The following is a 70949-nucleotide window of genomic DNA, read 5'->3' on the forward strand; positions in this document are numbered from 1 at the left end:
GTTCTGTTTTTGACAGATTCTGCCTTTTATTTCGCATTGCCAGTTTTGTTATGTTCGATGGATTTTTCGATTCCATTGACTTTCAGTAGCTTTGTGCAATGTCCAGAAGTGTTAAGAATGATTATGTCACCTCTGAACATGTATATTTTGATTGTGCACTAACCCTCTAATGAGTTGTTCTAAGTTTGGTGTGGAGGAAGTTTTCAAGGATCAAGAGAGGGAGATGCTACAACATGATCAAGGAGAGTGAAAGCTCTAAGCTTGGGGATGCCCCGGTGGTTCACCCCTGCATATATCAAGAAGACTCAAGCATCTAAGCTTGGGGATGCCCAAGGCATCCCCTTCTTCATCGACAACATTATCAGGTTCCTCCCCTGAAACTATATTTTTATTCCATCACAGCTTATGTGCTTTGCTTGGAGCGTCGGTTTGTTTTTGTTTTTGTTTTTTTTGAATAAAATGGATCCTAGCATTCACTTTGTGGGAGAGAGACACGCTCCGCTGTAGCATATGGACAAGTATGTCCTTAGGCTCTACTCATAATATTCATGGCGAAGTTTCTTCTTCGTTAAATTGTTATATGGTTGGAATTGGAAAATGATACATGTAGTAACTTGCTAAAATGTCTTGGATAATGTGATACTTGGCAATTGTTGTGCTCATGTTTAAGCTCTTGCATCATATACTTTGCACCTATTAATGAAGAAATACATAGAGCATGCTAAAATTTGGTTTGCATATTTGGTCTCTCTAAGGTCTAGATAATTTCTAGTATTGAGTTTGAACAACAAGGAAGACGGTGTAGAGTCTTATAATGTTTTCAATATGTCTTTTATGTGAGTTTTGCTGCACCGCTTCATCCTTGTGTTTGTTTCAAATAGCCTTGCTAGCCTAAACCTTGTATCAAGAGGGAATACTTCTCATGCATCCAAAATACTTGAGCCAACCACTATGCCATTTGTGTCCACCATACCTACCTACTACATGGTATTTCTCCGCCATTCCAAAGTAAATTGCTTGAGTGCTACCTTTAAATTTCCATTCTCCACCTTTACAATATATAGCTCATGGGACAAATAGCTTAAAAACTATTGTGGTATTGAATATGTACTTATGCACTTTATCTCTTATTAAGTTGCTTGTTGTGCGATAACCATGTTCCTGGGGATGCCATCAACTACTCTTTGTTGAATATCATGTGAGTTGGTATGCATGTTCGTCTTGTCTGAAGTAAGGGAGATCTACCACCTTATGGTTAGAGCATGCATATTGTTAGAGAAGAACATTGGGCCGCTAACTAAAGCCATGATCCATGGTGGAAGTTTCAGTTTTGGACAATATCCTCAATCTCAAATGAGAAAATTAATTGTTGCTACATGCTTATGCATAAAAGAGGAGTCCATTATCTGTTGTCTATGTTGTCCCGGTATGGATGTCTAAGTTGAGAGTAATCAATAGCGAGAAATCCGATGCGAGCTTTCTCCTTAGACCTTTGTACAGGCGGCATAGAGGTACCCCTTTGTGACACTTGGTTAAAACATGTGCATTGCGATGATCCAGGTAGTCCAAGCTAATTAGGACAAGGTGCGGGCACTATTAGTATACTATGCATGAGGCTTGCAACTTGTAAGATATAATTTACATGATACATATGCTTTATTACTACCGTTGACAAAATTGTTTCTTGTTTTCAAAATCAAAGCTCTAGCACAAATATAGCAATCGATGCTTTTCCTCTTTGAAGGACCATTCTTTTACTTTTATGTTGAGTCAGTTCACCTATTTCTCTCCATCTCAAGAAGCAAACACTTGTGTGAACTGTGCATTGATTCCTACATACTTGCTTATTGCACTTATTATATTACTCTATGTTGACAATATCCATGAGATATACATGTTACAAGTTGAAAGCAACCGCTGAAACTTAATCTTCCTTTGTGTTGCTTCAATGCTTCTACTATGAATTATTGCTTTATGAGTTAACTCTTATGCAAGACTTATTGATGCTTGTCTTGAAAGTACTATTCATGAAAAGTCTTTGCTATATGATTCACTTGTTTACTCATGTCATTTACATTGTTTTGATCGCTGCATTCACTACATATGTTTACAAATAGTATGATCAAGGTTATGATGGCATGCCACTCCAGAAATTATCTTTGTTTATCGTTTACCTGCTCGGGACGAGCAGGAACTAAGCTTGGGGATGCTGATACGTCTCCGACGTATCGATAATTTCTTATGTTCCATGCCACATTATTGATGATATCTACATGTTTTATGCACACTTTATGTCATATTCGTGCATTTTCTGGAACTAACCTATTAACAAGATGCCGAAGTGCCGATTGCTTTGTTTCTGCTGTTTTTGGTTTCAGAAATCCTATTAAGGAAATATTCTCGGAATTGGACGAAATCAACGCCCAGGGTCCTATTTTGCCACGAAGCTTCCAGAAGACCGAAGAGGAGACGAAGTGGGGCCACGAGGTGGCCAGACTACAGGGCGGCGCGGCCCAAGCCCTGGCCGCGCCGACCTGTAGTGTGGGCCCCTCGTGACGCCCCTTGACCTGCCCTTCCGCCTACAAATAGCCTTCGTCGCGAAACCCCCAGTACCGAGAGCCACGATACGGAAAACCTTCCAAAGACGCCGCCGCCGCCAATCCCATCTCGGGGGATTCAGGAGATCGCCTCCGGCACCCTGCCGGAGAGAGGAATCATCTCCCGGAGGACTCTACGCCGCCATGGTCGCCTCCGGAGTGATGTGTGAGTAGTCTACCCCTGGACTATGGGTCCATAGCAGTAGCTAGATGGTTGTCTTCTCCCCATTGTGCTTAATTGTCGGGTCTTGTGAGCTGCCGAACATGATCAAGATCATCTATCTGTAATTCTATATGTTGTGTTTGTTGGGATCCGATGAATAGAGAATACTTGTTATGTTGATTATCAAAGTTATGTCTATGTGTTGTTTATGATCTTGCATGCTCTCCGTTACTAGTAGATGCTCTGGCCAAGTAGATGCTTGTAACTCCAAGAGGGAGTATTTATGCTCAATAGTGGGTTCATGTCTCCGTGAATCTGGGGGAGTGACAGAAACCTCTAAGATTATGGATGTGATGTTGCCACTAGGGATAAAACATTGGTGCTATGTTCGAGGATGTAGTTACTGATTACATTACGCGCAATACTTAATGCAATTGTCTGTTGTTAGCAACTTAATACTGGAGGGGGTTCGGATGATAACCTGAAGGTGGACTTTTTAGGCATAGATGCATGCTGGATAGCGGTCTATGTACTTTGTCGTAATGCCCAATTAAATCTCACTATACTCATCATAATATGTATGTGCATGGTCATGCCCTCTTTATTTGTCAGTTGCCCAACTGTAATTTGTTCACCCAACATGTTGTTTATCTTATGGGAGAGACACCTCTAGTGAACTGTGGACCCCGGTCCAATTCTCTATACTGAAATACAATCTACTGCAATACTCGTTCTACTGTTTTCTGCAAACAATCATCATCCACACTATACATATAATCCTTTGTTACAGCAAGCCGGTGAGATTGACAACCTCACTGTTTCGTTGGGGCAAAGTACTTGGTTTGTGTTGTGCAGGTTCCACGTTGGGGCCGGAATCCCTGGTGTTGCGCCGCACTACATCTCGCCGCCATCAACCTTCAACGTGCTTCTTGACTCCTACTGGTTCGATAAACCTTGGTTTCTAACTGAGGCAAACTTACTGCTGTACGCATCACACCTTCCACTTGGGGTTCCCAACGGTCGCGTGCTGTACGCGTGTCATTGGGCAATTGATAGGATTGATAAAGCATTAAGATAGAACATCAATTCATTAATCATGTAGGCATGTTTTCCATATATAGTCGTACGTGCTCGCAATGAGAAACTTGCACAACATCTTTTGTCCTACCAGCCGGTGGCAGCCGGGCCTCAAGGGAAACTATTGGATATTAAGGTACTCCTTTTAATAGAGTACCGGAGCAAAGCATTAACACTCCGTGAAAACATGTGTCCCTCACATCACCGCCATCCCCTCCGGTTGTCCCGATTTCTGTCACTTCGGGGCCTTTGGTTCCGGACAGCGATATGTGCATACAACTTGTAGATACAATCTAAGCAATACATATAGAGCTCAAATCTAAGATCATGCCACTCGGGCCCTAGTGACAAGCATTAAGCATAACAAGATTGCAGCAACAATAACTTCACAAACTTTATAGATAGACTAATCATAATGCATCATCCATCGGATCCCAACAAACACAACACCGATTACATCAGATGGATCTCAATCATGTAAGGCAGCTCATGAGATCATTGTACTGAAGTACATGGAGGAGAGTATACCAACTAGCTACTGCTAGAACCCGTAGTCCATGGGGGAACTACTCACGGAGCATGATGGAGGCGGTGGCGTCGATGGAGATGGCTTCCGGGGGCACTTCCCCGTCCCGGCAGGGTGCCGGAATAGAGACTTCTGTCCCCCGAATTGGAGTTTCGCGATGGCGGCGGCGCCCCTGGAGTCTTTCTGGAGTTTCGTCAATTGGTACTGTGTTTTCAGGTCGAAAGGGGTTTTATAGGCGAAGAGGCGGCGCAGGAGGGTGCCTGGGGGCTCCTCACCATAGGCTGGCGCGGGCCCAGGCCAGGCCGCGCCGCCTTATGGTGTGGTGGCCCTCTGGCCCCTCTCCGACTCTTCTTCGGTGTTCTGGAGCCTTCCGAGAAAAATAGGAGGTTTGGCGTTGATTTCGTCCAATTCCGAGAATATTGCCCGAACAGCCTTTCTGGAACCAAAAACAGCAGAAAACAGGAACTGGCACTGTGGCATCTTGTTAATAGGTTAGTTCCGGAAAACGCATAAAAACATTATAAAGTGCAAGCAAACCATGTAAGTATTGTCATAAAACAAGCATGGAACGTCAGAAATTATGGATACGTTGGAGACGTATCACCGGCCACCCCACCTAAAGGAAAGGTGGGAGTCCCACCTTGGGTAGGACTCCTTGAGTAGGTTTCCCACTTTTGGGAGGTTTTGTTGTTGGGGTCTTATTCGAAGACTTGAACTACAACTCTTGGGGACTTCCACCTATATAATGAGGAGCCAAGGGGAGGGGCCGGCCACACCAAAGCCATCTAGGCCGCAGCCCCAAGTGGCCGGCGCCCTACACCCCCTCTCTCCCGAAACCCTAGCGCCCCTCCTCCACATACAACTCCCGCAGCGCATAGGCGAAGCCCTGTCAGAGTTCTCCACCACCACCGCCACCACGCCGTCGTGCTGCCGGGATTCCGAGGAGGATCTACTACTTCCGCTGCCCGCTGGAACGAGGAGAAGGACGTCGTCTTCATCAACACCGAACGTGTGACCGAGTACGGAGGTGCTGCCCGATTATGGCACCGTCAAGATCTTCTACGCGCTTTTGAAAGCGGCAAGTGATCATCTTCTGCAACAACGAGATCTAATCTCGTAGGCTTTGGAAATCTTCAGGGGTTAGTCTCGTTCATCCCCTCCTTGCTACCGTCTTCTAGATTGCATCTTGGCTTGGATTGCGTTCTCGCGGTAGGAATTTTTTTGTTTTCTATGCTACGAATCCCTACAGTAGAAACATGGATGCACATCGATTCAGTGCCTGTATATCTGATTCAGTGTGAACTACCATTAATCGACAGGTCCACCAAAGGAGCCGTTTCAACATGATTCTGAAGTTTCAACATTATAATATGAAAGGAAGAGAAACATATCCAATCAAAATATAATGAAGAGGAGAGAAAATACCTAAACAATCAAATGATGAGCAAAGAAAACCCTATCACACCGAGGGAATATGAAAAGAAGGTCCAATTCATCCTCCAATTTTCACAGGTCTCTACCATCGTACAATACAAATTAAGCCAAAATTATATAAATTTGCTCACAATAGGAACACACTCACATGAAGAACACATCACAATATCTGATGATCATATTCAAGAAAAAATATATAACTTGGTATGGAAAAGTTTCAGTAAGAAGACGCGCACATAGATTTCAGCTAACCTTGTAAAGTACGGTAATCTAGAGGAGACAACACATCCTTCTGCAGACCGTAGTTGACGGCAGCCTGCCGTTGTATCCCAACTGCCGATCTTGATGCGCAACAGCAGAGCTCATAGACCAATCTGCAGGCATCACACAGGATGAAGGCGTCATCACGGCGGGGCGGCCGGAGAGCGCACGACGACAGCAGGACGGTGCGGACCTATCCGCACGCAGCAGCACCTCGGCCCGCGCAGCAGGCCCGCGCGGCGGACAGGGGCGTAGTGGGTCGGCGGTCTTGCGGCTCGGTCGTCCCACACGCAACACCATGAGGGGCGGCGGTGGTCGCGTCAAGAGATGTCGCGCAGCGGCGCGTCTCCCCATCCTAGCACCAGGCGCCCGTGACGCCGGTGACCTCCCCTAGGGAGAGAGGCGGCGCCCCGTGTGGGTCCAGCGGTCTGCCCGCCGCAGCGGTCGGGCTGTCAGCGTTCAGCGGGACGGCCTCCCGTTTCGCTGCGCACCTGGTGCTTATGTTGCCCGCCCCCCTCGGCGTCGCCGTCCTCTTGACCTCCTTCATACCATCCTCTCCCCCTCCTCCTCCATCTCCATCTCCTGCACGAGGCTCTCCTCTTCTCTTCCTCCTCCTCCATCTCCATCTCCTGCTGACGTTCTCCTCGCACGCGTTCATCGCTGCTGTATTGGCCACCAACAAAACGAGGTAATTGATGGCGGGGGATTGGCATGGGAGGGCCAATGGAGACGGGGCGGCATCCCCGGGACGACAAAAATAAAACGATCAAATCAAATTGTTGTGCGATTGTGGAGAGGGCTCCGGGAGGCCTCGGGAGAAGCGGTGGAGAGCGCTTCTGGATTTTTCCGTGAAGACGGTGCGCGGTGAAGAAAAGAGGTGAGGTGAAAAGCGGTGAGGTGAAAAACGGTGGTAGCTATTTCTAGAGGATGCTCTTACCGGAAAGAAGCCTAACAAACCGGTAGCCGGTAAACCAGCTATCCAGAAAAATAGGCCACAAAAGATGACCGAACCAGTGAAAATCAAAATAGAAGACCACGTGTCAAGCAATGACTTGACAAAGTAGTGGATAAATAGCCCAACTACAGTAACTGAATTGCTAAGGAGGGGGTAAATTGATTGTCTTTTATATAGTGTATAATATCAGTGTTCCTCTACGTACGTTTGTACTTGACTAGTTCGTCATTTCAGTATGTGAACACATGGATATACTTATTGAGACATGAGGCCTTACCGACACACATACAGACATACGAGGCACATTGGCCCCCACAGCCCCCCAAACCCCCCAACCCTAACCTCTCGTCCCCGCGCGGCGGCGCCGCGCCGCGCCAGGGCGACCGCCGGCGCCTCTTCCTCTCGCCCCTGTGTGCCTTCCTCCCCCGCCGCCGTGTAATAACCCAGAACATAGGAACAACGAAGGGTAGATTTAGAAATGGGATGTGCATTTCATCGCAAAACGGGGGAAATTTTCGCGCCTTATTGCAACTAAACCTAAGAGGGATCGAGGTTCTCTCTCATTTTGCACTTAGGGTTAGGCAATGTGAGTTAGGGAAATTTCGACATGATCTCTTTTGTATCTTGCTTGATTTGGGGAATTGATTTCATTTGACAAGTGTCAATACATTAAACAATAAACAATGAACAATATAAATGGAATTCAGAATTCAAACAACTTTGAATTTCAAAGTGAATCACAAATACAATATTTATTCTAGAATATAAATATCACATCATCAAAAGCTCATAAACAAAAACTTGGGCTTTATTGATAACAACACAGATTACAAAGTCTTTACAATATTCTTGATACAAGAATTGATAAATAAGAAACAGAAATGAAAATGAAGATTACAAGTTTATTCCTAATCTAAAACCTAGACTATATGACTTGGAGAATATCTTCTGGCCATGTCCAACTTCATAAACCTGCAAAACAAAGAATCAAACTAGCCAAAATGTTAGAGTTAGCAAATGACACAATATTCAGTTTGGACAGAACCAAGTCACAACACACTTGTGCTTGTCCAAAGCCAAGGACTGACACAAGATAGGATCAGCGGACCAAAACTGAGCAGCTGCAGTAGGCTCAAGTTTCAGCATATGAGAGCACACAGCTCAAGTGTGCTGGGCAGCAACAGCAAGGCAATGCAAGGGATGAGTCACAAAGTGACCAGGCCTTGTGTGTCATGGTCAGAGTAAAAGAAGAGATGGTATAAAAGGATCACAAACCCTAGAACCAAAGCACGATCGACGAGATAAGAATCACCAGGTAAGGGTGAAGTTTGAGCAACACATAGTTCATCCTGTTCTTGCTTAAGAACAGCACAAACACACAAAACCTCAGCCATCAGAAATCATGGTGACCTGAGAAGATCATCCAAGATCTGGAGGTGAAGGGCTTTGCACAAACCACAAGACTGCATCAACAAAGCATTACTTTCTAGGAGCTGGAACAAGGTATACCTAGTTCCTGGAAGAGATCCAATGGATCTAATCCATCATATGCATAAGCATGGGATGAGCAGATACTCATATGGGTAGATCATCACTTGGTTTTCACCAAGGATTACTGCCAGTCAAAGGCTACTAAGATAGACACTATCCAGATACAGATCATGTGCCTGAGAGGCTAGAAAGCATGAACAGATGCACACTAGCAAGATCACATGCACAGATAGCACCAGTAGATAGCATAGATTAGCAGCTAAGACTACACAGAGAAGATCCTAAGCAAGCAACCATCGAAACCCTAGATTTCTTCACAGGCAAGCATATTGGCATTCATACTTAATATGATCCCCATATATGCAAGCAAAGTGAGTAGCCAACAAGATCAAATCAATCATGTGAGCAACCAATCAGTAGCAAGCTACTGAGGTCACATCACACTTAGCACCAATTAAAGAAAGCCAAATAGATCACATCACTATCCAGAAATGGATTCAGATTTTAACTGCTTGTAAAAGAATCATGAACAGCAAACTCATATACAAGCAAGACATTTAAATCATCACTGCATAAGCAGTTCATCCTAATTAAATAATCCAAGCATGAATTTATTACAGATCCATGCTAAACATGACATGAAAGACATCTTTGTTAAGCAAGACAACTTAATTCATAGCCACTAGAGCAACTCTAGATAGCTAGAAATAAGCAACAGCACAAGTAAGCAACCACACAAAGGTGATGCTTGAGCATCGGCATCACTAGATAATTGATTCATATAGCCACAGAATTAGCTTGATAAGCAATCATCGACAAGCTACTGATCAAATTGATCAATCATAGCAAGCCAAGCTACACGAGAGGATTAGCCAACAAGCAAGAAATGATCCAATGGATCATTGGCTTGCAGAATTAATCTTGAATTATATCACGGGCACCTCGGCACACACACAAGTGTCACGGATGCATCACAAGTGCACCTAGACAAGCAAGTATGAATAAACCAGTAAGCATAGCAAGCCTATAAGCATGAACAAATAGGGTATATCAAGCCATAAGCAAGCACGGCATAGCATGGCAAGTATAGAGCAAGCTAGGAGTAGCAGAGAAGCAAGCATAACATGAACGACAAGCAAATCGACATGTGCCGGTACCAATAACTGGTAATCTGACCATAAGCTTGCGATGAAACCGAAGCACAGCAAGATTGCGCAGCAGTAGCATGACTCTAGATGATCACAAGATCACCAGAGAGTGACATAGCATGAGGAGGAAGAAGCACAGTAACACGGGGAGGCGCACAGAGGAGTAGGAGGAGGAACAGAGAACCTTACCCGCGCCTGGAGGCAGAAGCTATGGCATGGCGAGGCAGTGCCCGCGCGGCCATAGCAGCTGCAAAGCCAGGGTAGTCGCCGGCGTTACGCCGACGAACACCACCATAGCAGCACAGCACGGAGACGACGGCACAGGCGCTGCGAGCAGCACCCGCGCCAGGTCGGTCTCGGAGGCGCTCACGTCGATGGCGAGGGCGAGAGCTCGTCGGAACTTCACAATCGCCCGAGGCGATTCTCCAGTGGATCCAGATCGAGGCGATCCGCCAGGAGAAGACGAAGAGAGGAAAACTGCTCGGACAGATCGATAGATCTGCTCGAGGCGGTTCTAGATCGGTAGGTGGCTACGGCGGAGGAGGCCGGTGATGGCCGGAGCAGAGCGGCGGCCATGGCGGCGACGCCATCGCCACGGGATCGCCAGAGGCTAGGGTTAGACGAGTGAGGAGAGGGCCGAGTGAGAGTGAGTGAGGTGGGCCGCTTCGGCGCCACCGAACCCAAAAAGGGGGCCAGCCTATTTGGGCCGTCCCTGGGTTAGTTTAATTGGGCTGGGCCCAATAAGGGTCCAGGGGGTATTTTGGTCATTTTACAATTAATAAAAGACCAAAACTTTACCAAATTTTTATAAATCATAAACAACTCTAAAAATCCAATAAAAATTGGATTTATAAATGAAAAATAAATCTTAACCAGAATAAAATATGAAATGAAATTATGGAACAAATTCAAAATTATGAATTTTTAGAATTTAAATAATAACTTGGAATTTTAAATTATTATTTCCTTGTATTTAAAATTCAAGGAAAAATCTCAAATAAGTTCAAATACTTATTTTCCAACATTTCAAAATGAGATTCTATTATTCCAAGTCATTTCATTTGAACAAGGGAATTTTTCCCAGAAGACTACTATATTTCTTTTTATTCCAAAAACTATAGAGGTAACTCTATAATTTCAAATTATTTTGGAATGACTAAGGTAATTATCAAGTAAAATCATTTTACTTTGAAAATTGTTGTACTTTGTGTGAATTACCATGATTAACACTTTTAAATCAATTGTAAATTACCGTCAAAGACATAAATCTTAGATACAACCCTAACTTGTAATAACTCAATGGGGTAAAGGGATTCAACATAAAATAATACATCCATGATTGCATTATTTGGAGTTTTATAACATTGTCCTTACCGGACAATGATGCTTCTTACAGAACCCGAGGTCCAGGTTCCATCAACTGCATTGAACTGCACTATCTCGCAGTCCACAGGCAAGTTCACCCTTGCTCATGTCAACTTGATTATTTTCTATTACTTTAATGCAAAACTATATACTTATCATTCCTGCATCGCAAATGAAATGTTATTTTCCAACTATGAATATGACTATGTGGCTGGCAATGGAACCATGGTGTGTGTTGATATGGTGGAGGTTCCATTGCAATGGGTTATATCACCCTAGGATTAATTACCAATGTCGTCCAGTGATTCTAGCGCCGTACAAACCGCGTTGACCATGAGATCTATAATGGCTCTGGAAAAGCCAGCTGTATCTTTTCCCTTCTGCACGCCAACGGATCGGAGAGACGGTGGGGTGCTGGAGGCACTGCCACAATAGGTTGGGAAATCCTTTTAAATCCCCATCCATTGGTGATGTTAATCTCTTCCGATCTATGAAGGATTGTCCAAAGTACACCATGAGTAAAGCCGTATTATCGGGGGAAAGTCTACTGGAGGTGTGCGGGTGGACAAAAGGGTGGGTTTGCAGTCGCGGAGAAGGCGGTGTGGGCTTGGATCTTTATACCTGGCCTCACACCAAAGGAAGTGTGAACGGGGGCAAGTCCCTGCGGATGGCAAAAAGGGTGAGATCTCTTGTGGGAAAAGTAACGCACCTCTGCAGAGTGTATCAAATTGTGGCTGTCACTCCTTGTTCCGGAAGGGAGCTATGACGCGGCAGAAAGGAACTCCACGAAGTTCTAGTCAACTTGTGAAGACCGACGGGCATAGTTTTCATAATAAAAGCAACCTTTTGAAGAAATGTTTTCAAAACATGCATTGACCTGCGATTTCCTGATCAATGGTCGTAGCTAGTGCATCAAACACCTTTTATTCTTTTAGAACTTGCTGAGTACCTCTGTACTCACTTTCTTTCGACACCCTTGCTAGACTGTGATCCTGAAGTGGAGGCTATCAACGATGGAGCACCAGAAGGAGGCTACGAGTTGGTCTACGATGAACCTGATCTTACCGGCGGAGTGGAAGGCGTAGACTATGGGATAGTCTACGGACCAGATGACACGGAGGTGGAGGAGTAGTGACATACCCTAGTATCATAGAGCCGAGCAATGTAGAACTTACCTAAATAAGTTGTTGAGCTCTTTATATTTGTTATGAGTTGTAATCGTACTTAAGTAGTATCTTAGGGTGTTCTCATAGGACCTGTGAGAATACCAACTTGTTAAGACAATGTTTGTAATAAAGTATGGAGTGTTATGACCTGCAATGTTTCTGTTGTACCACTCTGAGGGATATGGCAATTTGTGAGGAAGCCCCTTCACAAAGATCATATCAACGACTTGTATACTACAACATGCAGTGGTATGCTGGGTCACCGCAGCTGGTATCAGAGCAAATGTTGCGACCTTAGGTTGGAAAAACCTAGTATAGGGAAGGAACCTGTAGGAATCTAGTAGAAATAGTAAAGGATTCTCTAGAAGTATGGTGATTATTCACTTGAGAATAGCAAAACCATATATTTTAGTGCGATAATTCTTTATTATAGCTATTATGATGCATTATCATCACTAATATTCTGCTTTTGTATACAGCCATAATGGCGAACACTTTTCCTAAGAGGACTTTGAGGAAAGTTGAGGGTTGGCTCGGTGATTATGATGGACCAATAACAGCTCTCTGTGTGGGATCTTGAAGGAACTTCATTGCGATCCACGGATACATTATCAAGTATACTGACTATGATGGGGAAATCCTAGCCAAGTGCAGAGTATCGGTCCAACTACCAGAAAAACTGCTGATGAGTCGTATAATGCCATACGGAGAAGCCAAAACTATCACCACAGCCTACCATATGGGTCTATTCAAGGCAATCCTTGAGATAAGGCAGCACAAGTCAGTAGAACTGCTATGTTCAGAGTTTTCTCATATACCTCATGCTGAGGAAGATGAGGATCCCACTCTGAATCATTTGGTGTTAGCACACAGAAGTCCTGAAGCTGCAGCACCGCACATGGATAGTTGTAAGTCTTTATTGACCACGATGTACCTTTTACACATGAAGATGAGAGGTGAGATTGACCACATGCTAGCTGAGTTCACGGACCCTGATAAAGTCCAAACTCGGATGCGTGATTTGAGGGCACAACCACAACATACTACACCCTTCTTTAACCCGAGATAGTGATGTAGATTTGAGTGACCAAAGTGGTTCAAGAGAAATCTACCTACAATAGATCCACTTACACCTAACTTTGTCCCGCACTATCCACACGTGTCAGCATCATATGATACTGGATATGGGGAAGACCACTCATGGAACATAAATTGATCGGAGTCACCGATTGAAAACTCGACGGGTTGGCGTTTCGGAACCTTTCGGTGATGAGGAGGAGCCAATTCCATGTGATACCGGAGATGAGAGTGATGCGGTTAACCCGAATGTTAACCAAAGCTTTGAGCAGAAAGAGAAAGACACCAACTCCATTTCTTTGGATTTGGAGATGGGATTACCCAAAACATCCCAAAGACGTTGTAGGTGAGAGTTGGAACCAAGAAAAAGAAGAAGAAGAAGATGAGGGGTAAAGTTAATAGGAATCCTCCATGGATGAAGGGAAGAGGAGATGTATTCCACTGGGGATATGTACGAGTCTTTATCTAGTTACTTTGGCATGACGGATCTCTGTCTCGGCACTTCGTCCGATTCAGACTACATACCTACGGGAAGAACTTTCATTCCGGACGGTCTTCGGAGGACAGACCGTTGTACCGGATGGACCCCAGGGATGTACGCGGAGGCGAATGAAGACGATGAGGAGTAGAGTTCCAATGAAGAATAAAGTAATCTAGGTGGTATTGTAATAGAACGTATTTTAAATTTCCGTTGGCTTGGGCTTTGAGCCAAATAAGTGGTTTATATGTACCACATGTAATATAAGTTTGTGAGTGTGTTATGTATTATACGGTGTATATACATAATAAATGTTTGTTTTGGATTTGCTTCTTGATTTCATTGTGTGACTAGTTACGGGCATTGAGTTGAGCTCGAGAAAGCATTTGCATGGTGTAATTATGAGTAATCGCTCTTTGTTACAGGACTAGGGGAAATGGCGTTAGTAGAAGCTGAAGAGGCTCGCAGAGCGGGAAGCCAGAGAGAAAGAGGAAGCAGATGCAGCAGCTAGAGCAGAAAATGCACCACCACCACCACACCCAATGTTGCACCCAGACTTCCAACAATATATGAGGTCAATGGAGGAAGATAGGAGGCGTTACCGGGAAAGCGAGCAAGAATATGCAGGATTTCTTTACCCATGTCATTAATGATAGGGGTAATGAAGGCAAGGGAGTAACACTATCGGACTTCCAAAATGCAAGACCATTACCATTTACATCAGCTCCAGAACCAATGGACGCTGAAGATTGGCTCATGGATACGGAACGGAAGTTGAAGACTGTTGGATGCAACGATGAGGAGAAGATTAGATACACCACGTATCTGTTGTCAGGACCAGCAGCATCATGGTGGGAGAACCTTGTAGCAGTACACCCTCCGGATAAGGTATTCACCTGGGAGGAGTTCAAGAAGAAGTTTCGGGATGCTCATGTTCCGGACAGCGTGGTGGAGTTGAAGAAGAGGGAGTTTGAAGAACTAAGACAGAATACTGCACCAATTATCCAGTATGTTCGGGATTTCAATAGGTTATCCAGGTATGCACCTGAGGATGTAGATACCGAGGAGAAGCGGAAGAAGCGGTTCATGAAAGGCATGAATCCATACATGAAGATGCAACTGAGGTTGGCACGGACTGCCGAATTCCAGGAACTGATTGACTCGGCAATCACTTTCGAGGATGACTACAGGCAAGTCCAGGAGGACAGGAGGAAGAGAGCTCGTATAGAGCCAAGGAAGTACCCAATCAGTAAACCAATACCTGATCGGAGTTTCAAACCCAGATATCGACCTACTACTGGTAATCAATATAACCGGGGAGGTCAGAGTCAGAACCCAATTAACCAGATCATCTGCAACAGTTGTGGCCTGAGAGGGCATTTGCAGAAGGACTGTCAGAAACCCAGAATCATCTGCTATGGTTGTGGGAAGGAAGGACACATCAAGCCGGAGTGTCCGAACAAGTCATCTTGGAGCGGACAGAGCTCTGGAGGACGAGGTGGAAACAACAACAACAACAACAACAACAACCGCAACAACAACAACAACAACCGCAACTACAACTACAACAACAAGAAGGGAAAGCCTTATGGAAAGCTGAATTGCACATCTTTGGAACAAGCGGAAGAGTCGGATCAAACAGTCTTAGGTACGCTAAGCATTCTTACTCATCCTGGCAAAGTATTATTTGATACTGGAGCAACCACATCATTTCTTGCATTGGAGTTTGTGGAAAAATTCGGGCTTAGATGTTCTAAGTTAGAAACCCTATAACTGTCCTATCCGCGGGGGGAACGATCTTAGTAACCCACGTGAAAGAAGCACAAGTCCTAACCATATGTGACTGTGTGTATTTCGCGGACCTATTCATCATACCCATGAAGGACATATCAGTCATCTTAGGGATGGATTGGTTGTGAGAAAATGGAGCGGTGATTAACTCGTGGAGACAAAACAGTGTCACTTCGCAACTCCATCGGAGGTAGAATAGTGTTCCAAGGCGATAGGTACAGTGAGTTGGAGATTGGATTGGAACTCAACAGCCTGAAGGAAGTGAGAATTGAAGATATTCCTGTAGTAAATGAGTTTAAGGATGTATTTCCTAAAGAACTACCGGGGATGCCACCCGATAGAGAGATAGAATTCACAATCGATCTAATTCCAGGCACAGCACCAATAGCACAACCACCATATAAGATGGGGCCAAAGGAGTTAGTGGAACTAAAAGCTCAGATAGATGAACTGGAACAGAAGGGATTTATTCAAGAAAGTGTGTCACCATGGGGTACACCAGTTATTTTTGTGGATAAAAGAGATGGAGGAAAGAGAATGTGTGGAGATTACAGAAATTTGAACAATGTAACTATCAAGAACAAGTATCCTTTACCTAGAATTCAAGATCTTTTTGATCAAGTTCAAGGAGCAGGAGTCTTCTCAAAGATAGATTTAAGGTCAGGATACCATCAAATCAAGATCAAGAAGGAAGATGTACCAAAAACAGCATTCGTATCAAGGTATGGACACCATGAATACTTGGTTGTACCATTTGGACTAACAAATGCACCAGCAATTTTCATGAATTTGATGAACAAGATATTCATGAAGTACTTGGACAAGTTTGTGATAGTGTTCATAGATGATATTCTAATCTATTCCAAAGATAAAGAAGAACATGCCAAACATTTGAAGATAGTTCTGCAAACTTTGAGGGAACATCAGCTATATGCGAAGTTCAGCAAGTGCAAGTTTTGGTTAGATAGTGTTGAATTTCTTGGACATGTGATAACCAAAGAAGGCATAGCGGTGAATCCAAATAAGGTTCAGTCCGTATTGGAATGGAAATCACCTAAAAATGCTAAGGAGATACGAGGATTTCTTGGTATGGCAGGCTACTATAGAAGATTCATAGAGGGATTTTCGAAGATTGCAGGACCAATGACCAAGTTACTCAAGAAAAATGCTCCATTTGTGTGGACTGATGAGTGTGAAGCCAGCTTCCAAACACTCAAAGATAAGTTAACCACAGCACCAGTATTGGCAGTTCCTGAACCTGGAAAGGATTATACGGTGTATTGTGATGCTTCCAAGAATGGACTTGGATGTGTTCTTATGCAAGATCGGAAGGTAATAGCCTATGGATCAAGACAGTTGAAACCACATGAACACAACTACCCAGTACATGATCTCGAGTTAGCGGCAGTTGTGTATGCTTTGAAAAGTTGGAGACAATTTCTATATGGATCCAAGTGTGAGTTATACACCGATCACAAAAGCTTGAAATATTTCTTCACTCAGAAAGAATTAAACATGAGACAGAAGAGATGGTTGGAGTTGATTAAGGATTACGACCTTAAGATCAACTATACCCCAGGCAAAGCTAATGTAGTAGCAGATGCTTTAAGTAGGAAGAGTACGGAGAATCAACCTACGGAATGGGAAATTCCAAAGGAACTTCGGAAAGAGTTAGAAGATGCTCAGATCTTGTTTATTCAAGGTGATGTCAAAGGAAGTTTAGCAACCATGAGGATAATGGATGAGATGTACTCAGACTTGAAATATGAGATTATCCGAAAGCAAGCGGATGATTTGTTCATCCAAGAGGAGATAAAAAGGATTGGCGAAGGAAGACCATCGAATTCCATCTAGGGGATTTTGATTCATTATACTTCGAGAAAAGGATCTGTGCACGATGATCAAGAAGTGAAGTCAATCATATTAAAAGAAGCACATGAAACCCCTTATTCCATACACCCGGGAAGTACGAAGATGTATATGGATTTGAAGGAAATGTTCTGGTGGAACAACATGAAGAGAGAAATAGCACAATATGTCTCGGAATGTCATACATGTCAACGAGTGAAGGCGAGCATCGTAGTCCTCGGGATTACTCAAACCACTAGAGATACCGGAATGGAAATGGGATGAAATAGGAATGGATTTTGTTCTTGGTTTACCAATGACTAATAAGAAGAAGGATATGATATGGGTAATAGTGGATAGACTCACCAAGAGTGCTCATTTCATAGCCGTAAACACAAAAGATAATGCAGAAAAGCTTGTGGATATATATGTGAAGGAAATTGTGAGTAAGCATGGAGTACCAAAGAAGATAATCTCGAGATAGAGGTTCGATTTTCACATCAGCATTCTGGAAACAACTACAAGAATCTTTGGGATCCAAGTTGGATTTCGACAAAGCATATCATCCACAAACCGGAGGACAAACCGAAAGAACCAATTAGATACTTGAGGACATGCTTAGAGCTTGTGCTCTGAACTTTGGAGGCTCATGGGAAGATCATTTACCTTTAGCGGAGTTCTCATATAACAATAGTTATCAGAGTAGCATTCAGATGGCACCGTACGAAGCACTGTACGGAAGGAAGTGTAGATCACCAATTTGTTGGTTTGAAACCGGAGAAAACAAGGAGTTTACACCAGACTACATCAAGGAGAGACAAGACGTCATCGAGGTGATCCGGGATAGACTCAAGATAGCTCAGAGTCGTCAGAAGAGTTACGCCGACTTAAAGAGAAGAGATTGGGAACCAAAAGTGGGAGACATGGTTTATCTGAAGGTTAGCCCAATGAAAGGACTTAAGAGGTTCGGAGTGAAAGGAAAGTTAAGCCCTCGATATATCGGACCATTTAAGATACTCAGTCAGAATCGAGGAACAGCTTTTGAGTTGGAATTACCGGCACAACTAAGTCAAATTCATAATGTATTTCATGTATCACAACTCAGAAAGTGTTTGAAGGCACCGGATGATCCTATCACATATGAAGAAATTGAATTGCAATCTGATCTAACCTATGTGGAAAGGCCTGAGAAGATCTTAGAAGTACAATGGAAGAAGTTAAGAAACAGGGCAATCAAATATTGTAAAGTGCAATGGCAACATCACCCTGAGCGAGAAGCCACTTGGGAGACGGAAGAAGAACTCAGGAAGTCTTACCCCGAGATGTTCAGGTACCAATCTTAACTTCGGGACGAAGTTTCTGTTAAGGGGGAGAGGCTGTAATAACCCGTAACATAGGAACAACGAAGGGTAGATTTAGAAATGGGATGTGCATTTCATCGCAAAACGGGGGAAATTTTCGCGCCTTATTGCAACTAAACCTAAGAGGGATCGAGGTTCTCTCTCATTTTGCACTTAGGGTTAGGCAATGTGAGTTAGGGAAATTTCGACATGATCTCTTTTGTATCTTGCTTGATTTGGGGAATTGATTTCATTTGACAAGTGTCAATACATTAAACAATAAACAATGAACAATATAAATGGAATTCAGAATTCAAACAACTTTGAATTTCAAAGTGAATCACAAATACAATATTTATTCTAGAATATAAATATCACATCATCAAAAGCTCATAAACAAAAACTTGGGCTTTATTGATAACAACACAGATTACAAAGTCTTTACAATATTCTTGATACAAGAATTGATAAATAAGAAACAGAAATGAAAATGAAGATTACAAGTTTATTCCTAATCTAAAACCTAGACTATATGACTTGGAGAATATCTTCTGGCCATGTCCAACTTCATAAACCTGCAAAACAAAGAATCAAACTAGCCAAAATGTTAGAGTTAGCAAATGACACAATATTCATTTGAATGAGAACCAAGTCATAAAGACACTTGTGCTTGTCCAAAGCCAAGGACAAGACAAGATAGGATCGAGCGGACCAAAAGCGAGCAGCTGCAGTAGGCTCAAGTTTCAAAGCATATGAGAGCACACAGCTCAAGTGTCTTTGGGCAGCAACGACAAGGCAATGCAAGGGATGAGTCACAAAGTGACCAGGCCTTGTGTGTCATGGTCGAGTAAAAGAAGAGATGGTATAAAAGGATCACAAACCCTAGAACCGATTGCACAGTCGACCAGATAAGAATCACCAGGTAAGGGTGAAGTTTGAGCAACACATAGTTCATCCTGTTCTTGCTTAAGAACAGCACAAACACACAAAACCTCAGCCATCAGAAATCATGGTGACCTGAGAAGATCATCCAAGATCTGGAGGTGAAGGGCTTTGCACAAACCACAAGACTGCATCAACAAAGCATTACTTTCTAGGAGCTGGAACAAGGTATACCTAGTTCCTGGAAGAGATCCAATGGATCTAATCCATCATATGCATAAGCATGGGATGAGCAGATGCTCATATGGGTAGATCATCACTTGGTTTTCACCAAGGATTACTGCGATCAAAGGCTACTAAGATAGACACTATCCAGGATACGAGATCATGTGCACGAGAGGCTAGAAAGCATGAACAGATGCACACTAGCAAGATCACATGCACAGATAGCACCAGTAGATAGCATAGATTAGCAGCTAAGACTACGAGAAGATCCTAAGCAAGCAACCATCAGAAACCCTAGATTTCTTCACAGGCAAGCATATTGGCATTCATACTTAATATGATCCCCATATATGCAAGCAAAGTGAGTAGCCAACAAGATCAAATCAATCATGTGAGCAACCAATCAGTAGCAAGCTACTGAGGTCACATCACACTTAGCACCAATTAAAGAAAGCCAAATAGATCACATCACTATCCAGAAATGGATTCAGATTTTAACTGCTTGTAAAAGAATCATGAACAGCAAACTCATATACAAGCAAGACATTTAAATCATCACTGCATAAGCAGTTCATCCTAATTAAATAATCCAAGCATGAATTTATTACAGATCCATGCTAAACATGACAAGCAAGACATCTTGTTAAGCAAGACAACTTAATTCATAGCCACTAGAGCAACTCTAGATAGCTAGAAATAAGCAACAACACAAGTAAGCAACCACACAGTGATGCTTGAGCATCAGCATCACTAGATAATTGATTCATATAGCCACAGAATTAGCCAGTAAGCAATCACTGACAAGCTATTGATCGAATTGATCAATCATAGCAAGCCAAGCTACACAGAGGGATTGGCCAACAAGCAAGAAATGATCCAATGGATCATTGGCTTGCAGAATTAATCTTGAATTATATCACGGGCACCTCGGCACACACACAAGTGTCACGGATGCATCACAAGTGCACCTAGACAAGCAAGTATGAATAAACCAAGAAGCATAGCAAGCCTATAAGCATGAGCAATGAGGGTATATCAAGCCATAAGCAAGCACGGCATAGCATGGCAAGTATAGAGCAAGCTAGGAGTAGCGAGAGAAGCAAGCATAACATGAACAGCAAGCAAATCGACATGTGCCGGTACCAATAACTGGTAATCTGACCATAAGCTTGCAGTAAACCGAAGCACAGCAAGATTGCGCAGCAGTAGCATGACTCTAGATGATCACAAGATCACCAGAGAGTGACATAGCATGAGGAGGAAGAAGCACAGTAACACGGGGAGGCGCACAGAGGAGTAGGAGGAGGAACAGAGAACCTTACCCGCGCCTGGAGGCAGAAGCTATGGCATGGCGAGGCAGTGCCCGCGCGGCCATAGCAGCTGCAAAGCCAGGGTAGTCGCCGGCGTTACGCCGACGAACACCACCATAGCAGCACAGCACGGAGACGACGGCACAGGCGCTGCGAGCAGCACCCGCGCCAGGTCGATCTCGGAGGCGCTCACGTCGATGGCGAGGGCGAGAGCTCGTCGGAACTTCACAATCGCCCGAGGCGATTCTCCAGTGGATCCAGATCGAGGCGATCCGCCAGGAGAAGACGAAGAGAGGAAAAGCGCTCGGCCAGATCGATAGATCTGCTCGAGGCGGTTCTAGATCGGTAGGTGGCTACGGCGGAGGAGGCCGGTGATGGCCGGAGCAGAGCGGCGGCCATGGCGGCGACGCCATCGCCACGGGATCGCCAGAGGCTAGGGTTAGACGAGTGAGGAGAGGGCCGAGTGAGAGTGAGTGAGGTGGGCGCTCGGCGCCACCGAACCCAAAAAGGGGGCCAGCCTATTTGGGCCGTCCACAGGTTAGTTTAATTGGGTGGGCCCAATAAGGGTCCAGGGGGTATTTTGGTCATTTTACAATTAATAAAAGACCAAAACTTTACCAAATTTTTATAAATCATAAACAACTCTAAAAATCCAATAAAAATTGGATTTATAAATGAAAAATAAATCTTAACCAGAATAAAATATGAAATGAAATTATGGAACAAATTCAAAATTATGAATTTTTAGAATTTAAATAATAACTTGGAATTTTAAATTATTATTTCCTTGTATTTAAAATTCAAGGAAAAATCTCAAATAAGTTCAAATACTTATTTTCCAACATTTCAAAATGAGATTCTATTATTCCAAGTCATTTCATTTGAACAAGGGAATTTTTCCCAGAAGACTACTATATTTCTTTTTATTCCAAAAACTATAGAGGTAACTCTATAATTTCAAATTATTTTGGAATGACTAAGGTAATTATCAAGTAAAATCATTTTACTTTGAAAATTGTTGTACTTTGTGTGAATTACCATGATTAACACTTTTAAATCAATTGTAAATTACCGTCAAAGACATAAATCTTAGATACAACCCTAACTTGTAATAACTCAATGGGGTAAAGGGATTCAACATAAAATAATACATCCATGATTGCATTATTTGGAGTTTTATAACATTGTCCTTACCGGACAATGATGCTTCTTCTGAGAACCCGAGGTCCAGGTTCCATCAAGCGCATTGAAGCGCACTATCTCGCAGTCCACAGGCAAGTTCACCCTTGCTCATGTCAACTTGATTATTTTCTATTACTTTAATGCAAAACTATATACTTATCATTCCTGCATCGCAAATGAAATGTTATTTTCCAACTATGAATATGACTATGTGGCTGGCAATGGAACCATGGTGTGTGTTGATATGGTGGAGGTTCCATTGCAATGGGTTATATCACCCTAGGATTAATTACCAATGCCGTCCAGTGATTCTAGCGCCGTACAAACCGCGTTGACCATGAGATCTATAATGGCTCGGAAAAGCCAGTGTATCTTTTCCCTTCGCACGCCAACGGATCGGAGAGACGGTGGGGTCTTTGAGGCACCGCCACAATAGGTTGGGAAATCCTTTTAAATCCCCATCCATTGGTGATGTTAATCTCTTCCGATCTATGAAGGATTGTCCAAAGTACACCATGAGTAAAGCCGTATTATCGGGGGAAAGTCTACTGGAGGTGTGCGGGTGGACAAAAGGGTGGGTTTGCAGTCGCGGAGAAGGTGGTGTGGGCTTGGATCTTTATACCTGGCCTCACACCAAAGGAAGTGTGAACGGGGGCAAGTCCCTGCGGATGGCAAAAAGGGTGAGATCTCTTGTGGGAAAAGTAACGCACCTCTGCAGAGTGTATCAAATTGTGGCTGTCACTCCTTGTTCCGGGAAGGGAGCTGACGCGGCAGGAAAGGAACTCCACGAAGTTCTAGTCAACTCGTGAAGACTGACGGGCATAGTTTTCATAATAAAAGCAACCTTTTGAAGAAATGTTTTCAAAACATGCATTGACCTGCGATTTCCTGATCAATGGTCGTAGCTAGTGCATCAAACACCTTTTATTCTTTTAGAACTTGCTGAGTACCTCTGTACTCACTTTCTTTCGACACCCTTGCTAGACTGTGATCCTGAAGTGGAGGCTATCAACGATGGAGCACCAGAAGGAGGCTACGAGTTGGTCTACGATGAACCTGATCTTACCGGCGGAGTGGAAGGCGTAGACTATGGGATAGTCTACGGACCAGATGACACGGAGGTGGAGGAGTAGTGACATACCCTAGTATCATAGAGCCGAGCAACGTAGAACTTACCTAAATAAGTTGTTGAGCTCTTTATATTTGTTATGAGTTGTAATCGTACTTAAGTAGTATCTTAGGGTGTTCTCATAGGACCTGTGAGAATACCAACTTGTTAAGACAATGTTTGTAATAAAGTATGGAGTGTTATGACCTGCAATGTTTCTGTTGTACCACTCTGAGGGATATGGCAATTTGTGAGGAAGCCCCTTCACAAAGATCATATCAACGACTTGTATACTACAACATGCAGTGGTATGCTGGGTCACCGCACGCCGCCATCCAAGGCACTGCCAGGCAAAGCCTTGGTGGCGTGTCGGCGGCGGCGGATTCTCCTCGACTGCGGATCGGTGGGCACGGTGGCGGCGGATCGGCCTAGCTTTCTCGGATGCGGCGGTGCGGGGTGGCGGCGGTCATGGCGCCGATCTGTAGGCGTCCTACGTCGGCGGTGAGGCGCTACTGAGCTTCTCTTGCATCATGAGGAGTCCTAGGGCAGCAGCCCTATGCATGGTGGTGGTGACCATCTTCTTCGTCGAAGGTGGTCGGCCGGATTGGGGCTGGGTGTGGCGATCTCGTGATCTCACATCTAGTCCTAGCATCGAGTTGGGGATGCGCGGCTGCCGGTGAAAACCGTGATCCGACCTTGGTCGTGGCGGGCGATGGCGACGTCACGCGTCGCAACCTTCTCGAAGGCATCGTCATCGCAGTCTGCGGCTACCCACTCGTGTTGCTCCGGGGGAAACCCTAGATCCAGGTCTCCCGGATCGGATGATAACGGCGCTTGCTGCGTCGTTCTACCTCTTGAGGCATCTTTTTTGGAGCAGCTGCTGGATGGAGGTGGATCTTGGTGGAGTGGTGTTCACCTACCACGTTGACATCGATGATTCTCGGCGGTGTGGAGCTGCAGGGTCTCGAAGACGGGCGCAGACTGCTGAACGCGTGCAAGATGGTGGAGCTGTCTGGCGTCATGGCTACATCGACGACAGGTCTGGCAAGGTCAATGCGGCGATCCCTCTTGAAGATGGGTGCGAGGAAGACGGCGGTAGCGATTTCTGTGGCATGTGTACTGCCGTGCGCTCAGGATCCGCTTGTCTAGTTGTGCTTCGCACCCGCCAATGGGCGGCTTGGGATGACATTTAATTTTAGATGATGTGCGTTGATGTATTGACAGGGTAATGGCCCTGTTCATGGTCAACCTCCTCATCGCTCTTGTAGGTATAGCGAGTTATCGCTGGAAAGGTAGCTCTTTATATCTCCCTTGTAAGACTTTACGAATAATTTAATAGAAAAAGATGTGTGCATTTAGATGCAGAGGTTGGAACGATGCTCCCATTTTTAAAAAAATATACAGACAAACTGTTTGACCCAAATATGGAATGATAGAAGAAGGAAAACGGTGACTGCGTGATGTCACCTGTTTCGGATGCATAGGCTGACAGTAGAACCTCCATTTTTTTTCAAAAAAAGCTGAAGCTTGGAAAACTGGAGGAAACAGGGACACACGCTTAGACCATGGGTAGTTGGGAGGTTTAGACCGAGGGTTGAGTGGAGAGAGTGTGAGTTCATACCGTGCCTTTGACGGGGGATATGGCACGCACGAGGGCATGCATGCAAAATTTAGGCATATAGTTGAGCTAGTAGGCCATAGTTAATTTCATATCCTTGAGTTGATAGTAGGTAGATGACTGAATAATGTGGAAGTGAGTTGTTCGTTTTTAGGCTAGTCTAAAATGTCGTTTCACGTCATTTATACTAATCACAATGAGAAGTATACACTATTATCATGCACATAATAGTACTAGTTTATGATACTATCCCACAATGCATATTATCATAAGATAGTATCATAGTATCGTCATATTTAATATTTTGTAGAAACTCAATACAAATTGGTGTACATGATGTGTTTGCCATTAAGTTTTCTACTTTTACGTGCTATGATACGGTATCATGTTATGATACCACTCTCATCTCTCAGCTCATTAATTGGTGCACCACATCAGATTTTTACCAACATGACATACATGATAGTACTTATGATACTCTCATTGTTGCTAGTCTTAATTGTGTACCATCCGAATGCATCACATATTACCCACATCACAAGGTTTAAGGCTTATTTTTGTTTGAAAAAGTCAAAGCAAGTAAAGTTTGATCAAAATTTTAGAATAATCTATCAATAAATATGATATTTTGTAGATAGCATATGCAAATATATTTCATTATCTATCTAATAATTTTAATTTTGTATTTGACATGTGTTATCACCAGATTTTAACCAAATCAGAGGTGTGCCGTGATTGAGATGGGCTTAGCGAATATACATAGAAAATATTCATGAATCGGCCTTGTATAAAGAGTTTGGGCCAAATTGCCCGTGTATTTGTAAAATATAGTAGGATACGTGTCGGTTAGGATTAAGAGACAGAGTTTAGCTCGTACACGGTTGGGATTATTCCCAAGTTAGAGAGTCTACGGACTATAAATATGTATCGAGGGTTATTGAGAAAGGAGGACGATCACGTTCACAACAAACCAATCTAGGCGCATGACCACCCCTTGTTTCGAGGGTTTCTTCCGGGTAAGCGCTATGCTGCCTAGATCGCATCTTGCGATCTAGGTAGAATCTTGTTTATTCGTTGTTCATGTGTTGCTCGTACTGAAGCCTTTTTTATGGCGAGCAACACCGTTATCATGGATATGTTAGGGTTAGCATCGGTACTTTCTTGATGTATTTGATTAGTCATGATACCCCTGGATATCTAGCCACCCTTGTACCGATCTTAGGTGCAAGGGTGGCACCTTGCTTAGTCATTATTTAGTAGATTCGATCCGTTACGATTGCTCCTTGTTCTTCAAAGATTAGTTTGATATCTACATAGTTAGGCCTTGCAAACGGGTTGAAGGATCCAGTAGCACGTAAGGTATAGTTTGCTAGTCCTAAAGGAGATGTTCCGGGAATCAACTCCACGTTGGTTTTTAGGCCTTGTCTAGGGCTGGTTTATTATCATCTTTCGTGTCTGCCAGGCTCAATTACGTGCAGGACGTTCCGGTTGTGTGGTGAAAACCCTAGATCGTCGTAGATCGTTTTAACCTAATATTGATCAAGCAGGACCACCATGTTATCGTAGATCTCATGCGAAACATGGGTGGATCGGCTCCTTGAGCCGATTCACAGGACAACCTGAGAGCCGATCGAGGCTCGTATTTAATGTTTACGTGTATGCCATGCAGGAAACTAGTCGAAGCAATCCATCACCTTCCTGACCAGGTATAGGTCAGGTGGCACGCCCTTGCACCAGCATCGAACGTGCGTGCCGGAGCATTGCGGGCCGTCGCCCGAGGGACCAGGGCCCACCAGCAGTCCTGGGAGCCTCCCGGCTCTTCGTGTTGCCCGTCGCTACTCGCCGGTGGGTTTTGGTGGTCAACAACATGTTAATAATTTTTTTATAAAAACTTAGTCAAATTTAACATAGTTTGACTTTCTAAAAAAATATAGGCCTTAAGCCTTGGGATGAAGGTAGTAGTAGCTAGACTCTACTCTTATTAACATTATGTGAGTAATTAATTGGATAATGTGTATGGAAACTAATGATCTATAACTGGATCAAGTGTAGAGACATTATTATGTGAGTTGGATCGAGATGGTTTTATCCTCTTTCCTCGTTACTGCACAGAGTAGAATCTGATGTGGACGGCAAAGAGATAGTAATAAGATGGAGCACTGGGAATCTGAAATGGGCTCTTTATCCGGCCTTTAGCGCAACTAAGAACGGAGCCAATTAATACTGAGATCAGTCGACACGAATGATTTTTAACGAAATCCTAACAGAATCGGTGCTAATCACTATTCAGTTGTACCTGTACGAGTATTAGATGATAAAACATGGCTCCAAAGTGATGCAGTAGCGAAAGTTCAGAACCCGTCGATGTGAATTTAGGAATTTAGTCTTCTCAACAAATTCTGCGAGTTTTGATCTCCAAGTGTCCCGTAGCTTCTTTTTAATATAATTCTTTGGGGTCCTTCTCCCTGTTAGACTGCTTTAATTTTTCTGAAAGATGTGATTTTTGTTTTCCCAAGAGATGTCTAGCTCGAGTTTTGCGATCATTTTAGATGATCATGTTATGCATGAGCACACAAGTTTGTATCACCACTCACAGTTGGTCATGAGACCAGGAAAGAGCAGGATACCGAACAATAGCAAATTAAGCTTGGAGCACACCAAATACCCGCTCGACATCCTTCCGGTAGCTCTTTTAGCGCTCAGCAAAGTGGCAACTGTTCAGATCCGTTGGCGTGGAGATTGTCTTGACAGATATCGCCGTGTCCCGACGCACGACAAAGGCAACATGGCAATAAACAGCGCGGCAAAGGACCTTTTCATTGTGCCTTTCTGTCCGGAACACAGCGTAGTTTTTGTTGTGTGCCTCCTTACCCGGAACAAGGCAAAAATTGGATTGACGGAATCCCCCGCTAAAGGACGGTGCCACGTCTTGGGAGGCCACCAGTGCCATGTGTCCAGACCTTTATCGTGCTCCGTGCCTTTGCCGTGTTCCCCCTTCAGGGTTCGCCGTGTTCTTTTTGTGTCCTTTGTCGTGTTCTTGTTCATCGATATTTGTCGTGTTTTTATTTTTTTGCTGTGTTATTTTTTGGGGGCACACAGCAGAGCTCACCTTTGCCGTGTTTCGGGCTACAACGCACATGGCAAAAAAAAAAAGTTGAAACACGGCAAAATCCGTTTTTGCCGTAGTGATAACCACTAATTCATCACTGCTCCGTTGCGGGATTTTTATGTACTTCTGAGAAACAACTACTTATATATTCCTCAACAATGTTTTATTTAGAAAATTCCACGACAATGTTAACATTATATTGTTGCGGTAATTTGGGTGTTCACTTGGTGTCTCGAATTGAATTTATTTTGAAGCTTAAGAAAAGATAGGAATTGGGCCGAGTGGGCTGGTTACGCTGCGCGCCTGAAGACCCCTCGTCCGTGGGTTTAATTCACACACGAACACGACTGATAGCGGTTTCTCTATTTCCATTTCCCTCTCCCAAGTCCCAACCACCTCCCGTGCGAACTCCATGGAACCTCCTCCTGATCCTGCTGCTGGTCCTCTTCCGGCGCCACCGCAGCCCCATGAGACTACGCTCACGCTCACTCTAGCGCTATCCCCTCCTGCGCTGATCCCGCCGAAGCCGCGGCCGCGGAGGCCGAGGGCCGAAGGCGGCGCCAGCCCCAGGTCGCGATTCTCGCTCACCGGTGACACGCCTCCTTGCAGTGAGTGCGGAAAGTGCTTCCCTTCAGCAAAGGCGCTCTTCGGTCACATGCGCTGCCACCCGGAGCGCCCGTGGCGCGGGATCACGCCTCCGTCGTCGCCGCACTCTCGCCACGGCGCCGCCGCCGGGCAGTTCACCGTGCAGGAGCGCGACGTCGCCAACAGCCTCCTGATGCTCTCTGGCGCGCGGACCGGCGCTGGTAAAGGAAAGAAGATCGTTAATGTTTCTGCCATTACTCCTAGCGCGACGACGGAGAGCTGCGGCACGTCGGCGTCTGCGGCGCCAACGGGGCAGGTCAACTTCGACGACCACAAGTGCAGCGTCTGCGACCGCGGGTTCGCCAGTGGGCAGGCGCTCGGCGGTCACAAGCGGTGCCACTGGGATAAGGCTTGCGCGGGGGTGGTGGTGATCGCTACCACTCCTGCCGGCAGCGGCGCGTCTCCAGTGTCGTCGTCGGAGGCGGCAGTGCTAGACCTCAACCTGCCACCGTCGCCGAGACTAGGGACACTTCCGGTGCTGAAGAGCGACCAAGGAAGCAGCCTGAACGACATGCTGGATTTGAAGCTTGGGTATTAGGATTTACGGCTAGCTGGCTGATCGAGTTTCAGAGCCTCACTATGCATGCTAACTATAGTAGCTACGTTTGATGTGTGTATGAATGTATGTATGTAGTGTATATCTGTATATTGATGTCTGCTTGGTTTAGGTGTGCTGATTCAGAAAGGACGTTTTCTAATCTTTCTGAATCGACTTTCGGTTGCTTAAGTTGAAGTATGTGATATGTACTAAGTGTAAAATACCCAGCTGTACGTGTGTATAAAATAGTGATGTATATGTGTGAGTAGCTTATCAAAACAATATGGGAAGCATAATCCTAAGTGGGCTGCGTGTGATATATATATGACAAGAGTTTACATACGGTTACAATACTGTAGTCTATACTGACATACAAGGAGACCTATACATATACAAATACACAAATACATCGTCTAACACTCCCCCTCAATCATAACTTATCTAAGTTAAAATTGTGTCTAAAAGCTTGGAGCTGTCTTAACGATAGTGACTTTGTAAATCCATCAGCCCCGGGTCTCCTAAAGGTATAAACCGTATATCCAAGAGCTTGTTAGCAACTCTCTCACGAACAAAGTGATAATCCACTTCAATATGCTTAGTCCTAGCATAAAACACTGGATTAGCAGAGAGATACGTAGCTCCAATATTATCACACCATAAACATGCTGCTCGAGACTGCGGCACTCCCAATTCTGCAAGCAATGTATCCATATAACTTTAGCACTAGCATTAGCCAGCGACTTGTATTCAGCCTCTGTACTTGAGCGAGAAACTTTTGCCTATTTTTTAGCACTCCATGAGATCAAGTTCGATCCTAAAAACACAGCAAAGCCACCTTTTGACCTTCTATCATCAGAACAACCAGCCGAGTCAGCATCAGAAAATGCACCGACCAATATAGAGGTGGATTTACTCAACCTTAGCCCAAGAGAGATAGTTCCTCGCAAATATCTCAGGATTCTCTTAACTGCTGTCCAATGAACAGTTATAGGGGCATGCAGGAACTGACAAACCTTGTTCACAGAGAAGGAGATATCCGGTCTTGTCAAAGTAACATATTGAAGTGCCCCAACAATGCTTCTATAACGAGTAAAATCTTCACTACTCAATAAGTCACCATCAACCAGTTAAGAGAATCCTGAGATATCCGGTCTTGTCAAAGTAACATATTGAAGTGCCCCAACAATGCTTCTATAACGAGTAAAATCTGCACTACTCAATAAGTCACCATCAACCACTGATAACTTCTCAGAAACCGAGAGAGGAGTTTCAATTGCTTTACACATCTTCATGTTCACTCGAGTAAGAAAATCATTTGCATATTTCTCTTGAGAAAGGATAACACCATCACGTACCTTCTTCACCTCAATACCAAGAAAATAGTGCAATTCCCCTAAATCCTTTAGGGCAAAGTCCATTCCGAGATCAAGAAGTAATGCATCAACAACCTTCTCTGACAAACTAGCAACAACAATATCATCGATATAGATGAGCATATATATAGTCACTCCTCCTTTATTGTAGAAGAACAGAGAAGTATCAGCTTTAGATGAGGAGAATCCAAGGGACTGAAGTTTAGTATGGAGACGAGAGTACCAAGCCCGAAGAGCTTGTTTCAGCCCATACAGTGCCTTGTCCAATTTGCAGACATGTCCCATACGAGAGGGCTCCTCAAATCTAGGAGGTTGCCTCATAAATACCTCTTCTTCCAGAACACCATGTAAGAACACGTTCTTCACATCTAACTGACGAAGCTGCCATCCCCGAGATACAGCAAGAGCCAGTACAAGGCGAATCGTAGCTGCCTTAACAACATGACTAAAAGTTTCCTCTTAGTCAATACCATACCTCTTCTTGAAACCTTTAGCCACCAACCGTGCTTTGTAATGATCAATAGTACTATCAGCCTTTCTCTTGACTTTATACACCCATTTACATTCAATAACATTCTTGCCAGAAGTGGATGATACAAGGTGCCATGTATTGTTGGTCTGTAACGCAGAAAATTCTTCTTCCATAGCGGCCTTCCACTTAGGATCATTGAGAGCTTCTTGAACAGTATTGGGCTCACCGGTGCTATAAAATTTCCCAAAATGAAGGCGATGATAACGAACAGTACCATCCGAGAGCGTGTAACAGGTCTGCCAGGCGCCAGTACAGCCGAAGGTACAAGCATCGAGGACACAGAAGACCCCGAGCCATCCGAAGATACCGACATGGTATCCGAAGATGATCCTGTGACCCCATCAGACGACGAAGGCGCAGCCACAGAAGATCCCGGCGTGCCTGAGAAAGTCGCGTCGTCGCGCGGCTCAGCACGTGCAGTGGCCTCGCGCGGACCCGCAGGAGGGAGAATCGTCCCATCACCGACTGCCACGCGTGAAGGAGAGGCTGCTGTCTCTGACGAAGACTGCCCCGAGGTTGATCGCGCGCCGGATCCTGAGGAAGATCTCAGATTAGTGTCGGGGGCCAATGATTGGCCTCTGGGCGGGAGAATCAGCGCCATGAGCTAAAAAAAATTACTGGAATCACCATCAGACTCCAAATTTTCACCTGTATCCCGTAGAAACGACTCAGCTGGAGCAGCATTATCAGTATGGTCAGCTGGTAAAACGTGCCCCGCGTGACTATGCAAATTAAGTGGTTGCAAATTGAGAGGAAGTAGGTTGATTTCTTCACGCAAACGTGCACCAGCATTAGAGTGAAGGGCGGCAAATGGAAACACCGCTTCATCAAACACAATATCACGTGAGATGTACACACGGCCACTATAAATATCTAGACACTTGTACCCTTTATGAAGGTTATTATAGCCAATAAAGACACACTGTTTGGAGCGGAATTGAAGTTTATGATTGTATATGGACGGATATTAGGCCAATATATGCAACCAAAAAGTCTTAGCAAAGAATAGTAGCCTTTGTTTCCAAAGAGACGTTCCATGGGTGTGAGAGACTGTATGACACTACTAGGGAGTCTGTTAATCAAATAAACAGCTGTGTTAAAGGCCTCATTCCAGAACTTTAGAGGCATAGAGGCATATGAAAGAAGGGATAGACCAACTTCAACAATGTGACAATGTTTACGCTCAGCGGGACCATTTTGTTGATGTGCATGAGGACAAGAAACAAGATGTGATATGCCCACTCGTTGGAAGAAGGGGTGGAGCTTTTGATACTCACCTCCGCAATCTGTTTGGATTGCTATGATTTTTTTATATCAAAAAGCCTCTCAACGAGACTCTGGAAATCATGAAATTTCTGAAACACATCAGATTTCTTTTTGAAAAATACACTCATGTGAATTTACTGAAATCATCAATAAAACTAATATAATATTTATATCTTCCAAACGATTTAGAGGCAGAGCCCCAAACATCAAAAAATACAAGTTCTAGAGGAAAACTAGATACACTTGACGAAGTGGGGTAGGGAAGTTCAAGAGGAATGATGAATCTCGAAGAACTTCAGGGGCTACTATTGTGGGTATACTTTATGGGTATATCAACGGCATGACCTAGATCCGGCAAGCTCGAGTGGCCCACAGGTGGTGATGTGGCGTGCGGCCTATCGGGCGGCCCAGTTGCTGTAGATCATGATGGATGAAGTCCAGCCCAGGAGCAAGGAGCCGGATCCTAACCGACCTACGAAGGAGGCCGGATCCGTGAAGGCCCATGAAGTATCCGGATCCAGTACGACATTGATGGAAGGCGGATCCTTGACGTGCACGGCAATGTAATATTCCGTAGTTAGGCAACTTGTATTCCGGCTAGGACTCTCCGTGTAAACCCTAGATCCGAGCGCCTTTATAAGCCGGATCCTAGGAGCCCTAGAGGCACAACGACAACTCATTGTAACAACACGAAAGCGTCCAGATAATTCCAGACAAGCAGCAGTAGGCCCTGTCATCGTGCAGATGTTCCGAAGCTGGGTAAATCGCGTACCACTGTCCCGAAGACACTCCGCCCTATGGCCCCTACTTCTTCTCTCCCTCGTGAGGATCCCTCCTCGGAGGTACCTTCGAATAGGCAACGACACCCAGCGGCCCGACGCATAGTGTCCGGACTGTCAGCGGAGATGTAAACCTGCAAATATGCGCATCAGATGCGTTTCTATGGACGCTGCGCGCGCCCGAGTGCCCGCTCGCGTCTAGCGGACGTTTCGTCGGGCCCGCCTGGCAGCGACTCTAGCTCGATGCGTCTTTTCAGAAGCACTAGTGACTGGCACCGCTGCGTCGCTTCGGCATGCGGCCACGTTAAGGGCGATGCCACGCCTGCCGAGCGGCCACCGTCCACCTCTACCAACGAAGTAAATGGCGATGCCACGCGTGCTACGCCCCTCGCGTGCCTCCGGCCTATATAAGAGGGCGCGCACTCGTCTTCCTCATCCACTCCTCCACACAAACCCTAGCCGCCACAACCTCCACCGTAGCGCCGCCTAGCTCTTCCTGCGATGCAACCAGCCCCGCGAGGAACTCCATGGCAGGTCCAGGACGCCGGCGAGGTGGTCGAGGCCGCGGGCGTGGCCGCCCCCGGGGCTCAGGGCCGCCGAGGTGGAGCAGCTACGGCCCCACGATCGCCGTCGGCTGCGCCGTCATAGTCTTCGCAGGAGGACCAGTGCTTTGAGCTCCTCCCCCGCATCGACGATGACCCCCTCGGCATCAAGCGGGTGTCGACAAAGTTCACCGAATTGGTTGATGGCGTCGAGCCGGCCCAATCGCAACTTATGCCGGTGGCTTGCCGAGGTCTTGTTCGGCGGGGCAAGGCAAGATGTACCTTCTCACCGGGTGGGACAAGTTCGCCCGCAACCTCGCTCTCGAGCCCGGCTGCCAGCTCACCTTCTTCTACGAGGGGGACGGCGAGATGATCGTCAAGGTGTTCGGTGACACATCCTGCCGCAGGTACTACCACACCGATGAGTCCGGCTCAGACACCGACAGTTAGAACTGTCAGAGTGTTCTTTCTTTGCAGCGAATATGATCACGGACCAATTGAAGCCGCTAGTGGTGGTTTCTGGATGTTCGTCCTCGAAAGGACCAACAGGGCTATCGTTACCAGCAGGATTTTTCAGTTTGGGCGACTGAGAGTGCCTAAGAGTGTTCTTTTTTGGCAGCGAACATACGAAATCTATGATGCCAACACTAGTTAGGTTTCCTCATTTTGCAGTGTTTTAACTATGTATTAGTTTGTGTAAAACCATGTTCCAAACTATGTATTAGTTTGTGTAAAATCATGTTCCCAATTATGTACTCCCTTCGTCCCAAAATGTAAGGCGCCTAAGGACTAGTCAAAAGTCAATGTTTTTAAAGTTTGATCAAGTTTATATACACAAAAATATGAACATTTACAAACTGAATCAATATGAATAGATTCACCATAAAGTATATTTTCACAATATGTTCATTCGATATTGTAGATGTAAATATTTTTTTCTTAAATATATGATCAAAGTTAGTAAAGTTTAACTTTTAACCAATCCTTGGTCGACTTACATTTTATGATGGAGGGAGTATTAGTTTGTGTAATGTTTGCAACTATGTTTAAATGAGAAAGAGCAAAAAAAAAGTTGGAAAAATAATATGTGTCTAGCCGCTGGAGGCATCCCCGGGCGCAAACGAACGCGCGGACAAAAACAACCATTTCCGCGTCCACGAGCAACGCACGCTAACAGTTTGGGTGTCCATTTTGCGTCGTCCCGTTGGAGGTTCATCTCCTGTTATGCTCGGAAGGCATGCTGAAAAAGTAAGACCAGTAGTGAATAGCCTCAATTCACGTGAGTTTGAATTATAAGTCAGCATAAACATTTCACACAAAAACAAGAGAGCATCTGATACGCTCACAGTTCACACATTTCATCAAACACATTTTACAAGCTCAGCCGACTTGTTCCAAACTGATTTTTCACAAGATTTAAACTCAATTTTGCATCCAGCGATTCAATCGGAAACATTTTCTAGTTCGCAAAATAAATTCAGAAACATTTTCCTGCACTGCAGAGACCTCTGAAATCTGTTTCAGTACCACAACAAATCCACTTTGAGGCGACAGCACACCAAAGTTTGTCAATAACAAGCACGAGTAAATTCAGCACAAAGGTAATATAACATGCAAGTAATTGTTGTGTCGGTCAGAAGCCTCTATCCATCAAGGACATCAAAAGCAAAATACATCGAAGTTGCACTTGTTAACAAACGAATGCGATTCACTGGAGAGCCTTCATATAATTTGCAGAGAGGACAATACAGTGATACACCAGCAGCAAACTAACATCAGTGCTTTTTTTCCACCATAAAACTCATAGTCTACTGCCTTGCTCACAAGAGCACAGAAAGAACATGATGCAGCAATGTATATGACTTTGCACATGGCAAGCTACGAACATTTGCTATTCTTTGCATATAAATTATAATGACACAAGTATGCAGAAGATCCATACAAACTTTGAACACCTTGATATGAAATACAATTTGTGCATGAGGGTGTAACACCATTGAAGCATCGCAAACTTTCATCAGCGAACAAACAACCATGAAACGCTCAGTTACTCCAGTAGCATGAACTATTGACATGGCAAAGAACAAGTATTGACTTTTGAGTAAATACTGAGATTGCAAAGAACCAAGTATTTACTTTTCAGTATGCAGTATAGTTCTCAGCAGTTGACAGATGCCCGTCTTATGTTTGATATGGATATCTGTGAAAACATGTTAGTTAAAGTCTTCAGTGTGCTTATTGTATGAAAGTTACGATCCAAATGAATTGCCCCTCAAACAGGTTTGCAATAAGAACAAGCAGAACAAAAAGGGAATTCAGTCGTAGTCAGTACTTAGTACTCCCTCATATAATAACTTGATGGATGTGCCTAGTGTTTGATGGATTAGCCCCTCAAACAGGTTTGATGGTTAAGCCCCGTACATAATGGTTTGGTTTACAATCAGTTTCAACACGTCCGTCTACTTTATCTTCATATATCGATTAAGTGAGAATTACAGCACAATACAAACTGGACAATAACCCATGTCAAAATAGGACCACTGGATGATAATAAAATAAGGTATAAGCTTGGACAGAGCCAAATGTTCAGATAGCATAACTTCTAAGCAAGAAAAATTAACTGCATTTGGGCGAGTATGAGCTAATGAAAATGGTTTCATGACAAAAGAGACTACCCACACACTTATAACTAATCAATCAAGAATCAAGTGCTAGAATTCAACATATTTCAGTATTCCAGATATAGCATGCTTAACATTTCTGACTGAATTTTGGACTCCATAAAGAGAATAGATCAGGTGGTATGCAGTAGGTTGGTACTAACTAAAACTACAGATCAGTACAGAAACACGGAGAACACTTGTAGAGAGCCAGTCTTTTCCAATAAATAGATCCCCATTGTTTTATTGCTTATGGGATATGTGTTCAGAACAACCATGATAAATTCCTATCAAACCAATTGGAGATATGGATAGCCGTCTAAGAGATCCAGGACACAGAAACTTCAATAATGAGCCAATAACTCCAATTGATATGGAGCAAGCATAAGGGGTATTGATATGGAGTAGAAGTCTCAAAAGCAAAGTAGCCTGTCAATTGAAACAGGTTTAAAATGACGAATATCAACAGAGAATTACCAATGTGCGAACCTGCAACATCACAAGTTTCAGCTCCGCAATGGAAGTTCTGCTGTGCACTAGTCATCTTGAAGCTACAACACTATCCATCTTACATCCCATGGAAAGGGAGCCAAACAACCCTTCTAGTATGCCAAATGGTATGACTATACATGATTGCACACAGAGGGCAAAAAACTGTACATACATGCATTTTCACGTTCTCTATCCCTAGTGTGAATCATATATCATCCAAGCACAAATAGGAAGACCGTGAGAACTACAAAAACCTACACTGCCAAGAGCCCAAGATGAGTCGTGTGCCATGAATGGACACTATGAGGCATGAAATATACCTTTCTTCATGCGTTGACAAGCAGGTTTTGCCTCCATGCCAAACAGTGATGCGGCTATGTCAGCTCTTCCTTGTAAGAATCAACTGAGAGCAGCTGCCACATCCTCCAGTCCAAACTGACGACCACCCAATCGGGACTCCTTGCACCTTGCCGTGAAGTAGAACATGAGCCACACCACCATGAAGTACACCTCGGCAAACGAGTGGAGGAAGCCGCCAAGAACTTTGCCACCAAATGTCACCATAATGAGCCGCCCCATACTGCCACACACCACTGTCTCCCAGCACTTGATCAATGTGGCATCGGTTGCCATGAGCGAAACAAGGTAGCAACCTTCCTTGACAGCATTGCGGCCAGGCGGGCGCGGATCACGATCCATGGCGACCACCCATGGCACCACCGTGAACAACACGGAGACAACTGCATCCAGAAGAGCCCACGCAATGAAGAAGCCATCGAGCTCTGGGCCAGAAACGGCTGCAGCAAGCCACGGGTTGGCAGATGCGGAGAAAGGCATGAGCTTGGCGACAACAAAGAGCCTAAAGAGCTGCGCCTGGTCGTGCACATCAGCAAAGAACCAGAGGCAGAGCATCTGCACGACCGCATCCCGAGTCGCCCACCGCAGGAGTGCGAAGCCAGTGAGCCGCCTGGTGCCCATGGCGACACCGGAGAGGAAGAACCCTCGCCGCCGTTCAGGCAGGTGGTGCCCTGCTACAGACGCGAAGACCGTGCCGAGAGCAATTGAGTGCACGGTGATGTACCCGAGGATGGCCAGAACATGTGCGGCCGAGAGCAGGGCGAGGAGGTTGATGATGGCCGCAGCGTCCCTCCTTGTCAGGTCGAGCAGCCTGAGCTCGCCACCCCGGGGCGAGGCAGGCTTCCTCGAGGAGGTCTCGTTGTGGACGGCGAGGAAGAAGGGGGAGCCGGATGCGGGGAGCTGCTGGGCGAGGGGTATGTGGTAGGGTTTGGGGGTGGGGGTGGAGAAGGAGGTGAAGAAGACGCTGTGGTAGGAGGAGTTGCGGGCGCTGGAGGCGGGCGAGGAGGCCGGGTCGAGGGCTCCAACGAGAAAGTCGTCGTCGGAGAGGGAGGATGAGGAGGTAAAGGGGGAGCGCCGGCGGGGGAGGTTGTGCTGGGGAGGCGGCGGTGAGGGCGGGGCGGGAGGGGAGAGGCGGAGGAGAAGGGAGCGGAGGGCGGGATCGCGGTCGGCAAAGGAGGAGAGGCGTAGCGTGCCGGCGAAGAGGGCCGACCGGAAGAGGAGTAGCAGGAGCGCGGCGAGGAGGAGCGGGGGGAGCGAGGCCGGGTGAAGGAGGTGCCCCATCGCTCGGCGCAGGACGCGGCCACCGGTGCGCGCGTCCAGGCTCGGCGCCGGCGGCGCGGGCGCGGGCGCGGCGGCTGCCGGCATGGCGGTGGCTGTGGGGATCGGCGAGGCACGGCGAATGGGGAATCGAGGATGCGGAGGTTGACGCGCGGGTGACGAAGGAACTGGAGAAACGGGCTTGGCCTTGGCCCTTGGACTCACTTGGGCAGTATGAATACTTTTGTTGGGCTTTGTTGGGTGCCAAATGCTTCTTCTTTCAATGGTGTGGGCGTGTGGCATATCTAAAAACACAAAAAATCTCAAAAAAATACTCTAAAAACACAAATAGTGTGGAACATGCTTTTGGTTTGATGATCCACAACACACAATGGAAAATCAAAATTCACCAAGGAAAGGCAGAAAATATAAAAAAATTAAGTAAAAAATCCAATAGTAGTGTTCCTTTTTAAAGAAGTTTCAAAGAGAAATTTGTAGGATATTACGGAGGCCACACACAAATAAATTTGAACGGAGGCAGTACTAAAGTTTTTTTGGTCATATATGTTGCCCAATGAAATGACCCTATCTCCTTTGAAAATTTACCAATTGAATATTGTGCTATCACATGAATACAAACAAAACATAAATAGAAAATTCAAACATTTTATTTGGTTGAGTCTACTCTAATTGAAGAACCTTTGGTCGTTTGGCTGAACTGTAAACCGAATGCCCGAAATTTCGATCATTACTTGCTGCCCTATGTATATTTACAAACAACTTTCGAACCATGGATTAAGCTGATCCGGCAGAAATATGTGAAGTACCACCTCTGTCCCAAGGTAAACGTTTTATATTTTGAGACGTAGGTAGTAATATTCATACCGTAGTTTGTACCCCAAGAACACCATATGAGAATTAACGGAAAATGGATATATAGGAACCACATGATTAACTTGCGGAGTGGTCTCCAATATATAAAGTTATAGCAACAGGAGTCATATATTATCCACGTGATCGTGGACATTGGAGTACTGCGAAACAACACATCACTCTCAATACCTACAAACTATGCCAACCATCAATCCAGTTTTCTCTATGCCAGTGCAATGACCACATCATTCTTACTAATAAATCAAGTTCATCAAAGGGGTTCTTAGTACTGCTGCCATAACATACTCAGATACCAATCAGTAGGATGCAAGGGCATCGCTTCTTCATCAGGCCATACCCGCTGAAGCCTCACTTGATAACCCAATGATGGAGATATCTGCCTTGACTATGCAGTTCGATCCTACAAGATAGCCACCGGACTTGCTCTTGAGAGTTTTGTGCGGGATAAAGTTGGACCATCCGTAGCTAGTCATACTAGCAAACACGAATCGGCCTGCGTTGGCAACAGATTAACAAAGTAAGATCAGCTTTAAGTTGAAGAAGAATATATTAGTTGGTTACAAGATCAACAATGATCAAGCTGTCGTGGAGGTACAAACCTTGAAGTTTGTAGTTGTAGCATTCCCCTACATAAATTTGGTTCAGGATGGTTAGTGTGAGTTCAATCATTGGCCCAGACTCACGAGGGAGCTCATCCTGCAGGTACAAGTACAAGGACATTGATCTGGTGCTGACCTCGTTGCCCCGCGGATACATCTTGATGTGCCTACAAAAAGATAAAGTCAATCTATTTCGATCACTGACACACATGATATTCCTCCAGACAAATATATCTTCACCATCTCAAAATTATAGAACTATAAAACCCGAGTAGTTGGGTTTCATGCTTATATAGATAAGGCTTGGATATTGTATGACACAGAAACATCACATAAAACCATACTGTGTACACCAATCGATAAGTACTGAATTGCAAGTACCAATAGTTCAGCAAAACTATCAAGATTAAGGGACGAGGCGATGTTCCGATGCACTTAAACTTCAAGAATAATATATGCTGACAAAAATTATTCCTAGTGTTTCTGGGTAGTATGGACTTGATGAATTAGGTTAATGGATAGGACAGAAGTAATAACATATACATCTCTCTCAGTTTCAAATGTATAAATTACACTTCAACTAAAACAATGCATACCATTTATACCCGCCTACTTCGAACCCAGGTGAAAGAACTGATGGCTTCAACGCCAAGTCAAGGAAGTCAGTCATGTTCCAGGTGTAGGTCCCTTCGATGAACGCCTCTTTATGGAGGAAAAGGTTCTGAGTTGTGATAGGCTTGTTTTGAAGCACAACAGGAGAAGGCTTCATTTTAAGAGAATGGACCTTTGCATCCAGTATTTTCACACCAAATACACAGCTGTCATCAACCAGAAACTCACACGAGTTGAGCAGTTCTGCAAGAGGAATCAAGCATTTCCTGTCCGACTGCAAGTTCTTGACATGGAATACATAGCTGGCTGCTCATATGCAAGAGGTGAACGGATTAAAGATACAAGAACAAGTAGGTTTCAAATAGCCCAAGTATGTGGCATAAAGCTTTCAAAGACAGATAGCTTTCATCAATATAAGTTACAACATAAATGCAACACTAGCAGTGGTGAACATATATGTAGTATATGGGATGTGGATCAAATTAGAAGTGTCTCCACGGTCAACAAAAAATAAGGATTCCACGGACAAAATTAATAGCTAGCCAATAAAAACTAAACAATGTGAAAATCACTTGGTCATATTTCAGTATATACATTGAGTTGTAATGTTGGAATATTGATATGATGGTCAACACGTCTAAAAATTTTAGAGCATTAACGGTGAGGCTTACCAAACATAAATAACTAAGGAGTAAAGGACTCCCTAATGTAATAAGATTGCCTTGCTAGAAAAAAAACAAGTGCAGAAAATTTACCTTTGCGCCCACAAGATGTTCCATTTGAGTGGTTGTAGATTGACAACTCGAACACTGCACTTATGAAGTAACCTGACATCCAACTGGTTCGGGCTAGACAAACAGCAACCTGTGGAGGTCCAGCACGTACTCCTTTATGGCTTGGAGTCACACCCAAGTACCTGTAAGTGAATTAATGAGCAGAAGACCAAATCAGAATAAAAATATATCAAACTAAGCACACATGGCCGCCTAATTTCTTTGTTTCGTATATTTCTAACTTCAGATTTTGATTTCCTTCTCTGTGGAATTACTGTTCTTACATGTTTTATGACTGATAAACTCTCGATTTACATTATCGATGTTTCAGATCTTATTTTTGTAAACATACTACTAGTTCATAGCTAATTGCTTTTGCATTTTATTTGCCGCACTCTCATGGCTCCCATAGTTCTGAAAACTAAAATAATAAATTACAATCACAAGCTCAAAATATTCCATGTATACATGTTGGAATATACTTCAAGCATGTAAAGTTTAATGGATTTTTTCTCCATTTAATAGCAAAACAGTAGCATTTTCTGAGTCATATTTTATTACAACATGTACACATGGAAATTATTATAGAGTTTATGCTACTTTTATGTACTTCAAATTTTCAACTGGATCCACTCTCCTATTTTATCTCCACACAAATTGAATACATTGTTTGATCATACCTGACTGACTAGTATATACCATACGTACATCTTAGGCATTTTCCTGTCGATCATCAGTTACCTTCAAAAACTGCTTGATGACGCCGAGCAGAAGAATAAGAAGGGGCTGCGCCGTGGAGGTTCAAAGTCCAGAAGAAAGAAATCGAAGCCTGTTGAAGGGTCCTACCATGCTCTACACCGACTACCTCGCCGATGGGGTAATACACGTCGATAATTTTCGGAGACGATATAGGATGAGAAAGGATGTGTTCATGGAAATTCTTCATGGCGTGAGAGAGTACGAAGACTACTTTAAGTTGAATCACAAGGCCATTGGCACGGCTGGTTTCTTGTCGAGCCATAAGTGCACCGCTTCTATATAAGGCTGCTTGCATATGGAGCCCCTACCGATCGATTCACAGGATGACTACCTTCGCATGGTGAGTCCACCGTGATCGAATGCATGTATAAATTCTGCAGATCTGTGGTGGGAAAGTTTGGCAAAGGCTGCTTGAGAGGGACAAATGAGGCAAAAAATACTAAGATCATGGCACAAAATGCAGCGAGAGGATTCCTGAGATGGTTGGAAGCATCGATTGCATGCACTGGCCATGGAAAAATTATTTGTTTGCTTGGCTAGGTTTGTACAAAGGGCATCACGGATACTGCAGTGCGGTACTAGAAGCTATGGCAGATTATGACATGTCGATCTGGCATTCTTTCTTTGGAATGGATGGATCGCATAATGAGATCAACGTGATGCATTGATATCCGATGTTTGCTGAGCTAGTGGAAGTCATGTTCCACCATGCAACTATGAGATCAATGGCAACTCATATACCAAAGGGTAATATATCTATCCGATGGTATCTATAAAAAATGAGCGACATTTTCCGCTCCTCTAGGTTAGAAGAGTTCCCACTTTGCTGAGTGCCAGGAGAGTTCCGGGAAAGATATCGAGCCGGCAATTGGTGTGGTTCAATCTCAATTTACTATTGTTTAATACCCTGCCCTTACATGGTCTCAAGACCAAATGTGGGAGGTGACACATGCTTGTGTGATCATGTACAACATGATCATAGAGAGTGTCAGGAAGACTCAAGCCAGACATGTGGGTCCCTATGAGTGGGGGAGGCCTCTTACGGGCGTTGATCACCAGGTGCCTGCATATTTTGCTAATTTCATCGCCATGCATGAAGATCCATGATTCAAATGCTCACGGCCAACTACAAAATGATCTTGTAGAGCATTTAGTAGGCTCAAAGGAGAGTCATCATCTGTCCCTGTGGAGAGTCATCAACCATCCAGGTGGCTTGATCGAGTTAAACTTCAATTTATTTGATTTATTGTTTGTTCCATTTCTATTCACAAAGAATATTATAAAACATATTTATTTGTGTGCTTGAATTGACTCTATGTTCAATGTTCATATAGTTGAATTGCAAAAAAAGGGGCTGCGTTTGGAGGACGCGATTGGAAACAGACGCGCCCCAAAAGCGACAACACAAAATGGCATACCCATTTGTCCAACCGGTGTTTTTGCCGGACGCCGTTTAGTGATGTGACTGGAGGTGCTCTAAGACCAGAAGCGTTTGAAGGTTTGAAGGTGTGTTGTGCCTAAAATTGCGTCATGAAAGTGCAGCGATTTTTTGTTTTTGAGCAAAATAAGACCAAAGGGAATGAACCTCTCACTTATTTAGTTATTTCCATAGAACAAGTTCGAGAAACTCCTCCTCTGAAAATCGAACCTGACTGGCGCAGCTCACAAAAAACTGATCCTACCACTGAGCGCAGCTCAGTTCTCAATTAAGGAAAATTTATATGGCACCAAGCAATTGCAAAGGACTGGTGCTTCAACCTCTCTGAAACCTACCACCTTATTCTGAATTTATCTTGGTGGAGGTGTCTTCTTGAGAAATTTACCGGGGAATACTTCATCTGTACGCAATTTTCTTCTGTTCCAAATTGCGTTGAGAGGGAAGAAAACTTAGGCATTGCAGTTTTAAGCTTTGTATGGCAATGCCACTTCAGGTTTAGGAGAACTGGCCGTAAGAGCTAGAATTAACCTGCTCGAGACGTTCATAAAGTTTGAATTTGTGTCATTACTTGGTGTCTACATAATTTCAAAACAAAATTTGGAACCGTGGATTAGGCTGAATCTGGCAGAAATATGTGTAGTAATTCATAGCGTAGTTAGTATCCGAGAACACCAGTTGAGAATTAAGGGAAATTGTACATATATAGGAACAGTACTGTGCATAGCCTAGAGAGTGATCGGCATTATCCACAACAAGCTATAGCAACACAAGTCAATATATTATCATACGAGCACATGCCAACCGTTATTCTAGTTTCCTCAATCCCAGTGAGGCAATGGTCAGATCATCCTTACTACCATAACAAGTTCATCAAAAGCTGGGTTCTTAGTACTGCTACCTTAACACACACTCAGATACCAGTCTAATTAAGATGCAAGGGCATCGCTTCTTGATCAGGACACACTGGCTAAACTCTCACTTGATGACCCAATGATGGAGATGTCTGCCTTGACGATGCAGTTCGATCCAACAAGATAGCCACCGGACTTGCTTTTGAGAGTTTTGCGCGGGATAAAGTTGGGCCATCCCCAGACATTCATACCAACGAACACGAGCCTGCCTGCGATCGCAACCAAATAATAAAATAAGATCATCTTCAAGCTGAATAAGAATGATCAACAAGCTGTCGTGGAGAGGTGAACCTTGACGTTTGTAACTGTAACGTTCCCCTATATACTTTTGGTTCAGGATGGTTAGTGTGAGTTCAATCATCCTCCCAGACTCACGAGGGAGCTCATCCGGGGAATGCAGGTGTAAGTACAAGGACATGGATCTGGTGCTGCACTCGTTGCCACGCGGATACATCTTGATGTTCCTGAAAAGAGATAGCCAATCTGTTAGGATCACTGACGCATGATATTCCTCCAGAAAGATATCTTCACCCTCTGAAATTGTAGTACGAAAACTAGAGTAGCTGGATTTTGTATGATGCAGAAACATGGCATAAAACCATACTGTGTAAACTAATCGATAACTATTGAGTTGAAAGTAGCAACACTTCAGCAAAATTTTCTCAAGATCAAAGGGACGTGGGTGATGCACTTGAACTTCAAGAAAGAATTATTCCTAGTGTTTCTGGGCAGTAAGGTTCAAGGATACGACGGACTAATAGCATATGCATATTATTCTTCAGTATATAAATGACGCGTAAACTAAAACAATCCGTACCATTTATATCCACCTACTTCGAACACAGGTGAAAGGACTGACGGCTTCAACGCCAGGTCAATGAAATCAGTCATGCTCCAGGTGTAGGTCCCTTTGATGAACCCCTCCTTCCGGAGGAAAAGGTTCTGAGTTGTGGTAGTCCTGTTTTGATGCACAAGAGGAGTATGCTTCATTTTAAGAGAATGGAAATTTGCAGCCAGTATCTTCACGCCAAATATGCAGCTGTCATCAACCAGAAACTCAGACGAGTTCAGGAGTTCTGCGAGAGGAATCAAGCATTTCCTGTCCGACCGAGCCTTCTTGACATCGAAGACATCGCTAGCTGCCCATATGAAGAGGTGAACGAATTAGAGATATGAGAACCTGTAGGTTTCAAATATCCCATGTATGTGGTATAAAGCTTTCAACAACAGGTAAATACATTTGTTTTCATACATAAAAGTTAAAACATAAATGCAACACTAGCAGTGGTGAACATATATGTACTATAGGAAATGTTGATCTAATCAGAAGTTTGTCAACAATCAACACAAAAGTAGGGACTCAACAGACAAAATTAATAGCTAGACAATAAAAACTAAATAATGTAAAAAACACTTGGTCATATTTCAGTATACACATTAATTGTAATGTTGGAATACAGATATGATGGTCCGGGCGTCTCAAAATTTAGTGCATTAACAGTGAGGCTTACAGAACAGAAGTGATTAAGGCTGTAATAATATTGCCGAGCTAGACGAAACAAGTTCAGCAACTACCTTTGCGTCCACAATATGTTCCATTTGAGTGGTTGTACATTGACAACTCGAACACTGCACTGATGAAGTGATCTGGCTTCAAACCGGTTCGCACTAGCCCAAGACAAACAGCAACCTGTGGAGTTCCAGCACCTACTATTTTATGGCTTGGATTCACTACCAAGTACCTGTAAGTGAATTAATAAGCAGAAGACCAAGTCAGACAAAAAAAAATCAAAATAAACACACATGGAGGCCTAATTTATTTGTTTCTAACTTCAGCTCTTAATTTCTATCAATTTACAGCATCGATGTATGAGATCTTATTTTGCCAAGATACAGCTCGTTCATAATTAATTGCTTTTGCATTTTAGTTGCCGAGCTCGACTCTGTTAGTTTAGAAAATTAAAATAAGAGATTGCATTCACAAGCTCAAGATATTGCACCCCTATACGTTTGTATGTACTTCAAGTATGCAAAGTTTCGTGGAAAAATGTGTTAAAAATAGTAACATATTTTCCACAACTTGTATAGATTCATGGTATATTCCAACAAGTACACGTGGAAATTATTTTAGACTTGATGCTACTTTTACATGCATCTTAGAGTTTTGAGAATAAAGACAGCCAGAAATCCACTCTCCTATTTTTTTTTTGAATGTTTCCACTTTCCTATTTCATCTCCAATCAAATCAGTGACGTTGAATCATACCTAGCTAGTATGCATCATACATTCATCTAAGACATTCTGTATTTACTGCAATATTTAGTCATTATGATACACATACCACTTGTATCCACAGCAATCAAACCACGAAGAGTAGGATGATATAGCTCCCTTCAAGAGATGAGCTGAGAAGCCATGAATCTTCCATTTGAAATCCGGTTCGTGGGTTTCTAGCAAAACAGAATCTGCAATTTGCACACAAGGTCAAACGAAATAAGTCAACGCGGGAGAGGACAAAGAATATGTCCTATAAGGTGCATGCTGCTGTTCCAAATAAACAAAGTCCAAGACCGTTAAATGGGAAGAAACATAATAGTGCTCGTTTCCAATTTCCATCTCTCTACATTATAATGTTAAAATTATTTATCTTGCTTCCGGTCTATTTTAATTGACTCGGGTTTAGTACAACTTTATACTAAATTCGAGTCAATTAAAAAGAACCGGAGGGAGTATGAGCGATTCCTAACATGCTAAGGTAGGGCTCTCACTGTATTTCGCCAAACAAGGGGATTAAACAGGCAGAATATCTGCGTTGCATGACATAATGCATTAAAATTATCTTTAAGTGCAACAGTTCCATTTTTATCAGATATTTGTTCTTTGCATGACATATTACTAGCATGTACTAGTAACTGCGCAAATATGCTCGAATATTTGCCAAAAATAGTGGCGTACAGATGTACACAATATAAGGAATTAACAGTCAGAATCATGCTCATAGAACGAAAATCTAAACTAACTGTAGTAAGAAGCTCCAAATAAGTCCTTACTGCCACCAGTAGCACACGAGTTGCCCATAGATCATGCGCTTCCTCTCCCTGCGAGTCGCCTGTAACTGAAATCGATCACACATGCCATAGCCCATAGAAGTGAGAAACTGAGAACTTGCACAGTCTCGCACATTAGAAACAAAAGAAGTTGAACATCTTCAAGGGCAATTCAGATGTGAACCAAATATTTAACTGCAAAAAAGAAAGAAAACAAATGCGCACTGGAAAGAAAAATACTTCACTCTTCATCGCGAATTAGAAAACCTCCAAACCTCCTTTCCGAAAACGGAAAACCACAAACCCACCAAAATACCCTCTTATGAAGCAAGCTAGGAACTCGCATTGGAAAACCCCAAGCGCCTCCACGATCATGGAACAACTCGGGAACACAAAAACAAGGACAACCCATAGTGGCGAGTTCTTTACTTTCCTCTCTCCTCCCCAGCTCACCGCGTCACTCACCACAATTTGGGAATCGGGGTGGAGCTAGCGAGGAGAAGGGCGAGATTTGGGGAGGGCCCGTAGCATACCTAGCTCGCAGATCGCGGTGCCTTGCTCGCGCTCGCCGGTGTGGGTGGCTGGGCTTGGGAGAAAGGAGGGTTTTATGGAGGAGGAGGCGCCTAACCGAGGAAGCAAGCTAGCGTGATGCACAGTAGGGGGCAAAACGGTCTTTTGAGATGGGAACACGCAGCTCATGCCGAGTTACACCAAAGAGGAAAGATAAGACGAGACGCGTCTGCAGCTGTGCTGTGCCTAGATTGGCCAAGGAAAGAGCAGCGAAATTTACTTGTCACCGACCAATTGCAAAAGAGATTGGCGCTTCCACCCTCCCTCTCTGGAACCTACCACCTTCTTCTGAATTTATCGGGGAACACTTCATCTGTAGGCAAAGGCTTTTTTTTCTTGTTCTAGATTACGTTGAGAAGGAGGACAAGTTGAGGCTTTGCAGGCTTTCTATGGCAATGTCACTTCAGGAGAACGGGCCGGCTCGGAATGGAAGTGCTCTATTAACCTGCTGGAGACGGTCGACGCAGCTCATCGAGTTCAAAGCCTAATATGCAATTATGCATTGCCACCCACAAGCTCAACGGCTGCAAATTAAGGAGCACGTGGCCATGAAGTCTGAGCAACATGATCGAGATCACCTTCGAAGCAGCACCAGGCCTTCACCAGCTGGTACCCGCTCGAGGCGTCCACCAACCTTTCGCTATTCACCTCGTCCGAAATATAAACACCGACCTACACCGTCCCAAAATTGATCAGACTGTTCCATGGAGATGTCTGAACCGACATTCACACATAGCCAAGCCCTGGTTTCATTGGGGTGAAGCAATTTTAGGTTCATCTCACTTACTCACACTTTATTTATATTATATTACCTGTGGTCTGAGTTTAGTCAAAGTTAAGCTTTATAAAAAAGTATCAACACGTGTAGTATACAATTAGTATTATTAGAATGATCATAAAATTTATTATGCATATTTTATATTATAGATGTTGATATCTTTATTATATGTTTGGTTAAATGTTACAATGTTTGATTTTGATCAAACCAAAAATGCGGGGTAATAATAAATGGAGGGGAGTACACCCCAAGCACAATTACCACGGAGTGTGCTAGCCTACCCGCAGATCATATACATTGACAGTCACCTGAATGATAGAGACAATTTATGGATGCATTCAGTACAAGATACATGTGCAAGACAATCAACTATAACGCAGCGGTATACAATCTTCAGCTGACACCGAGCTTAGAATACCAGGGATGACAAGCCGAGCCAACAAGACAAGGCAGCAACCTGAGAAACATACTCACTGAACAACCTGACTCTTCAGTCTTTATTGGGTATTTGCACTTTTCATACATTCAACACAACAAAACAAGTAAACAAACGAAAATACTTAGCACAACTGCAATTCACCAAAATACACGCACCCACGGGCGCACACACACACACATGCATACATACGTGAGCATACTTGGAGACGAATAACCTACTCCATCTTTGAGGAACCAGTGATTGGATCCATCTTTGAGGAACCAATGACAGCAATCTCAACTTCAATACAACACTTTGTTTTCACCAGATAACCATATGACGGGTCCTTGAAATTTTCCAGCGTTATGAACTTGCTCCATCCCCATTTGGTAGAATTCTCTCCGAACTGGCACCGTCCTACAGTTCCCGAAATAAAAAATTTGTCAAAGAGGAAATGTGATTAAACTAATTTAGCCTCTCAGCACGCCGCCGTAGTGCAAAATTTCTGCTAAACAGCGAACCTGTTTGTTTCTTGTGCTTGCCAGTTTCCTGGTCTTTGATACATATGCTAAATTCTACCAGGATTGCACGGTTCCGAGGAAGTGTATGTGGCTTCTTCATGTTCAGGGTCAAGGAGAGGAAGTTCCCATTGTCACCGGATCCGGATGGTTTGATAGTGATGTACCTAGTGAGAGCATAACATAGTTTAGTCCATCATGGATAAGAAGGTAGAACTTTAACGGTATAATTTTTTATTTCGTAGGAAAGTACAAAAGTTTGACACTCAAAACGTAAAATACCAACAGTTTTTTTTTTTTGCATTAAACTAGAGTACCAATTTTGAAATTAAAATCCATTCATGTCAAGCACTGCAAATTCAAGATGGTATCACCATTTGTGTCCACTGATTTCAAAATTTGGGGAGTAGTCCCGACTCTTGAGCGCAAAGAAGTCCTCAATGTTCCAGGTGTAGACATCAGGATCACTGAAGGTGTTGTTCGTCTTCTGGACAAACAGCGTCTCTATCGTATCATTAGCTTTAGAAGTGACAACTTTGATGAACTCCACAACGAAAACACAGCTATTGCCGACGAGGAACCCAGAGGACTGTTCCTTCAGTGTGCTGAGGGGAATCATGCATGAGGTCCCAGAGCTTGTGCTTTCAGACTGGAAAGTGTGGCTCACTGCAAACAAAATATTCAGTTGCAAAGCATAAACAAATGAAGATTTTCTCTTGTAAGACAGGGTATAAGTTACACCTAGCAGTCTAGTAACCGACTAACCAGGAAGGTTAAAGAGCTGCTTTATTTCAGGAGTAATCTACTAAGCTACCTTGATGTTCATAGTGCTTCCCGTATGACTGATCATAAATAAGGAACTTGAAAGATGCCTCCACGACTGTGTCTGATCTCACAGAGAAATCGTCCAGCCTAAGCCTAAGAGAAACGTATTCACTTTTATCGCCGCTCTTTCTGTCCCTTGGATTCAGTTTTAAATACCTTCAAGACAAGTCAAGACAAGGGAAGAGCAAGCAGACAAGTGAGAATATGTTCATGATATGGATGCATCAAGCCACTCTGACAATGTTATCTCTGTCGGAATAGCTTAAAAAATAGCATGTCAATTGTACCAGTTGAGCCCGCTGATCCCAAACACGCTGGATTGGATCCATCCTTCATCTTTATCAAGAAGAGATGAGAAACCATCGATCCTCCACTTGAAAGTTGTCTGCTGCATGGGAGAAGGTGACACAGGCCATGCTACTGGCGCCACTGCCCCCTTGCATTTCTTGCTCTGCCCTTTGTTTGGTCGGCCTGGAACAACAACTCTGATGTCAATAACAACATCAAATGATGAAAAATGGCAGCTCAAATTAGAACTACAAACCGCGAGACAAAGAGGCACCCATGATCGATCCGTTATACAGTCCTGTACGTCAATGTGCTTTGTACACAACATATGACGCTTTGCACTATATAGAGAGATTTGTACGACGGCAAAGGTATGCCAGAATTATTCCGCCAATGGGTGAGGTTTCTGCTAGTTAGCTTCTGTCATGGGAGTTTGGACAACTTGGACCGAGGCCAACTAATGAAAGAAAGGTGTGCTGTATGTCAGGGGGGATTTCCTCGTATATGTCTGAATGGTTCTGAAACTGATCAGCTACAGCACAAGAGTAAGACAGCTTCAATTGAATAAGTTTGCTGCCACCAAAAGTCTGGGTCAACTAAATAAAGCATCCCTATTCTACTACCTTAAATATTATGATCCAGATGACATAACATGCCCAAGTCTTGAGTTCTTGCCCGATCCTTTAATGACCAGGCAAACACTGATAATGTCAACAAGCAACTTATACACGCATATCTACAGATTTCTAGTTTTTGTGTCTGTCATCTCAAGTGTTGCCTTCTGATGACATCTTTCTCTCGAAGCGGTGCATCCGTTGACATGTGAGTTACATAATCATGGTATGTAGTTAAGAACTATCGTGGGTACTAAAATATTGCATGCAAGTATCATCGGCCGATGCTACAGAAATTTCATGGATGTTCCCGGGGTCTCGCCTTCCATGACTTAGACATAGATAGGTACATACTATTTTCCCTATTGAAAACTTCAGAAATTGCTAGTAGTTCAGAAGGAGCAACAGAGTGAGATTCAGTCAGAGCATCAAGTGCACTACCTGTTGAACATCATCAGCAAGTGAAGGCGTACACCCACACAAAAGATGAAAAATTAAAGGGGGTCACAATTAGGAGAGATTTCATCAAACATCCTAGAGGCACGTACATACATGAACTAAATCGAAGCGAATCACGCGTCGAACATAAATTCTCCTTTTTTTTAACCATGCAGGAACACTGCATGTGTTAGATTAGAAGAGGGAAAGCCCTTGAAATGGCTGAGGTTACAGACATAAAACAAAGTTCATAAGAAAAGAACAGGACCTAAACTCTGCAAGACAAAGCCCCTTACTCCCTGGAGAAGAAACTACTACAGAGTGCCGGAGACGCTCACCATTCACCAAGCTCCGCAGCTTCGGATGGCGACCGAGTTCATGTTAGATACATGAACTAAGTGAAAGCAGGACGCGCAATGGACAATGCACATGGCAGAAGGTGCCGACGGCACTCGGCCTGGACCGTCGGCCCTGTCTGTAATTGACTAGCCCGACTGGCCGACCCCGAGTCTACACATTGGATATGGATTGCTTCCTGGAACCATAAGAAAGGCGTGAACTCAACTCAAACCATTACTAGTATCTTTACATTCTTGCACGTGCCACTACAAGAAAAAAACATTCTTGCACCTTGGAGTGCTTCGGCCGCTGTAGAATCTATAGTAGAAAGCAGAAGAAATCTCCGAAAAAAAAACTTTGCTTCCTTTCAGTTTGTTGCATAAACAAAATGCAGTACCAATGTGGCATGCCCATTGTTCACCATGATACGGAAGGAATGTACGATATGGCTTCACATTCTGGTAGCTACCACAGGAGGAATGAACGCATATAGAGTTCTGAAGCTTCACTGCCTTAAGAGAAAAAAGAAAACTGCCACCACCATCGCTATCTAACAAGCGTATTAAGATCCACATCAGTTATACTGTCTTGCGTGATTCTCGAAGCTCACGTGTATGCAAATGCAGGTAACGATATTCTGTTGCTACCACTCTTTACTCTATGCCATGGTGGACACTCCGATGATAGACACCTCTGCCTCAATGCAGCACTTTCCCTTCACAATGTACCCTTTGGATGTGTCCTTCAGATCATCAAGCAGGATGAAACTTCCCCGGCCGCAGCCCTTGGCCTTCCTAGAAAACTCGCACCGACCTACATTCCCAACAAAATAACATATTAGTAATAGCAAAGGGACGATGATACTTGTTTTCGACCAGTGTGAAGTTTCGATTGAATGTGAACCTTTGAACTTCCTGTGGTTGCCATTTGCTTGGTCTTTGAGAGAAAAGCTGACTTCTACCAGTATTCCATGATTTTTGGGGAGCATATCGGACAGATGCAGGAACAGGGAGAGAAAATTCGTGCTGCCATCCACGTCCATGTTAGATGTCCTGATACTTAGATACCTGAAGATCACACAATGTTCCATTTAGTCCATTATAAATCGCATCGTAGACTTATATTAAAGCATTAAGAACAATTCCTAGAAAACTATTATGTTCAAAAAAGATGCATAGCACAATACCTGCAATATCAGTGCTAAGCAAAACAGGATAATGGAGACAGGGAAGCAAGATAAAACAACCAGGTAAATATTGCAAGTTCAAAATCAGGTACCATTTGTATCCGCCAATCACAAATGTTGGAGAGTTGCATGGGGTATGAGGTGTGGTGAAGTCTTCAATGATCCAAGTATACACTCCATGGTCATCAAAGGTGTTGCTCTGCTGAACATACAGGTTTTCTGAAATAGTATCTGTTGTTTTTACAGTGATAACCTTGATAAATTCTACACCAAAAATGCAACTGTCATCAAAGATAAATCCAGAAGACGAACTCTTCAGCTTCTTAAGGGGAATCATGCAGATATCTTCTGAGAGTGGGCTGAAAGTCTCGAAATGGTGGACAACTGCACATGAAATGGATAGCTTCAGTGGGTTAAAGAAACAAAAGAGTATGCATACCAGGATGAAAGTTTCAATGCATGAGCTTCAGAATTCCATGTTACTTTACTTCTTAATTAGTTGGCAATAACAGTTGAGTCTGAGAATGGTGATCTCGGAATATTGTTACTCTTCATGAATTCATCAAACCTCTTACGGGGCAAATGCAAAAGGGAAGACAGATACATTGCTTCCGCATTTTAGTGTGAAACCCGTAAGAACATAATTATTCTTTAAAGAGATATTTGCAGCTCTACCTTGTTGTTCAGCATGCTTTCTGTATATCTGGTCATATACAAAGAACTTGAAAACTGCTTGCACAACAGTATCATATCTTAGAGAAGATCGTGATAGCTGCAGCGTAAGACAAACATACTCCTCTCCATCACTCCTTTTGTATTTTGGACTCAAATTCAATATCCTGCAAATAATTCAAGACAGAGTTACAGAGTCTGGTTACAAGATAGACCTGTAAAAAAATTATGGCTTTATCTACTATTCTATAAGATTCATATGGAAATTCTGGTAGCTCCCAGTACACCGTGTTGAGAAGCCATATGTTGCTCTAGTCCTACTACTTCGGTAAGTGGTAGAAGTAAAATATTTCCTGCCCCATATGAGAAGAACTAAGACAGACAAAGAGGTTTTATGTACATATATACATCATATTACTTTTTAGGGTACAACTAAAACTAATATAGGCTGTTAATTCTATCAGATCCAACGGATAATAGTACTTTTACCTCATAGTAAGTAATAAGCTATGAATGACTGTACAAGGTAAATTTGGACTTAGCAACTTTTGGACAAAAAGAGAAAGAAATTGCAATATATCATCAAAGCATGATAAACATATAACAGATATACATGTAGAATAAGGCTACTTAATCATATTCCAAATTTTAGGTTCGTTACTAGCTTATGTGTGCATGTCACCGTGGCGTCTCAATGAAGAAAAATGATGGAGTTAGAGTTACATCCTTTCGACTTGGTACAGATTACTTGATTGGGTTCATATGATCCCTTTCAACGAAATCAGGAAGTGTGGTTGCAAATTACAAAAGAAAAGAGTAAAAACACACCTTTCTGTGCATAACAAGACAAGAATGAAGGGGTAATATTGTGTGCAAAAAACAAAATCTCTTTAGCAAAACAAGTCATTTTTTCACAAAAATTGCAAGTGCACATAATACTCAAAACATGTACATGCGCGAATTCTTCTGTAATATTTTCAAATGGAGAACACTCTTTTCTGTTTCTGAATATCACTGGACTTAGAATGCATGCATCCATCAACACTTAAGCAGCTTACATAAATAACTCCATGCATTAGTAGCACACATGCAGACCAATATATCAATCTGAAGAACATAAGTAGGATACTTAACTCTGATCACTCTAGCTAGAGCGGGTATGGAAATATAATTATTGCTTCTTCTAAACTGTTCCATGTGGTACAAAAAAGAATAATTGTCTCATATAACATGGGAGTTACTGAATGATTTTTTTGGTATATTGGACATGAATAACTGAATCCATTAAAAACCTCCTCTCTCTAACACTGTCAATAACATGCAATACGCACAACACAATGCTCATATTGCAAAATATACACTTGACCAATGGATGATTATGGATGATTATGTATTAGGAGGTAAACGAGAGCATCTTATAAGAACTCTTCAACCAATGCAAGTATGCAACAGACACATAACATTATCCCTTTTCCTTAAAACGTCCTTCCTAACCTATGGTCTACTCCCTGACCCCCTACGGCCTACGCAGCATCTGGCCTTCTTCATGGCAGTACTTATCTAGGTTATTACACCTATTGCCCTGAGAAAAGGAATACTAGTTGGATCCTGGAAGCCTCCATCAAGGTATCTTTTGAGAATGACAATCTATGATGATCCCAAGAGATTGGAGACCAGCAAAACAAGACCCAAGATAGTGTGAGGCTATATCTGTTGGAGGAATTAAACCTCTTAAGAACAGGACACAGGACCTTGTTTATCTTTTTCGAGCCCAACTACATGCAAATAATTGTATGCCGTGAAACAGAATTAAGAAACTTCACAAGCATCTTTAAATTCCGTGAAAGTAGTTGAAATAACAGTATGCTATCATACCAGTGAAGCCCTTTGATCTCAAACACACTGGATTGTACATGATCTGCGCACTTATCAAGAAGTGAGGAAAAGCCATCTATCCTCCATCTGAACTTTTTCTTCTCAACTTTCATCAAACATCCTGAAACCAAAATTCAAAAATCCGTAAGAATGTGAAACAATTTTATATCAACGTAAATTAGTACTGTGTGGAGATAAAGAGTCATCTCTCCCTTAGTGTCAGCTTTGTTACTGCAAGTGCCTTCCAGAAAAATGGTTTTCATGTGCATTTTATGTACCATCACATACACACTTCTCCAACGGAAAAATGTGTCCATACAAATTTCACAAGCACAAGACAACCTGTTGTACAGCACTGAGAACTTCCTGAACCTTTTGTGGGCCAGTAGATACTAGAAGAATGTTCTCACGCCAAATGTCCATGTCAACTAAAGTATAGCCCCTTGGTAGTTGCACAAGTGCTGGAGCCATTATCTAAGTACAGAAGTAGCAAGTAGTTTACTTAAATCAAAATCCCATGCCAATTGTCATGTCTCCATCTTTTTTTTGAACGCTTGTGTTGTTAATTCAAGTTATTGTCGTATGTAGTATTTCATTCTAATATTCTATAACGTCACAGCAATATTTTACTTAAAAGACATGATCTCAGTTGCATATTTTGTTTCAGAAGGGTTATTATAAAAAATGGTAATGATTTTGATTTCGCTCAAAACACAAGGGGACATGGTTATGTTAATTGGTGCAGAAGAATGACGCGGCACAACCTCCAAGTGCGATCACTATAATAATATAAATAACCAAAGGGAAGTGTTTATCATCTCATCGAAAGACGTGATTCTTGTCTGACCAAATTTAGAGCTCTTAAGATGATAACGAGCTTTTCTTAATCAGAGCAGACGCATTTAGCAACAAGCGAACAACACCTCCCAGGCTCCCACGAAACTGCGAGAGTGGCGGGCATTTTTCTGGATTCACCAAAAGGTCGGGCATACTAAAAAGAAATAAAATAAAAGTGGGCAAACGAGATTAAACAATTGATCTAGACAAGAAAGAACATACTACTAGAATATTCTCTTCTGACGAAGAAGAGGAAATGTAAACACGGAGTGCCGCTTCTCTTTTTTTTTTAACACCAAGAAAACCTAGGAGGAAGTACGAGGTATTTTCGTTGAAGAATAAGCCCAGATTCGAGTCCCCCTTACCATTCGAGGCAGAGTTCCCCATGGTTATGTGCGATTCTTTGAATCCTCTTCTTTGGCCTCTTGGTGATTCTTTCAGTTCCGCTGCGCAAGACGGCACAAACCAAGAAACGGGGTTAATGTCCCTCGATCTGACCAACGAATTTGGTTTAATAGACTCAGTAGGAAACCCCAAATTGCCAACAAGACAAAACCCCAACAAATCGAGAACCCAACTCTAAACGCGTGAGAAGACGGAGAAAGAGAAAGGAAACCCTCGCGCAATGCAAGATTGCAGATGAGAAGACGGGGGGGAGGAGAGCTCTAGGGCTAGCTGTACTGTAGTACCTGGTGGGTTTCGCCGAACCTGGCCAGAGCGGAGGAGAGCCTGAGAGGATTCTCGCCTTTGCTCCAGCTTTATCGGGGTCCGTGCTGGGTCTGGGGTGGTCAGCGGAGTAGTCCGTATGTTTTTTCGCAGCACTCCATGTGTTGACAGTTTAGTGTGGGCGGAGCTACAGTGTTGGGCTGGGCTCAAATGACCTTGGGCCCAAAACATCTATGAACACAAGCCTGCAAGAAAATTACAGGAGCGAATCGACCCCAGCCCACAAACCATTAATCCAGTGCAAAGTGCATAAGACCACTTAGAGCATGTGCAATCACAAGGCCGTCTTATCTTATTAAGGTCCATGTAATTTAGATATAACAACAAAACATGATGTACAATACATTATTTTTTAGTCTTATCTCCGGTAATCCAGATATCCTAAATTTATGGTGAGAGATTGTGCTAAGAGATCAACTCTTAATTAAGAGAAGGCAAGCTCTTTTTTTTACATTCTCCCTTCTCCACCTCAACATTTATCCTAGGTGGCATTGCTAAAGATATCACCATTGTACATGCCCTTGGACCATCTCTAGCACGGATTCTCGAGCAATTTATTTTCCAGCTTGCGGTTTTCTTGACGCACAGTTTGGATCACACCCTTCTCAGATTTGGCAATCGATTATGGATGCTCGGGAGATGATTATTCAGGGCCTCATTAAAGGAATTGGAACGGGTGAAAAGACACATGCTTGGAATGACAATTGGCTGCCGCGTGAATCTTCTTTGAGGCCAATTGCATGCTGTAAAGCAAACCCTCCAGTGACAGTAGAGGCCTTTATCGACTCGGCTACTGCAACTTGAAACAGACAAAGGCTAAACGAATTGTTCTTGCCCATGGATGTTGAGGCGATATAATCCATCCTTATTTGCACGACACGATTTGATGAATTCTGGGCTTGACACCATAAACAAACTGGAGTTTTTTCGGTTCGCTCTGCTTACCACATGGTTGTGAATTGGAAGAGGCGAGATGTGGCATGGCTTGAGAGCACGACGACCGGCTCATATCACAACCATGAGGAAAAAATGGTCAGCTCTTTGGAACATACAAGTACCATCAAAACTCAGGGTTTCCCTTTGGAGGCTGGCCAAGCAATCCATTCGCACTTGTGACGTCCGTCATCACCAAAACATGGCACTAGATTGTTCGTGTTCACTATGTGGAGCGGATGGCTCGTGGTGCCATTCGCTACTTGAGTACACAATGAGCAGTTGTGTATGGGCACTTGAACCGGAAGCAATTACATAACATATGATTAGCACGACTGAACTGAATGCAAATCGGTGGATTTTTTGTTGATCGACTCTCTAAAACACGAGGACCTAATTCCTTGCTTTTTGTCACACTCTAGGTGATTTGGTTTCCCCGACGTAAAGCAATTCATGAAGAGGTTTTTCAAAGCCCGCTTTCCACACATGCTTTCGTCGAAGCTTTCTTGTGAGATTTGGAACATGCATCGGCAAGCAAGAAGAAGCAAGATCACCGACCCTTGTTCAGCCGGTGAGGAGATGGATTGCACCACTAGACCCTATCAAAATAAATGTTGATACGGCTGTGCGGAAGACATGCATTGCAGGAGCAGGGGCGGCTATGTGTCGTGCGGCCAATGGTGACCTCCTGGAAGCATCGGCGATGGTGGTGGTGAAGGGCTTTGCTGACGCTGCTATGATGGAAGCAATTTCCTGCCGTGAGGCTCTAGCTTTGGTAGCAGATCTCCAGGTCACGCGGTTGAGAATCGCTATTAATAAACAATCTAGATGATAACTACATGGGACCGTTCAGTAGTATTATGAAGGAGATAAATTCCTGAGCCGCTAGCTTTGCCTCACGTGTCTTTCGTCCACAAGCGAAGATCATCAAATACCGAGGCGCATGGTCTTGCTAGATCATCTGTCTCGGAAACTCTGGTCGCAATGAGAGTGGCATAAGTACCGTGCAGGCGTGCACGGGATGTCCCCTGCTCACTTTTGCTATGAGATTCACGCATCAAAAGAATCTTTTTATGTACCCTACCTACAGTTGTACTCCCTCTTTTATTTTTTAGCACATAAATTTAAGTTCTAATGTTGAACATAAAAGACACATATCTATTAAAATATAGTTTTAAATTTTGAAGCACATTTAAACATGATGATACGAGATGAAACTCAATGAAACTAGATACAAAAAATTGTGTCTCAAATTAGACTCCGAGAAAATCGCTAAATATTTTCTAACTTTGATGAACCTAGTTTGAAACAAAATGTTTTCAAGAAAAAAATCACCAAGTTTGACCAAGTAACAACATGTTTCATTACCTTTCAGAAGTACGATTTCAAAAACTATCAAAAAAAATTCAATATTGGTGTCATTCTAAAGCCCCCTTCACTAGTAACTCAAAATTCAAACCGTCCAAAAATTAAATTTGCGATTCAAAATCTGCAGAGATTTTAAGCTTTACAAATAGATGTAGTAGTATGATTGAGAGGGAATATAAAACTGTTGAGACAAGAAAAGAAAAAAGGAGGAGAGAGAAGGTGGCCCCATGCATGAGATGTTCCGTGCATGGAAGAGAAGTATTTCTCGGTTGTCACGACTGGTTGGGCTGCCAGACTGCTATTTCATCCCTATAATAATTTCTATTTAATAAAGTGACCGCTAATTTCCTAAAAAAAATAGAACATCTTTAGCAGATACCCCATCCATGTGTCCCGCATCGCGCAGATAGGGTTAACTGCATCATCCAAAATCGTCGAATGGGGGCGAGCGACTGAACATATACCCTACTCTTGAACTGCAAACATGATGTAGTCAATTTTGGCGCCAGAATTCAAACTAGATTAAGCAGTTGGAGTTCATCCTAATTTTTACAAGATTTTGCAAAATAAACCCTAAACCTAGGTTAAGGTAGCCCGGGATTTACACTACAATCACCTGGGCTTGGGGGCAGCGAGGATTCACTCCTCCTCCTCCTCGTTTTTCCTCCTCGTCAGAGAGGTCGGACTCGTCGTCGGAATAGTCGACAATGATGAACCCGTACCTCGCCATCTCCGAGCGGATGGAGGCACGCTTGGCCGTTCGCCTGTCGTGCTCCTCCTCCTCGGCGAGTTCGAGTGCCCGCTTGGCCTGACGGCGGCGGTGAGCGAGTTCCGGTGGGCCATGGCAAGGTGGTGCGCTAGCGCGCCACGTCGTCTTTGTTCTCCTCACCGTCGATGTCTAGTTCCAGCAAATCGGAGGCAGAGGCTGCGCGGCTATGAGCGGAGCCGCCGAGCGTGTCGCTGCCGTGGAAGAACCCTCCTCTCCATCACGCACACCGTGCGGGAGCAAGCCGAACCACGCCGTTTGTCCAAAATTTTGAAACAGGGCTATTTGTCTAAGATGAAATCCATAAAGCTAGCGTATGACTTGGTCATGGGATAGAAATCACACGGAACAAGTTGAATATGCTTGTTAGTAACGATATCGAATTAGGTATGATGACACCAACGATCATATGATCATATCTCGGACGAGTGCCAATATCAAAGTAACAAAGGGAATGTGACTCAACATAATGGTTCAAACGATGATAATATCTTCGTGGAATACATAGCGATCACTGTGGTTCTCCAGACCCCCATGGTGATCATTGATCAAAGACTCGTCTCGATCATGTCAACGTTGTTCCTAAACCGTAGGGTAACACACTTAAGGGTTCAACGAAATTTAAGATAGTTTTGGATTCAGCATAAATAGAGAGAGAATGGTGGAACGGGTTCCAGAGGCATCCGAAGGGTATTCGGAGAAGTTCGGGAGGTGTCTCAAATCATTGGCAATTAAATAATATAATCAATATGTTAATTAAATGAATTAATATATTGAAATTTCATTTATTTAATTAATAAAAGGTTGCACACCCTTAATGGGCCTCACCCAATACGCGGGAGCGCTGCTGGGATCCAGATCCAGAAGATCTACTTTCGCAACTTTACTGGATCGGAGCCGGGTGCATCGTTGAGCACCGTACGTGTGCGAAACTATGAGATGTTGCCACTTCCGGCACCCGACGTTGTGGGAGAGGATTTCTACTCGACCCCAAGGTCGGCGACGAGTACGACTACATCAACCATGTTCTCGCAGAACGTTAACCGTTTTCGATGTAAGAGGGTACGTTACCGAAACCATCTTCGTTACAACATTACTCTTAGATAGATCTTGGACAACGCAGCGTATGACTAGGTCATGGGGATGGAATCACACACGAACGAGTTGAAATAGCCTTGACAGTAATGAGACTTAACTAGGTATTGTGATACCGACGATCATGTCTCGGACGAGTGCCAGTATCAAATGAACAAAATGAATGAGGCTCGATGCAATGGTTCAAACGACGATCATATCTCCGCGTAAGGCATAGAAATCACCATGGTTATCCAGACCCTCCCCCCTAGTGATCGATTTGACCGGTGACATTGTACATTGTCAACACCCGGATTTTTAAGTCCAGATGCCTATTATGCCGTACATCGCAATCCCAGGAATAATGTTTTTGCGAGACATAATAGTAAGTAGCATAGAGTCATCATTTATTACAACACATATTGTCTTACAACCATAGATCACATGATCCAATATTACACGAATATATTGTTCAACATCACAAATAGTAGCGGAAGCGAAGTAGTAGTGGACTATCTATTCCACAGGCAACGCTTGACGTTAGAAGACGATCCTAGTTATCGTAGACGTCCTGTTGTCCGTCATCCTGATACTGGTGCTCTCCTTCATAGTCTGGCATTTGAATAGCCAGGGCAAAGCCATGAGTACTTTTAAAGTACTCGCAAACTAACTCTACCATAATTACTCATTAAGTGTAAAATAAGGGGTGCTAAGATCTAGGTTCATTTGCATAAAGCCAAGTTTTAGTTTGATAAACATTTAGTAAAGCCCTATCATGTGCTAGACTAACTCAAGTGGGAACATTAGTGTCATTCCCACAACTCATTATGGTTCACCATAATGTCACCTTTCAAAATCACCATTCAATTCTAAGATCAAAACATTTTAATGATAACGGAGATAGTATGGCCTTTCCAATCGTCCGTAACCGTGGACACGGCTATTCGAATAGGTTTAACACTCTGCAGAGGTTGTACTCTTGTGCCACAACTTTTGATTTCATCCGTCGAGGATAACCCCGAATCATCGTAACACAGTACGCGGATCATCAATCGAAACTTTTCACTTATATATGCTAGTATGAGCACCTCTCCCCATGAGCTTGGCCTCCCGGTGGAAACCGCATGATTAACCGGGAAGCGCACAGGCTTGGGCCGTACATTCACCTCATTTCAACATCAATCCACACTTAACGGAGGCAGCCGCAGCGTAACCCCTATGATGTTTGTTCAGAGGGAACCCATACTAAAATACACAAGTTTCTAGTTAAGCCCTACCCATAATCAGGTATTGTGGGGGTACTTGTATAATTGGAAGGGTATCGCATTCAAACCCAATTATCAATTTTATCAAAAATCACCATCTTCTCTTGTTCAAATCCACCTCCACTTTACTTTCTTTCAAAGTCATTTCACTTCACCATGTTCCCATCTAGAGTAGTCAATTTTAATTGATTAGCACTAGCATCTAAATGAGGGGTGCTATCTAGCTTTGAGTTGTGCTAATCTAACTTCAAGTATTGTTCTACTCTAGCCCAAGTGAATCATAATTCAAAAAGTACTTTGAAATAAATAAGCAAAAGTAAAGGTAAGTAAAAACATGGGATAGGTAATACATAAAGTAAAGTGTGATGGTGCCTTTGCTCTTGTAGAGCTAAGCACTTGTGTTTAGCAAGGGTTAGCTTGCCTTGAGCTGGGTAGTTATCGAAGTTCTCTTCTTCTTCCTGAGAGTAGCCCTCCTCCTCTTGGTATTCCAAGTTACTAGCGTCTATATACGAATACGAGGTATAAATACTAAACCAAGCTCACATACTAAACTAGAAACACTCAAAAGAGTTCACACCCTAGTCCTAGCATCAATCAAACATGGCATGATGGATTATTTGCTTAGTCTTTATTTGAGAGAAAATAATTTCCTCTCATTATTCCTATTTCTTAAATTTGGTATGTAGATCCTTAGGGGAATTCATTTCTTCTCATTACCTCTTATTAAGATTTAATCTCTTCATATAATAATAAGGTATGAAATATAGGTTGACCCAAAGTCAACATTTCATATCTATTATATGTGAGTTCAATTTAATTGAAGTGCTACACTTCACATAGTTTTAATACTTAACATTTAAATGAATTAAAATCTCTAAGTAATAATTCTCAAGGGTTCATTAGCCTAAGTCTTTCCCCCTGGTTATTAGTACTTAGGATCAAAATTTAAATGAGAGGTAACTCTCATATTAGGTTTGAGTTTGAATTCCACTTTCAAATGCTCTAGAAATAACTACATAGCCATTTTATTTGATCTAGTCCATGATCATACAAACAACATGGCTATGTTATTGCATAATCAATTAGAGGACATCATTTGTGATTTATTAGAATTGGAATCACTTCAAAATATATTCTGGTTAAATTTTAAATAAAGTTTGAATGTTCAAAAGTCCCTGTCTTGTCTTTTTTATCAAATTAAATCTACAATGAATTTGGAGGTGGGGCCAGTGGCATTGGATAGATAAATTCATGGGCTTTCCAACGGTATAAAGTTTGATAAATTTGGTTTGGCAGAGTTCAAACTATTCAAATTTTTCTAAACCTTCAGCAGCACATTTTGAATAAAGATTAAAACTAGATTTGAATTCATGGGCTAGGCGGGAAACGTTGCTGGGCCGAAACAGAAATAAAAATCACCGCGCAGCCCAACAAGCAACCGGTGCGGGTGGGCTGCCCTGACGAGGTGGGGGCCACCTGTCAGCGGCTCTTAACTTAGCGAAGCGGTACGCGGGATCTAAACCGTAGGATTAGAACGGGATCCGACGGCGTGTGAACGTCGTCGTCTCCGACGAGCGGCGAGCTCCCTGGCGGCGAGCCGAGGGGGTCGGAGGGCGTACCAGGCCGTTGCAGGTGTCTGGCAAGGTGCGCGGAGAAGATGTAGTAGATGAGGAAGCCCTGGGTGCAGCGGCGGCGCTCGGGGAAGCGCCAATCGAAGCAGAGCTTCCGCGGGCTCCGGCGGACCTCAACTCCCAATTGCTGCTGCTCCGGCGAGGTGGTGCTCAATTGAGGTGGGGAGAGTGTTCAGGGAAGGGAGGGGAGCAAAGTGTGTGAAGAAATTGTGGGCGGAGGAGCTCTATTTATAGCGGGCGATGGAGGCCCTGAGGTGCTGCAAGGGCGCGTCGACGGCGTGGCCTCTCCGTCGATCGAAGGGGCAAGGCGAGGACGACATCTTGTAGGCATCGTCCTGGCGATGCTCAAGGACTAGCTAGCGCGGAGAAAAGGCGACGGGATGGCTCGGGCGCGTGCAGGGTTTGCGGCAGGGCGTGCGGTATCATTTGGTCGAGGACGACGGCGACGGTGCAGGGGCAGGCCTGGGTGCTCGTCTAGCGTGTAGAGGGCGGGGAGTAGCTGCTCAACGCCGCGGTAGGGATGCAGGGTGAGGACGGTCGCGCTCGAGTGGGCGACGTACTGGCGCGGCCAGTGTGCGCTCACCGCGTTGGCTGGCATGCCCTGGCATGCTTTTGGGCGCGCGCGTTCTGGCCAATGCCGAGCGTTGGCGAGCAGGGGCTGTGTACCGTTCGATTCCTTGAGTGACAGAGAGGCTCCAGGACAAGGGGAAAGGTTGAGAGGAGGGCTGGAGAGATGGTGGCCAAAGTGGCCGGCATGGCCACGGTATGCATTAGTCTAGGGTTTCTTTTCCCTCTCCTCTCACTTTAATCGACCAGGGCAGGTACTAGGGTGAAGCAGGGGTTGTAAGAGAGTGCAATGATCAAAGATTAAAGGGGTTTAGTGAAGAAACCAGAGGATAAAAGGGTGTAGCTCAATTCTGAATTCATGCACCACTTTTTTGTTTGATGAAATGGCCGCATGAAGTTTTTATTTGAATTTTGAAATTCTTTTTGGTGAATCTCATTTATATAATTAATGTGAAGTATTGGTGGTGGTGGCACTCAATTTGGAGTTGTTTTGCAAAATGTCAAAAGTGACATGATCTTCACTTTATTTCAGCATCCCTTCTTGTCACTTTTATTCTGGTCAACCTAGTCAACTCTAGCCATGATGGTCAACATCAAAGTTACTCACCTTGACATGGTCTTGGATGACATGGCTTTGGTTGACCAAGTTTAGTTCAAGAAATGAGAAAACCAGAGGGGTAAAGTAGTGAAGAAAATATTTTTGAGACAAGTGACCATTATCATATGTATGTGAGATTTTTGATTTCCTTGTGTTTGATTCTTGATCCAATGATGCAATTGTGTTAGTTTATCATATTGAAGTATTTTACAAGCAAGGGAGCAAGCAATTATGGCCTTGGTTGAGGATTTGCAATTTTGCATATTGTGTATGTAAGTGAAAAATGGGGTTTTCCCATTTTCTCCAATTCCCCTCAAATTAGGGTTTGAGGATCTTGGTTAGGGTTCACATAGAACTTGTCAAACATACTAACACTCATCATGGCAATTGCACAAAAGAAATCACTCAAATGCAAGAAACTATATGTGGCACTATAGGCATATAAAAAGTTTTTGTTAATTGCAAATTTTGGGTTTGGGGAAATTATCTTTCTTGTTTATTATTGTTGAAACTTGGGATGTTACAAACCCTTCCCCCTTACAAAAGATCTCGTCCCGAGATCTGAGAAAACTAGGTACTAAAGAGATCTGGGTACTCAGTCCTCATAAAGTCTTCTCTCTCCCAAGTGGCTTCTTCTTCGGTGTGGTTACTCCATTGGATCTTCAGAAACTTGATACTTCGAGTACGGGTGGTTCTGAAAGCTTCTTCCAGGATGCGAATAGGTACTTCGCGGTATGTCAGATCTGAGTTGATATCCACAGCTCGATGGTCGATGTTCTTGAAAACCTCGGTCTTCTCAGGTACTTCTAAACACTTCCGGAGTAGCGAGATGTGAAACACATTGTGCACCGCTGACATTTCTTCCGGTAACTCCAGCTGATAGGATACTTCTCCTCGGCGGCTCAGGACCTTGAAAGGTCCGACATATCGGGGTGCGAGCTTTCCTCTAAGCTGGAATCTCTGCATTCCTTTAAGAGGGGACACTTTGAGATATACGAAATCTCCGATCTCGAAGGTCATCTCTCGGCGTCTTTTGTCGGCGTAGCTCTTCTGTCTTGATTGGGCTGTCCTGAGATACTCGCGGATCTTGTGAACCTTCTCTTCGGCTTCTCGGAGAATATCTGGTCCAAAAACTTGACTCTCTCCTACTTCCGACCAATTCAGAGGGGTACGGCACTTCCTTCCGTACAATGCTTCGAAGGGGGCCATCTGCAAGCTGGCTTGGTAGCTGTTGTTGTACGAGAATTCTGCGTACGGCAAGCAGTCTTCCCACTTAGATCCATACTCTAGCACACATGCTCTCAACATATCTTCTAGTATCTGGTTGACTCTTTGATCTGTCCATCCGTCTCTGCGGGTGATAGGCGGTGCTGAAATTCGACGAGTTCCGAGTCCTTCATGTACTTTCCTCGCGTAACTGGAGGTGAATTGGGATCCTCTGTCGGATACTATCGACTTCGGGGTTCCGTGCAGGCTGACTATCCTTGAGATATATAACTCTGCGAGTCTTGGTCCTTGATAGGTGGTCTTGACGGGGATGAAGTGGGCGACTTTGGTCAGTCTGTCGACCACTACCCAGATGGAATCATTTCCTTTACTAGACTTGGGCAGTCCGGTGATGAAGTCCATTCCTACGGAATCTCACTTCCATTCGGGAATCTGTAGTGGTTGCAACAGTCCTGCGGGGCGTTGGTGTTCTGCTTTGACTCTTTGACAGATGTCACATTTGGCGATGTAGCTTCCAATTTCTCTCTTCATTCCATGCCACCAGAATTGTTCTTTCAAATCCTGGTACATCTTGGTTCCTCCGGGGTGAATGGAGTATAGGGTGTCGTGAGATTCTTTCAGAATAACTTGCTTCAATTCTGAGTCTGACGGCACGCAAAGGCGCTTGTTATACCATAGCACTTCTTCTTCATCTATGGTGAATCCCGGTGCCTTTCCGGCGGCTATTTGGTTCTTGATTCCGTCAATGCTAGCATTTCCTTTCTGAGCTTCTTTGATCTGGCTAATCAGGGTGGGTTGGAGTTCAATGCTGGCGAGGTATCCTTCGCTAACCAGTTCAAGCCTAAACTGTTCAAACTCTTCAAACAGGTTGGGTTGCTCAATTGCTAACATGGAGTTCAACTGACACGGCAGTCTACTCAGAGCATCCGCTACCACATTGGCCTTGCCGGGGTGATAGTGGATTTCCATGTCGTAATCCTTGATTAACTCTATCCATCTGCGCTGTCTCATATTCAGCTCCTTCTGCGTGAAGATATACTTCAGGCTCTTGTGATCCGAGTAAACCTCGCATCGATTACCCATGAGGTAATGACGCCATACTTTCAGTGCTAACACCACCGCCGCTAGCTCTAAGTCATGGGTTAGATAGTTCTGTTCATGCTGCTTCAGCTGTCTTGATAGGTAAGATATCACTTTGCCTTCTTGCATCATCACACATCCAAGACCAATCTTGGAGGCATCACAGTACACATCAAAGGGCTTGGTAATGTCCGGCATAACCAGTATTGGGGCTGTTGTCAATCTTAGCTTGAGCTGTTGAAAGCTCTCTTCACACTTGTCGGTCCATTCGAACTTCCGGTCCTTCTTCAACAATTGGGTCATCGGTCTTGCTATGCTCGAGAATCCTTCAACGAATCGGCGGTAATATCCCGCCAATCCGAGAAATGCATGGACTTCGGTCTGAGTGGTTGGGGCTTTCCATTCTTCAACAGTCTTGATTTTTGCGGGGTCAACGGCAATTCCTCCGGCTGACAAGATATGACCCAAGAATCCTACTTCTTTCAACCAGAACTCACACTTGCTGAACTTGGCATACAACTGATGTTCCCGAAGGGTATCTAGGACCACTTCCAAATGTTGCTCATGTTCTTCTTCGGACTTGGAGTATATGAGAATGTCGTCGATGAAGACAACGACAAACTTGTCCAGGAAGTTCATAAAGATCTTATTCATGAGATTCATGAAGTAAGCGGGGGCATTGGTCAATCCAAATGACATGACATTGTACTCATACAATCCATATCTGGTGGTAAAGGCAGTTTTGGGGATATCGGTGGCACGAATCTTCAGCTGATGGTATCCTGTCCGCAGATCAATCTTCGAGAATACTTGGGCTCCGGTCAGCTGGTCAAACAGATCTTCTATCTTGGGCAACGGATACTTGTTCTTAATGGTGACATCGTTAAGCTTACGATAGTCCGTAACCAAACGAGTGGCACCGTCCTTTTTATCCACAAACAAAACTGGGGATCTCCAAGGTGACGCACTTGGTTGAATCAGACCTTTGAATAGCATATCATCCAGTTGCTTCTTCAGTTCTACTAACTCTGCCGGGTTCATGCTGCAGGCTCTCTGGGCTATAGGTCCGGTTCCGGGGATTAGCTCGATGATAAACTCGATATCCCGATCTGGGGGCATACCGGGTAGATCATCCGGAAACACATCAGGATATCGACAAACGACCCTGATCTGATCCAAGGTGGGTTTGGCTAGGCTTTGGTTACAAGTGAATTTTCGGGGCATCCTTTCAGATATGTGTTCGACTATTATTCCGGTGCTACTAGTCATGGTGATGGCCTTCTTGGCACAATCAATCAGTCCATGATGTTTCGCCATCCAGTCCATTCCCAGGACTACTTCCAAACCTTTGGCTCCCAGAACAATCAAATTTGCATAGAATTCTATTTCATGTATTCTGATTGGCACATCTTTGCAAATTTTTCTAGCTTTAGTGGTTGATCCAGGTATTTGAACTATCATGACATGCTTCAAACTGATGGGTTGAATCTTACTAGTGCATGCAAAATCTTCGGTAATGAATGAATGCGATGCTCCAGAATCAAACAGCACTCTTGCGGGTATTGAGTTAACAGAGAACATACCCAACACAATGTCTGGGGCTTCCTGAGCTTCTTCTGCATTCATGTGGTAGAGGCGCCCGTTGCGGTTGTTCGGGTTGTTGGGGGTGAACTTCTTGTTGGTGGTGACACGACGCTACTGCTGCGCAGGACCTGAGGTGTTGGCGGCAGTCTTGGCGAGCTTCTTGGGGCACTCATAGGAGAAGTGCCCAGCCACTCCGCACTCGTAGCAGTTGTAGGTGGACTTGTCCTTGGGGGTGATGGGAACAGCGTTGCTCCCAGTCCTTGGAGCAGTGTTGGAGTTGTTGTTGGGGGCGCGAGGTGGAGCGCGGTTGAAGTTGTTGTGGTTGTCATTGTTGTTGCTGTAGTTGTTGTGTCCTCCTGACCTGGGGTTTCCTCCACTCCGGTTCTGATAACTCGGACGTGGATTCTGCATCGGGGGCTTGTTGTTTCTTGGGGCGAACCCTCCGCTTGAGCTGGGGCGATACTTGTGGTTGTTGCTGGGCCCACTCTGGTTCATCATACGGCGCTTGCGGTTCTCATTGGCTTGGTGTATCTTCCCCTCCATCTGAATGGCGGAGTCAACAAGGGCTTCTAAGTCAGCAAAGGGGATATTGATCAGCACAGTCTGCATCTCATCATGCAGTCCATTCAGAAACCTCTCCTTCCTTTTCTCGACGGTGTCCGTCTCATCCGGGGCGTACCTTGACAAAGTGAGGAACTTGTCGCGGTATTCCACCACGGTCATTCTGCCTTGCTTCAGTTCCCTGAACTCATCCCTCATCTTCTTAATCAAACCCGGGGGCACATGATACTTACTAAACTTGAGTTTGAAATCCTCCCAAGTCATCATTTGCCCCGCATGTAAGGCGCGGGTACTTGTCCACCAGGCACGTGCAGGTCCAGCCAGATAGTGGGTGGCGAACAACACCTTCTCGTTGTCCTCCACTCCGGCAACTTCGAGATTGTTCTCCATAGTTTGGAGCCAATCATCAGCATCGAGGGGTTCCTCTGTCTTGCTGAACACCGGTGGGTTGGTGTTTTGGAAGTTTTTCAGCTTTGACCCTGGGTGGTCGTGGTTTCCGTGGCCTTGATTGCCCTGAGCAAGCTGTTGCAGTGCAACTAGGTTGGCTTGACGGTCAACTCTCTCAGCTTCTCTTTCTGTCATCATC

General features: G+C 43.9%; 6 protein-coding genes across 8 annotated transcripts; 1 reads left to right on the forward strand and 5 right to left on the reverse strand.

Moving 5' to 3' along the window:
- Positions 1-28507: 28507 nt before the first annotated feature.
- LOC127291977 (zinc finger protein ZAT3-like) lies at positions 28508-29599 on the forward strand. Its single transcript, XM_051321351.1, has one exon. It carries the CDS (start codon positions 28564-28566, stop codon positions 29332-29334), a length of 771 nt encoding a protein of 256 aa, XP_051177311.1. The 5' UTR covers positions 28508-28563; the 3' UTR covers positions 29335-29599.
- Positions 29600-35580: 5981 nt separating this feature from the next.
- On the reverse strand, positions 35581-38807 carry LOC127300558 (uncharacterized). The gene is made up of 2 exons (XM_051330691.2): positions 37299-38807; positions 35581-36026 (listed from the first exon to the last, which is right to left on the reverse strand). The coding sequence occupies exon 1, from the start codon at positions 38698-38700 to the stop codon at positions 37378-37380; it is 1323 nt and encodes a 440-aa protein (XP_051186651.1). The 5' UTR covers positions 38701-38807; the 3' UTR covers positions 35581-36026; positions 37299-37377.
- Positions 38808-39527: 720 nt separating this feature from the next.
- Positions 39528-42166, reverse strand: LOC139839343 (MATH domain and coiled-coil domain-containing protein At3g58370-like). Its single transcript, XM_071829393.1, has 4 exons — positions 41453-42166; positions 40682-41003; positions 40086-40252; positions 39528-39979 (listed from the first exon to the last, which is right to left on the reverse strand). The coding sequence occupies exons 1-4, from the start codon at positions 41529-41531 to the stop codon at positions 39813-39815; spliced, it is 735 nt and encodes a 244-aa protein (XP_071685494.1). The 5' UTR covers positions 41532-42166; the 3' UTR covers positions 39528-39812.
- Positions 42167-44342: 2176 nt separating this feature from the next.
- On the reverse strand, positions 44343-48268 carry LOC127300568 (uncharacterized). Of its 3 annotated transcripts, XM_051330702.2 has the most exons (7): positions 48159-48267; positions 47629-47693; positions 46920-47043; positions 46154-46320; positions 45396-45717; positions 44870-45042; positions 44343-44787 (listed from the first exon to the last, which is right to left on the reverse strand). In XM_051330702.2, exons 2-7 carry the CDS (start codon positions 47654-47656, stop codon positions 44621-44623), a joined length of 981 nt encoding a protein of 326 aa, XP_051186662.1. In that variant the 5' UTR covers positions 47657-47693; positions 48159-48267; the 3' UTR covers positions 44343-44620. The 3 variants fall into 3 exon arrangements, with proteins under 3 accessions (XP_051186662.1, XP_071685505.1, XP_051186681.1); XM_071829404.1 differs by lacking the exon at positions 48159-48267 and having other exon boundaries at positions 47629-48150; XM_051330721.2 differs by lacking the exon at positions 44343-44787 and having other exon boundaries at positions 44953-45042; positions 45413-45717; positions 48159-48268.
- Positions 48269-49443: 1175 nt separating this feature from the next.
- LOC127300603 (uncharacterized) lies at positions 49444-52625 on the reverse strand. Its single transcript, XM_051330749.2, has 6 exons — positions 52413-52625; positions 51022-51205; positions 50724-50890; positions 50284-50575; positions 49913-50076; positions 49444-49808 (listed from the first exon to the last, which is right to left on the reverse strand). Exons 2-6 carry the CDS (start codon positions 51126-51128, stop codon positions 49627-49629), a joined length of 912 nt encoding a protein of 303 aa, XP_051186709.1. The 5' UTR covers positions 51129-51205; positions 52413-52625; the 3' UTR covers positions 49444-49626.
- Positions 52626-52758: 133 nt separating this feature from the next.
- Positions 52759-57804, reverse strand: LOC127300595 (uncharacterized). Its single transcript, XM_051330731.1, has 7 exons — positions 57673-57804; positions 57349-57429; positions 56147-56267; positions 54275-54438; positions 53692-53983; positions 53317-53480; positions 52759-53226 (listed from the first exon to the last, which is right to left on the reverse strand). Exons 2-7 carry the CDS (start codon positions 57368-57370, stop codon positions 53072-53074), a joined length of 918 nt encoding a protein of 305 aa, XP_051186691.1. The 5' UTR covers positions 57371-57429; positions 57673-57804; the 3' UTR covers positions 52759-53071.
- Between the last annotated feature and the right edge of the window lie 13145 nt (positions 57805-70949).

This window comes from Lolium perenne, chromosome 1, assembly GCF_019359855.2.
Source record: "Lolium perenne isolate Kyuss_39 chromosome 1, Kyuss_2.0, whole genome shotgun sequence".
NCBI classification, from domain to species: domain Eukaryota; kingdom Viridiplantae; phylum Streptophyta; class Magnoliopsida; order Poales; family Poaceae; genus Lolium; species Lolium perenne.

Bases quoted from the DNA above. Each gene is read 5' to 3' on its own strand.
- LOC127291977 (XM_051321351.1), top strand. From the start codon at position 28,564: ATGGAACCTCCTCCTGATCCTGCTGCTGGTCCTCTTCCGGCGCCACCG.
- LOC127300558 (XM_051330691.2), bottom strand. From the start codon at position 38,700: ATGCCGGCAGCCGCCGCGCCCGCGCCCGCGCCGCCGGCGCCGAGCCTG.
- LOC139839343 (XM_071829393.1), bottom strand. From the start codon at position 41,531: ATGTCAGGTTACTTCATAAGTGCAGTGTTCGAGTTGTCAATCTACAAC. The intron at 41,004-41,452 runs GTAAATTTTCTG...GCATATGAGCAG, and splicing joins AACATCTTGTGGGCGCAAAG to CCAGCTATGTATTCCATGTC. The intron at 40,253-40,681 runs GTATGCATTGTT...ATCTTTTTGTAG, and splicing joins GAAGTAGGCGGGTATAAATG to GCACATCAAGATGTATCCGC.
- LOC127300568 (XM_051330702.2), bottom strand. From the start codon at position 47,656: ATGGGCAACTCGTGTGCTACTGGTGGCA. The intron at 47,044-47,628 runs GTAAGGACTTAT...TGCAAATTGCAG, and splicing joins CTCGTGTGCTACTGGTGGCA to ATTCTGTTTTGCTAGAAACC. The intron at 45,718-46,153 runs GTAGTTGCTGAA...TCATATGGGCAG, and splicing joins AACATATTGTGGACGCAAAG to CTAGCGATGTCTTCGATGTC.
- LOC127300603 (XM_051330749.2), bottom strand. From the start codon at position 51,128: ATGCAGCAGACAACTTTCAAGTGGAGGATCGATGGTTTCTCATCTCTT. The intron at 50,077-50,283 runs GTGATACCATCT...TGCTCTCACTAG, and splicing joins GAAATCAGTGGACACAAATG to GTACATCACTATCAAACCAT. The intron at 49,809-49,912 runs GTTCGCTGTTTA...CGGGAACTGTAG, and splicing joins CAAGCACAAGAAACAAACAG to GACGGTGCCAGTTCGGAGAG.
- LOC127300595 (XM_051330731.1), bottom strand. From the start codon at position 57,370: ATGGGGAACTCTGCCTCGAATG. The intron at 56,268-57,348 runs GTAAGGGGGACT...TTTTGGTTTCAG, and splicing joins GGGGAACTCTGCCTCGAATG to GATGTTTGATGAAAGTTGAG. The intron at 53,984-54,274 runs GTAGAGCTGCAA...TTTCATGTGCAG, and splicing joins AAAGCATGCTGAACAACAAG to TTGTCCACCATTTCGAGACT.